This window comes from Python bivittatus, unplaced genomic scaffold, assembly GCF_059951505.1.
Source record: "Python bivittatus isolate LINGU-HERP-01145 unplaced genomic scaffold, Pbiv_v1 ctg000470_np1212, whole genome shotgun sequence".
Taxonomy (NCBI): Eukaryota; Metazoa; Chordata; class Lepidosauria; order Squamata; family Pythonidae; genus Python; species Python bivittatus.
Window position 1 is genome coordinate 1,341,415 of NW_028277065.1, and position 56,671 is coordinate 1,398,085.

General features: G+C 34.5%; 4 protein-coding genes across 4 annotated transcripts; all 4 read left to right on the forward strand.

Annotated features, from left to right (window-relative positions):
- Positions 1-4,412: 4,412 nt before the first annotated feature.
- Positions 4,413-5,345, forward strand: LOC112543208 (olfactory receptor 14I1-like). Its single transcript, XM_025177439.2, has one exon. The coding sequence runs from the start codon at positions 4,413-4,415 to the stop codon at positions 5,343-5,345; it is 933 nt and encodes a 310-aa protein (XP_025033207.2).
- A 6,936-nt stretch (positions 5,346-12,281) lies between these two features.
- LOC112543165 (olfactory receptor 14I1-like) lies at positions 12,282-13,214 on the forward strand. The gene has a single exon (XM_025177380.2). It carries the CDS (start codon positions 12,282-12,284, stop codon positions 13,212-13,214), a length of 933 nt encoding a protein of 310 aa, XP_025033148.2.
- Positions 13,215-18,694: 5,480 nt separating this feature from the next.
- Positions 18,695-21,471, forward strand: LOC148215554 (olfactory receptor 14I1-like). Its single transcript, XM_088142957.1, has 2 exons — positions 18,695-18,707; positions 20,531-21,471. The coding sequence occupies exons 1-2, from the start codon at positions 18,695-18,697 to the stop codon at positions 21,469-21,471; spliced, it is 954 nt and encodes a 317-aa protein (XP_087999083.1).
- A 6,214-nt stretch (positions 21,472-27,685) lies between these two features.
- Positions 27,686-28,618, forward strand: LOC148215555 (olfactory receptor 14I1-like). The gene has a single exon (XM_088142958.1). It carries the CDS (start codon positions 27,686-27,688, stop codon positions 28,616-28,618), a length of 933 nt encoding a protein of 310 aa, XP_087999084.1.
- The last annotated feature ends 28,053 nt before the right edge of the window (positions 28,619-56,671 follow it).

Consider the following 56,671-nt stretch of genomic DNA (forward strand, 5'->3'; position numbering starts at 1 on the left):
TTGACTTCAATAAATCTAAAGTCTAAAGTCTATTGAAGTTTTTGATACAGATGTTAAGTTAGTTTTCCAAAGTTCAGACAAAATGTGAGTCTCCAATTCCGAACCCCAAGCAGTCTTTAAAATCTGCATATCCAATTTATTTATCAATTACAAGTATTTATAATAAATATTTTGGGAGTTCTCTCATAAAGTTTAGTGATTATTTTTAATAACATACATGTCTCGGTAGCTAAAAATAACACTGGTCCAAATGTCAATTAATATTGTAGTTATAATTACTACCAGTGGGTGACAACACAAGTGATATTTAGCCTTTAACATAGGAAATGATCAAAACTTTTTGTAACACCCAATAATTGCTCTAAAATTAAAATCACAGCATCTATATAATTTCCCATATAACAGGTGTTTTTATCAATGCTAAGGTCTACATGACCCAAGGGGTCATTTTGGCATGAGAAAAAGAATCAAATGTAAATTTCCAAAAATGGTATATCACAATTTTCAAATATATTTAATAGTGTCAGGAGACTTATCCATTCTACTACAGTCTGAATCCCAAATGCTGCAATTAATGCTATGTGTCAAAATTTCAAAAGAGCCAGGGAAGGAGAATTTATACCAAGTGAAGCCACCCAATACCATGCAATTTGGTATTCATCAAAAGGTAGGTAACGTGAAGAACGATACATTTCTAGATTAGAAATACCAAAGGTCCCATCTTTGACTAACAACTCCACCTTTTTCAATTTCTGAACTGAAGAACCCATAGCACAGAGGGTATATTGAGTTTTTAAAAATCTTTTCCAGATGGGAATTCTCCATACAGTCTAAATTTGATCTAATAACATGAATCGTAACAATAGTATTATCAGAGGATTTAAAACATCTGTTTATATCAGTTATGGGTTCAACCTGTAAAGCATGCCTTGGTGACTTCTCTGGGTTACTGAGGTATATACAATATGGTGCTACCTTACAAAACCACTTGGAAGTTTCAGCAGGTACAGAATGAGGTGGCACAAGTATTTATGTATATGCCATGAGAATGCCCTGGTAAAACCTTTGCAGCTTAACAGAAAATAACAATTTCATACAAATGGTGGGTTTGCAGCATTCTCAACAAGATCTTTACAGCATTCTCAACAAACAGCAACATTTTTTTTTCTGAGTTATTTTAGATTTCCATAATATGAAAATCGAGAGTGTCATATTTAGTGTTCCTCAATTTTGATATAACCTGTTCCATTACTGAGCCTGAAAAATACTTCCTCCCCACCACCAAATTGTTTACAAAGAAATAATAAATGTGCAATCAAGAATTTTTAAATTTTGTTTTTTGATTCACCCACACCTTGCGCAGGGAGTGCTACAAAAAAACTTGGTATAACTGAGGGATGGGTGACCCAACAAAGTTTGAGAAATGCTGCTGTAGAGCAATGATCCAAGGAGTTTAAAAAACAAAGGAAGGGATAATTGGATGAATAGAAATGAAAAATCTGAAAACTCTGCATGAGGCAATTTGGCTATACGGATGGAAGAATAGTTTAGCCCACTTAAGAATCCATATATGCTACAATTCAAGGGGGAAATGTGGACTGTGCCATTTCCTCCCTTATGGATCCCTTTCTTGAGAGGGAAGAATAAAGAGTGGCTGCAACAATATTTATTCAGTAGTGAGCTGTGTGTGTCTGCATTGCATCCTCTCCCCAATTCATGGAACTCTCTTATATTTTCATGGGGTCTTCATGTCTCCTTATCTACTTATGCCTCGAAGTGATTGTTGACAGTGACATTTCTCATGGCTTTCCTAAAATTATAATTTTATACAACAACATACACACACATTTGCACATTATTTCTGGAGAAGAAGGTTTAAAAGTATTCTGAGAAGCCTGTCAGAAACCAAACATTTCTCACAAGATGGATCAACGGGTATTGAATGGGGTTTAAGAATCTTTGGGCTACCATCATTCCCCATCTCATGTTCAGCTCTTTATCTGTGATGTGAACAAACATGGCAGCACAATTTCTCATAATTTTCTGGTAGGAAATACAACTAACTTGCATTCTCCAAGAAGGATTAAGAACAATCTGACACAAAACTTCCATTCAAAAATGAGGAAAAATAGGAAACAGCCATGCAAAATCATCATCATCATCATCATCATCATCATCATCATGATGATGATGATGATGATGATGATGATGATGGTGATGATGTCACTGAATTGTCAAGTTTCCCACTGTGTCATACTCACTCCTCCTAGAAATGCTGGGTGTAGCTATTTCTGAGCAAAGCTTGGAAATCCTGATATAGAGGGTACCCAGAAAACTGATAATTTCTTACCGTTGTAGATTACGTGTGGACAATTACTAGAAATATAGTTGTCTTCCTTTGTTTGTTGTTGTTATTTAACCTTTTAAGGCTATTTGCTGATGTGTAGATTATTCTGCACAAGTAGCAACAACATTGTCCTGGGCTTTAATGCCTAGAAATAATGATGTTGCACCTTGCAATAGTACACAAATAGGACAATATTGTTCTGTTCTTCCTGGCTTTAGTTTTATCGTTTTGATTTTTTGGCGGGGGGGTCATCCATATACTATGTTTTCTTATTGTTGGGATATAAGCCACCAGAGTTTGGTTTTAAGATGGGCAGCTGCACAAATGCTTTAAAAAAATAAAAACAAATACATAAATAAATAAACATGCATCAAAACATGGCAACCTTAAATCTATATGAAATTGCAGTAGTGCGTAGAGATTTCAGATCTCCATTAGTTTAAAACTGACGGAGAGTTTGGTGCCCAACAATTATTCTCTATTACTACTGAGCCCCCAAATCAGATCAGCATTGGTTTTCTATCGAAGTCTTCATCTAGAATAATACAGTCCTAGGGAGTACAGAAAAACCTCTAAGCATCAATGGCTGTTCTGTGCTGCCAATGGAGACTGACCTGTTAACAACTTTGGGCAAAAACACAAGGGAAATTAAGCAGAAAGTCACTAATGGATGCAGAAGATAAAATCTCATTGAGAGAGGCACAAAGACAATGGAAACATTACAGAAATCTGCATGAATAAAGATGGTGAGTAATTTTACCTTGAATAAGTTATTCCTCTCCTCATCTTTTCATTATTGAGCGTAAGCATTCCTTCCCTTTTCCAGCAATTACAGTTCCAGTTAAAACAAAGAGATTTCAATGTTAGCCATTATTCATTGAATCATGATTGTTCAGGCAATGTTATTTAGGAAGAGATGAAAATAAGCAGCACTAAAACTTAGGAACACATGAACATGATCTACCACCAACCATAAAATATTACTGTCCACAAAGGTAATTTCCAGTTACTGAAGAACAGACCACTGATTTCTTCAGATAAAAATTTCACTAACTTGGATAAATATAATTCTCTGAAGTTAAAGTTAAAGGCTGAGGTTAATCTCTATCAATCTGCAGATTTAACATGTGTTCATTTAAACTACTTACAGGACATTTTCCTATCATTTCTTTAAATATGTGCCCATTTTCCATTTCAATACATAGTTAAATATTCTTTTGGAGATTCTCTTCAAATGCAAAATCATTTAAACTCAAAGTCATATTCACTTCCAATTTGATCAAATTACTAATGCAATTTAAGTTGTTAAACAGAACTTATAATTCCAAATCCTTTTGCGCATGCATACCTTATCTCCATCCACACTTACCAAAATAATTAAATGGGTCTAATTCTATCATAAATAAGATGCTTCTATGACAATTAAAGAAAAGAAAGGAGCATAGCAGAGATGGTAATTCCAAGTTGGGTTTAACTTCTAAAATTCAAATACTTCACTGTACAGCTATTCCTGCAAACAACCAAAATGAATTCAGTGGCACATTGAATTCATTTCAACAAAGAACCAGAATAGATGGTAGCACATTATACCAGCCTCAACTATGCCAGTTAAAGACAGAGAAACTGGAAAGAGAGGGAAAGAGAGGGAGGGAGGGAGGGAGGGAGATGGTAACATTAATTATAACACATTCACATGTGTTATACCTGGATTCAAATCCAACTTCCATTAGCTTTTATCGAACTTGAGGGGAAAAAAAAACCTGTTTTAGGTTCCCAATATTGAAGAAATTAGTGTTAACTATCTGTCACCTCAAGATTATAAAATAATTTCATATTATCTGATAGTGGTTAAATATCTCTAAGATTCATCATGCTGAAATGTAAGCAAATAGAAGGATATAATGCTGTCCCTCAGATAGTTTCACCTAAATTTGGAGAACTAGCTTTTAACACAGTTTTCACTAAAGGTTGATCCATCACTCTTCAAGTCACTCCAAACAATACTGAATAGGAAATATGTGAACAATTCTTTTTCTTTTTTCTTCTAGGGTTATCATTATTAAGAATGCATAATGACACATCTGAGTTTCTTCTCTGGGAATTCTCAAAAATTTGGGAGCTACAGATTATGCATGCAGTGTTATTACTGATACTGTATTTAATGACGGTAACAGGGAACCTTCTCCTCATCTCTGCTGTTATTTCTGACCACCACCTGCACACCCCCATGTACTTCTTCCTGATGAATTTAGCCATGCAGGACATTGGTTCAGTTTCAATCATTATCCCCAAAGCTGTTTTTAATTCTCTGATGAAGGTCAGATATATTTCTTATTCTGGATGTGTTGCCCAAGTCATGTTGTTTGTCTTTTTCCTGAGCTCTGATATTCCCCTTCTTACTGTCATGGCCTATGATCGGTATGTTGCCATTTGTAACCCTTTACAATATGAAATGATAATGAACAGGAAGGCTTGCACCAAATTGGTTGGCAGTGTATGGACTGCCGGCCTTCTCAATGCTTCATTACACACCACTGTCACTTTTAATACCCCTTTCTGTTCTAATACTCTCGATCAGTTCTACTGTGAAATCCCATATTTGCTTAAGATTGCCTGCTCTGGTTTATACGTAACTGAAATTGGAGTTCTAGTCTTCAGTGCTACATTAACAATCGGCTGTTTTGCTTTTATCATTGTCACTTATGTGCATGTCTTCTCTGCTGTTCTGAGAATCCCTTCAGTTCAAGGAAGGAAAAAGGCCTTTTCCACTTGTCTGCCACACCTCATTGTCTTCTCCATATTTCTGTTTACTGGTGCCTTTGCTTACCTAAAACCTGTAGCTGACAGTCCATCGCATCCTGACTTCCTAATAACGATAATGTATTCCACTATTCCCCCCATGCTGAATCCGTTAATCTACAGTATGAGAAACAAAGACATCAAAGCTGCTCTTTCAAGAATTTTTAGTCAGAAGTTGTTTCATTTTAAGGAAATATGAACTGTGTAGTTACCTATTTTTCTATTTGAACAGGAAAGAAAGAAAGAAATAGACATAAGATGCAAATGTTATGTAACTGTCCCTCATTTGCAGGCACCCCACCTTGGGTTAGAATCGTTATTTCATTGATTAATGAAATTGATCTCACCTCTGCTAACACTGAGGTTGTCATGGTCAATTGAGCCAACACTGGCCCCTGGTGTGTGTGGCACAAGTTCCTTCAGTTTTCTTGGCAACATTTTTGAAAGTGACTTGCCAATGTCTTCTTTCATTTCCCTGTCCCATATGGGCAGTCTCCATGAAGTCAAATTCAAATCCAGGCAAATTCATGCAGGGCTGCATTAAGTCCTTTGTATGCCCTGGGCACATTAATCTTGATTGACTCTCCAGAGGGGCTCATAATAAATAAGAGATTTATATTTCCTCATGTTTTTCCCAACATTTTACTTTCAAAGTGCAGTATGTATAAGCCCAAAAAAGCAACAGAAATATTTATATAAATGTAATTGGTTTTAGGATATCCAAATTGTGATTTCACTATTATTTTTCATATTTTATTTAACTTAAAAAAATATTACAGGCTCTGTAGTTTAGATTTGGTCTATCATCCAAATATAAATGTCTAAAGCAGTCGTCTTAATTTTCTGAGGTGAGCCAAGATTAGCCTAGCTGCTGACTTCCATCTACACCTCTTTCTTAATTGCTAAAACCTTTGAAAGTCTATCTTCTGAAAATATATATTTGGCTTTTTTTTTTTCCAGGATGTGTGAAAAGATGCTGAAAAGGCATGAAAATAATAGACAGATATTTTCAATTAGATAGTGAATTTCGAAAACTAAAATCTTGGGGATTCCTAATGTAGCCTGTAATTGTACGTGTATACACAGAGAATAGGGAAACGTTTGGTTCTGTTAACATTTTAGTACTTGGAAAATAGAGTCACGTGATTCAATTCACTTTATGCATGAGGTATTTTATCTTTGAAATGTAGCTTTGGTTAAATCTGAATGTTTTTCTCAGTGATCTGTATGGGGAAACAGATAGATGCAACAGTTTAAAATAAATTTTGAAAGAACTAGATGAAATTCCTGTACCTAATAAATATGAAGACTGTCAGATTTATGCAGATTTCTGCACTGGGTGCTTTTAGAATTTTTTAAAGGCAATGTTAAGATTCTAGCTTATTCTGTATATTCATGTATAGTATATACATACATGTATACATATGAAGACATTGGATGGAGGGACAGCAGTCAATTAATGAAATGTTTGTTTATAAAAATCTATTAGTGATCAAGGATGCAAAGAATGTTTTCATTATTTTCTTCACACGTTTTGGAAAAAAAACTGGGGCAAAAGAATATGTACTTACTGTATATGAAAATGTGATTCTTAGCTTTGCAAATTCCAAAAGAAGAAATTCAGTCAGTAAAATGCTGCCTATTCAAGGCTGCCTCATGGGCAAAAGAATTCACAAAAATAAATATAAAGAAGTGTAAATGTTTCAGTGAATCTCAGCGTTTCATGGTTTGTCTTTTGGCAAGAATGAGAATAATCATCCAGTTTTCAGCGTACAGTTTTAAGGGTTTAAACTATCCAAGTCCAAAGATTTAAATCTACCTTTTTCTGCATTGTGAGCCTTTAAAAGAGATTCTAATAGCTAGCTGTTAGCTCTTTGGTCTTAAAAAAATTTAATTGAGGCAACAGCTAGTACTAGTTTCTAATATCTACCCCTTTCCTGGTTATATAGTCTATATTATACACACAAATATACATATACATATACATATACATATACATATACATATACATATACATATACATATACTTATACTTATACTTATACATATACATATACATATACATATACATATACATATACATATACATATACATATACATATACATATTCATTCAGCATGCACTGTATGGCATAACCAAGTAGCTGGCATTGTGTACAGGAACATCTGCAAAGTGTATGAGCTAGGCCCTCCCAAATCTAGATGGGAGATTCCATAGGAGGTTGTGGACAGGGCTAAGATCCTGTGGATTTCCAGATCCAGACAGACAGGCAGATACCAGCCAATCAACCAGATCTTGTGGTAGTAGACAAGGGCCAGAAGACAGCAGTGATGATAAATGTAGTGGTGCCAAGTGAGAGCATCATCCGGAAGGAGTATGTGAAGCTGGAGAAGTACCAGGGCCTGAAGGAGGAACTAGAGAGGATGTGGAAAGTCAAGGCCAAAGTGGTTCCAGTGGTGGTAGGAGCACTTGGGGCTATGACTCCTAAGCTGGGAAAGTGGCTCCAACAGATCCTAGCAACATCATGAGAGCTCTCTGTCCAGAAAAGTGCAGTGCCAGGAACAGCTAAGATACTGCTCAAAATCCTCAAACTCCCAGGCCCTGGGAGAGGACCCAAGATTGAGGAAGATACATACCATGCATAGGGATCAGACAAATTGTATTTCAGAGACATATGCATATGTTTACATACTTCCTTTCTGATGTCAGAAGATGGATGTAAGAGAATAGTATCTAAAGAAGAAGGAAAGCAAACCTCAAAGTGGTCCAAAGAAGTCTTGAATTCTTTTTAAAATACCCTTTTTAATTAAATAAATAGAATATAAAGAATTATAAGGATTTAAAATTAATTGAAAGCAAAAATCTTATTAATTTGAATTATGACAATTTAAAACGGATTGAGGGGCCACTTAAATCTGGAATATTGATTATTGTAAAGTACTTTGGACTTAATTAAACAAATTAAATATCTTCAAAGGAACAGAATGTTTAAGTCGATTGATTGGTGGATTTTCTTAAACAAAATTATAAGGGCCATGTGACTATAGAATCATGGAGAGCTGGAAGGGTTTAAAGAGTTAAGAAAAAAAGGACTCTCTTATTTTTGTTGCTTTATCTAGTTGATTATAAAATTTAAGGAGAGAAATGGCTAATATTAGGAAAGCCACAAAAGAAGGGAGGAAAGGAACGTCAACCGGGCAAATAGCGATTACTCCAGAGGCTATACAAAGGATGTTGGAAAAATCTGAAAAGAATATTTCAGTGGCAGCTGTAGTCTCATTGACTGAATCTGTTAAGTAGCTACAGATCAGCCTGGTGAAGACATTAAAGAAGGGGTTGTTGAAGCCCCCACTTTTTTTTTTTTTTTTTAAAGAATGGGAGGAAAATGACACGAATGTCGAAGTTGACAAGGTGTACAGAATTAACACAAGAAATGAAAAATTAAGAAATGTACTGAGAAATACACTTGTGCACCTTGTCAGGAAGAAGACAAAAAACCAGGTTCTATGACAACATCTTAACGCTACACTAAGGATTAATAATATCAGAATTAATTGTATAAGAGAAAAAAATATAAAATTGACTCGTTTGATTAGGTATAAGATAATAAGTACTTTTGTAAAACATTGGAAACCCTTGATGGACCTTCATAGAAGTGGTAAGTGGTTTCTGGATTTGCGAAATGAACTGTGTATTGTAATCTTAAAGGTAGTAGAGGGATACTTATTTTGTTTGTAACTGCTGCAAAGGATATAAGAAGTCACTTCTTTAAATATCTTTTTCCTTCTTTCTTTTTTAGTTTCTGCACTTTTCCTCTATCTTTCATTCTTTCCTAACCTCATTTTCTACATTTTTTCATGTTTATGTTTTAATGTGTAAAAATCTCTAATAAAAGATAGATAGATAAAGATAAAAGTTGAACCTCCCAATCCATAATAGCAAAATATATCATAGAAAGGGGCAATAACATGCCATCCTTAATGTTATCATAAAGCACTATAAAATTGAGACATTTTAGATTTTGATTACTTAAAAACTGACAGATTTAGTGTGTGTGTGTGTTTATAATTGAGCCTGCAAATTAATCTGATAGAGTTATATTTTGCTGTTCTTGTTCAATCACTGAGTTACACAAGCCCCTTCGCCACGACAAGGCAGTGATCCATGACGGCGAGAGTTATATTTAGTGAGTATATATATATATAATATATATAATATTATTGAGCCTGCAAATTAGTCCTGCCCTCAACATTAAAATAATACAGACCCTTGGGCAATGACCTCAGGAGAGTTTGTTGTTGTTGTTGTTTATTGTTTTGTTTTTGAATCCATAACACAGTGGCTATTTTGTTCTGTCTAAGGAGACAGTTTTTGTTTTTGTTTTCCCCTTTAAATCCTTGGGGAAATAATAAGAAAAATTAGATCCAGTCTTACTGAAATGCTACACAGTATAAGATCTTACCGGTACTTTTAGAAAGACAATAGGAAAAAGATAAAGAAATCTCTACGACTAAAGATGGATGAAGATGGTAAGTCATGCACTTACTTTTATTTTGAATTATACACTATTTTCCCCCCTTTTTTCCTTTAAATATTCATAAGTCTTCCCTTCCCTTTCCTTTTCAATTTCAGTGACAACAAAATACCTTATATGTTTCAGTTGTTATAGAGGAATGATTGTTCAGGTACTGTTATTTAAGGAGAGAGAGAGATGAAAATAAGCAGCAGCAGAAATCAAAACACCTTAATTTAGCTAAGCAACAGCATAGAAAGCAAAGCCTTTCCCCACAGTGTTTCGTTTTGCTTTTCCCTTGTTGCCATATAGATCTTCTTTACTTCTTTACTTATTCAGCCTTACTCAGCCAAAGTTTCTTTTTTCCCCCCAGCGTAATCCGCTTGACAAAAAAATGGAATCTGGCTAATCCCAACCTGAATAAGATATTTCCATAACTATTAAAAAAAAAAAAATAGCAGGAATGGTGATTCTGAGTCAGGTAGAATTTACAAACTGAAATACATAACTCTAGAGCTATTTCTGTAAAAAATCAAAACGTGTTCGATGAATATCAAATGTTGTGTATTATGGTATATTGAACTCATTTCAACAGACAACTAGAATAGATGGTATAACATTATAGCAGCCTCAACAGTGCCAGTGAAACATGAAGAAACTGAAGAAGAGAGAGAGAGAGAGAGGGACAACCTTTTCTGAGCACAGCTTGGAAATCCTGATATAGAGGATACCCAGCAAACTGATAATTTCCTACCGTTGTAGATTACGTGTGGATAATTACTAGAAATATAGTTTTTTTTTGGGGGGGGGGGTTCATCCATATACTATGTTTTTCTTATGGTTGGGATATAAGCCACCAGAGTTTGGTTTTAAGATGAGCTGCTGCACAAATGCTTTAAAAAAATAAAAACAAATACATAAATAAATATGCATCAAAACACGGCAACCTTAAACCTATACGAAATTGCAGTAGTGTGTAGAGATTTCAGATCTCCATTAGTTTAAAACTGACAGAGAGTTTGGTGCCCAAAAATTATTCTCTATTATTATTGAGCCTCCAAATCAGATCAGCATTTGTTCTCTATAGAACTCTTCATCTAGAATAGTACGGTCCTAGGGAGTACAGAAAAACCTCTAATCGTCAATGGCTGTTCTGTGCTGCCAATGGAGACTGACCTGTTAATAACTTTGGGGAATATCACAAGGGAAATTAAACAGAAAGTCACTAATGGATTCAGAAGATAAAATCTCACTGAGAGAGGCACAAAGACAATGGAAACATTACAGAAATCTGCATGAATAAAGATGGTAAGCAATTTTACCTTGAATAAGTTATTTCTCTCTTCATCTTTTCATTATTGAGCATAAGCATTCCTTCCCTTTTCCAGCAATTACAGTTCCAGTTAAAAGATTTCAATGTCAGCCATTATTCATTGAATCATGATTGTTCAGGCAATGTTATTTAGGAAGAGATGAAAATAAGCAGCACTAAAACTTAGTAACATATGAAGAAGATCTACCACCAACCATAAAACATTGCTCTCCACAAAGGTAATTTCCAGCTGCTGACAAAGGGATTGCTGATTTATTTAGAAAAAAAATTCACTAACTTGGGTAAATGTAATTCTCTGAAGTTAAAGTTAAAGGCTGAGGTTAATCTCTATCAATTTGCAGATTTACCATTTCTTCATTTGAACTAATTACAGAACATTTTCCTATTTATTTTTAAAAATATGCACTCATGTTCCATTTTAGTACACACCCACACACAACCCCCCCACCCCTTAATATTGGGGATTCTCTTCAAATGCAAAATAAATTAAACTCAAAATCGCATTCACTTCCAATTTTATTTTTGATGCAATTTTAGTTATGAAACAGAACTGATCATTTCAAATCTTTTGGCTTATTCACATCTTAGTTATCTTAAATGATTGAAAGTGAAATGTTCTTACCATATTTGCATGGTTTAGTCTGATTGCTCTGTAAGCAACTCAATCAGTTGTTTGAATCATGGTAAACATATTCATCTGGGTCTACCCAATACCTTTAGTTTCATAAGCAGTTTAAATAGGCTCCGATTTGTGTTTTATGAAGTAAGAATGGGAAGTGCAGGACCCCACTCCAGAAAAACGATTTCTTCATGGAATGCCAGAATGTAAATCCTTGAGTCCATTCAGAGCCATTTATGAAGAAAATTTAAAATAATATTAATAATAAATAAGTCAATGAAGAAAGAAAAAATACAAATTCCTAGTGCTTAATGTCTCATATCAGCTGTTGGAAAGAATTTTCTTTCCCAAAGAGATTTAAAAATCTTGGGCTTTCCATTCCACTTCAACAGGCCGACACAAAATTGTCATTTATATCTGATTTCAACCCAATACAGCAAAAAAGCTTGTTTTGCTGCTGAAATTACACTGAGATACCTGACCCCTGAACTTTACAAAAAAGCAAGATAATTGACTGAGGAGGATGTTTAAATTTTGTAGCTTAAATGTTAATGTTAGGTCAAAGGAAAAATTCTTATTTACCTTTGAAATCTCTCTAAAAGGCACTACATAGAAAATATTTAACAGCTCTCCTTTTTCTTCTAGGGATGTCATGATTCCTGATGAAACATGGATAATGACACATCAGGGTTTCTGCTTTTGGAATTTTCAGCGATTTGGGAACTACAAATTATGTACATAACTTTACTACTGACACTGTATCTCATGATGGTAACAGGAAACCTTATCATCATCACTGCTGTTGTTTGTGACCACCACCTTCACACTCCCATGTACTTCTTCCTGATGAATTTAGCCACGCAAGACATTGGTTCAGTTTCAGTCATTCTCCCCAAAGCTGTTTGGAATTCTCTGATGAGTATAAAGACTATTTCTTATTCTGGATGTGTTGCCCAAGTCCTCTTGTGTTTCTTTTTCTGGACTTGCAATTTTTCCCTCCTTACCATTATGGCCTATGATCGGTATGTTGCCATTTGCAGACCTTTACAATATGAAATGGTAATGAACAGGAAGGTTTGCACCAAAATGGTTGGCAGCGTGTGGAGTGCCGGCTTTCTTAATGCTTCATTACACACTATTGGAACTTTTTTTACTCATTTCTGCTCTAATGTGATCCATCAGTTTTATTGTGAAACCCCACAGTTAGTTAAGCTTGCCTGCTCAGATTCATATGTAATTGAAATTGGAGGTTTAATATTTAGTGCTACATTAGTATTTGGTTGTTTTGTCTTCATCATTGCTACATACGTACAGATCCTCTCTGCTGTTTTAAGAATCCCTTCTGTTCAGGGTAGGAAAAAGGCCTTCTCCACTTGCCTACCACACCTTACTGTCATTTCCATATTTTTGTTTACTGGTGCCTTTGCTTATCTAAGAGATGTATCTGACAGTCCATCCCACCTTGATTTCATAATTACAATAATGTATTCCATTATTCCCCCCCTGATGAATCCATTAATCTACAGCATGAGAAACAGGGACATCAAAGTTGCTCTTTCAAGACTTTTTGGTCAGAGGTCATCTCATTTTAAAAAAGTGTGAATTGGATTCTTTTGGATATTTTTGTATTTGATCAGGAAAGAGAAAAATAGACATATGATGTGTGCCTTATGTAACCATGCCCCACTTGTCAGGACCATATCTTAGGTTAGAAAGTTTATTTTACTGACTTATGAGATTGGCCTCACCTGTGCTAAGACTGAGGCTGTGATGGTCCATTGAGCCAACAGTGACCCCTGGTGAGTGTGGCACAAGTCCCTATAGTTTTCTTGGCAACATTATTGAAATTGACTTTCCAATTCCTTCCTTCATTTCCCCATCTTATATGGGTAGTCTCCTTCAAGTCAAGTTCAATTCCAGGCAAATTCATGCAGGGCTACCTTTAGAGACTTGTACACCCTGGGCACATTTATATTTATTGGCTCCCCATAGTGCATCATAAGAAATAAGAGATTTTTATTTCTTGAGCTATTTTTTGGAATAATTCAGCTTCAAAGTGCAGTAATTATAAGCATAACAATAGCAATATTTACATAATTATAATAGATTTTCGGATATTCAAATTGTGATTTTACTGGTATTTTCATACTTTTACTTTAAAAATATTGCAGGCTCTTTGGGAGATTATATCTGGTCTACCTTCCAAGTATAATGGCCAAAACAGTTCACTTAGTTTTCTGAGACAAGCCATGATTGGGTAGGGTGTGCCTCCCAGTTTAATGGCTTAACTATTTGAAAGCCTTTCTCCAGAAAATATCTATTTGTTATTACTTTTGTCAGGACATGTAAAATATACTGAAAAGGAATGTAAAATATCAACCCTGTCAATATGAGAGTTGATTGCAAAAACTAAATTGTTAGGGGATGCTAAATTAGCCTATAATTATACTGATATACACCAAGTCTAGGGAAAAGTTTGGTTCTATTAACATTTCAGTATTTGGAAAATAGAGTCATTTGATTCAATTCACTTTAAGCATGAGGTATTCTATGCTGGAAATACAGCTTTGGTTAAATCTGAAAGTTTTTCTCATTGATTTACATGGGGAAGCAGACAGATGCAACAGTTTAAAATAGATTTTGATAGAACTGGATGAAGTTCCCCTACCTAACAAAAATGAAGACTGACAGATTTGTGCATAGATTTATGTACTGGGTGCCTTTAAAATCTTTCTTAAAGACAATGTTAAGATTCTAGTCCATTGTGTTTATATGTGTATATGCATACATGTGCATATATGAAGACTTTTGGAGATGATGGAAGGACAGCAGTCAATTAATATTTGTTTATAAAAATCTATTAAAGATGAAGGATGCAAAACTATTGTCTTTTATTGCTCACACATTCCTGTTTAAAAAAATAAAGCAAATAATATGTATTTATTTAAATATGTAATTCTCAATGCTTTGTGTATTCCAAAAGAAGAATTTCAGCCAGTAAAATTGCTGCCTATTCAAAGTTGCTTCACAGATAAAAGGATTCAGAAGTACAGTATGTATATTTATATTTATATGTATATCTATATGTATATGTGTGTGTATACATATACATACAACTGTAAATGTTTCAATTGCTGCCTGTTCAGGACAGACGCACAGGCAAAACAATTCAGAAATATTCATATTCATATTTATATATGTATATGTATGTAAACAACTGTAAATGCTTCAAAATGTATTAACTTATCATGGTTTGGCATTCAGCTATAATGAGAATAATCATCCTATTTCCAACCAGCCATTTTAGGGGCTTTAATTATTCAAGTCCATAGGTTTAAATATACCTCTTTCTGCCTTGTGAGCCTTTAAAATAGATTCTAATAACCAGCTGTTATCTCTTTGGTTTTATAAAAACATACCCGAGGCAACAATGAGTACTACATCCTTATATATGTACCAATGTGTTAACAATAAGAAGGGTTCAGAGAATCTATTTCTGCTGTACAGCCATCAATTTCCCTGTGTAGATGTGTAGTTCAAAGTAATATCAATGTCTACAAATGTGAAAAATATCTCCAATCAAATAATTTTTAGTTATTAATTTATAAATCAAATTTATATCACTGCCCAACTCCCGCACAAGGAGGGACTCTGGGCGGTTCACAACCCAACAATTTAAAACCAATAAAAACATAAATAATACAGCATGAAATACAATTATTAAATATGATAAAATCCAAGCGATGGTGGTACAGTTGAACCTCGAGTTACAAATTTAATCTGTTCCATTACTCTGGTTGCAACTCGAATAGGTCGCAACATGAGGCAAATTTTCCCATAAGGTTCAATGTAATTACTGTTAATCCATTCCGGCATCTGCGGACCACGCGTCAGGGGGAGAAAAACGGCCGCAGACCACGTGTCAGGGGCGGAAAATGGCTGTGGACCACGTGGCAGGGTGGAAAAACGGCTGCGGACCATGTGGAACGGGCAGAAAAATGGCTGCGGAACACGTGGAATGGGTGGAAAAATGGCCGCGGACCACGTGGAACGGGCAGAAAATGGCCGTGGACCACATGGAACAGGCGGAAAATGGCCCCGGACCACGTGGAACAGGGGGAAAATGGCCGCAGACAATGTGGAACGGGCGGAAAATGGCCACGGATCGGGTTCGTAAGTTGAGGCGAGTTGGCAAATTGAGGTAATTTTTTGGGGCCGGAGCTGGTTGTATCTCGAAAAATTTGTAAGTAGGGGTGTTCGTAACTAGAGGTACCACTGTATTGTTGCAGCCTGTGACCAGATAATATTGGTCAGTCAGGACTAGGGAACCAGCCAGCCCCAAAACTGACCAGTCCCATCCCCACCCCATGCATGATGACAAAACCAGGTCTTCAGTTTCTTTCTGAAGTCTAAGAGGGAGGGGGCCAACCTCACTTCTGGGGGAAGAGTGTTCCAAAGGGCAGGGGCTTCTGCAGAGAAGGCTCACCTCCTGGACCCCATCAGATGAAATTCTCTTGCAGACGGGGTCCGTTGCATGCCCTCTCTGCATGACCGGGTGGGACAGGTTGATGTGACGGGGATGAGACGGTCCTTCAGGTACCCTGGACCCATGCCATGTAGGGCTTTAAAGGTAATAACCGACGCCCTGAATTGGACCCAGAGGCAAACTGCCATCCAGTGCAGCTCACGGAGCAAAGGTGTTATATGTGCAGATCTTGATGCACCTAAAATCATCCGTGCTGCTGCATTCTGGACCAGTTGAAGCTTCCGGATACTCTTCAAGGGTAGCCCCATGAAGAGCGTGTTACAATAGTCTATATGGGAGATGAATATATGCAACTACTTCTTCCCAGAACAGAACAATTTTAGGACACTGCAAAAACCTAAACTTTTTCTTGCTGCGTCACCAAGAAAGCATTGATTACCGATTCCTACACTGTGTAAATGCACTTGAGTTCAATTAGTCAGAAACAGCCTAAAGGCTACTCATTTTTTGATACAGATGTTAAGTTAGTTTTCCAATGTTTAGACAAAATGTGAGCCTCCAATTCCCAATTCCAAAGAGTCTTTAGAATCTGCATATCAAATTTATTTATCAATTAAAAGTATTTTTAATAAATATTTTGGGGGTTGTCTCATAAAGTTTAGTGATTATTTTTAGTAATGTATCTGCCTCTGTAGCTAAAAATAACACTGGTCCAAAGGTAAATTCATGTTGTAGTTAGAATTACTACCAGTGGGTAACAACACAAAAATAACCTTTAGCCTTTAACATAGGAAATGATCAAAACTTTTTGTAACGCCCAATAATTGCTCTAAAATTAAAATCACAGCATCTGTATAATTTCCCATATAACAGGTGTTTTTATCAAGAGTAAGGTCTGCAGGACCCCATGGTGTCATTTTGGCATGAGAAAAAGAATCAAATGTAGATTTCCAAAAATGACATATCACCATTTTCAAATAGATTTAATAGTGTCAGGAGGCTTATCCATTCTATTACAGTCTGAACCCCAAATGCTGCAATTAATGCTATGTGTCAAAATTTCAAAAGCGCCAGGGAAGGAGAATTTATACCAAGTGAAACCACCCTATACCATACAATGTGGTATTCATCAAAAGGCAGGTGACATGAAGAACGATACATTTCTAGATTAGAAATACCAAAGGTCCTATCTTTGACTAACAACTCCACCTTTTTCAATTTCTGAACTGAAGAATCCATAGCACTGAGGGTATAATGAGTTTTTGAAAATCTTTTCCAGATGGGAATTCTCCATACAGTCTAAATTTGATCTACATCGAACACAACAATAGCTATATCAGAGGATTTAAAACATCTGTTTATATCAGTTATGTGTTCAACCTGTAAAGCATGCCTTGGTGACTTCTCTGGGTAACTGAGATATATGTGATATGGTGCTACCTTACAAAACCACTCAGAAGTTTCAGCAGGTACAGAATGACGTGGCAGAAGTATCTATGGATATGCCATGATAATGCCCTGGTAAAACCTTTGCTGCTTAACATAAAATAACAATTTCATACAAATGGTGAGTTTGCATCACAATTTCTGAGGTGTGGAAGTGTGGAGGACAACCTATGCAAATGTTTCTCAAAACGTAAGAGACAGATAGATGATCGATATAGATAGATCAATACGTTACATCACCAGAAGCATAAGATGTTTCCATTCTATTTTCCTGATCAATCTTCCCATCGTGTTTTCATTATCCAATAATTCCACATTTCCTTCTTGAATTTTAGTAATCATTTTCTTCACTCTCTCTTTCCTTCATTTATGTGTTAACCATCTTCCTGGTTTATGTCTCTCCAAAAGATGGCTGGGAGCAGCTCCTACTCAGTAAAATCTTTCCCAATCTTTGATTTCCAGGATAATACACAGCAAACTGTTTGAAAAGGGCTGACAGGTATTTTTAGGGATTATTTATACCACGAGGAACTCAGAATACATCTGCATGTCACCATCATGTCATTATTTAAAGAAGAATCCAAAGCATCTTATTTTCTAATGATAACTGGACAATGTGCTGCCTGAACACCAACAACATTCTTCTGAGTATTAAGTCACAGTAATTATGCTGAAGTTGAACCTCCCATCCCATAAAAAGCAAAATAAATGATAGAAGGATTTGATAACCTGCCATCCTTTATCTGAAATAAATAAATAAATAAACAAAATAATAAAAGCTTAGATTTTCATTACCTAAAAACTGTTGAAGTCAGATTTACTTCTCATCTAACTTTCATTATTAAGCATGCAAATTAGTTGCCTCTCTTTCTCTCTCTCTCTTTCTCTCTCTCCCCCCCCCCCCCCCAATTATTATAATAAAGACACATGGGCAATGAATTAAGGAGTTTTAGTTGCTTTTTTTTTTTTTTTAGTCACTCCACAGTAGCTTTTTTGTACTATCAATGGAGGGAGCTCTTTCACAAAAGCCTTTGGGGAAATGGCAAGAAAAATTATATAAAATCTCATGGAAATGCATCACAGCATAAAACCTTACTGATGGCTCCAGAAAGACAATTAAAAATAAAATAAGAAATCTGCATGAATAAGCATGGTTGAAGACGGTGAGTCATTCACTTACTCTATTTTGAATTATCCATCATTTCTCCCTTTCTTCTTTTAAATATTCATAAGTCTTTCCCTCCATACTCCAATAAAATACAGATTATAATATAAGTGTTAGCTGCCTGTAGAGAAATTATTCTTCAGGCACTTTTATTTGGAGAGAGAGATGAAAATAAACAGCACAAGAACTTAATACATCTTAAATAAATCAAGCAACAACAAAGAAAGGAAGTCCTTTCCCCCACAGTTCTCACCCCCTCCCTCAGTTATTGTACAGACATTCTTCACTTATTCAGGTTAAAGGCTGAGATTTGGCTGAATATGAAGGTTTACCATGGCTTCATGTAATTATTTTTCAAGTTCTTTTCCTTTAATCAGTTTAATTATGCCCTCATTTTCACTTCTAATATATCCTTGAAACCTAGGGCAGTATGAATATTTAAATTGGACTCTTTGAAAACATTTTCATCACTTTCTAAACAAGGTGACCATCTAGATAGAGTGATTGATTCAAATTAAGTTGTCAAATAAAATTAAAAGCTTTGATTTGAAGCCATTCTTCATAATCCTCATTTTGTACAGAACAAGGTAGAGATGAGAAGGTCATTCAAAGCATTTAAAAATATAATAATAATTCAAATACTGCAGTTCATTGTGACCATTTAACAAGAAGCTTTAAAATGATAGCTTAAAAAGTAATGAAACAAAAACAGCTATCTTCATCCACACTTGCCAAAATAATTAAATGTGGTGAATTCTAACACAAATAAGATGTTTCTATTGCAATTAAAGAAAGGAGTTTAGATAGAATTCTTAATTCGAATTAAGTAGTCAAATAAAATTGAAGGCTCTGATCTGAAACCATTCTTCACAATCCTCATTTCTTGTAGAAAAATTGTATCAGTTTTGAAATTGGAATCTTTGAAAACATTTTCATTCATTTTCTAAACAAAGGTGACCATATAGATAGAATTCTTAATTCAAATTAAGTAGTCAAATAAATATGAAGGCTCTGATCTGAAACCATTCTTCACAATCCTCATTTCTTGTAGAACAAAGTAGAGATGGGAAGGTCATCCAAAGGATTATTGGTTTGTTGTTTTTGTAAATATGAAGGCCATAATTTATCAATAATAATAATAATAATAATAATAATAATAATAATAATAATAATAACCCTTTAAAACAGTGGTTTAAAAAATAATGAGACAAAAACAATTACTTCATCCACTTTTGCCAAAAAAGTTAAATGTGGCTACTCCCAAAACAAATAATATGTTTCTATAACAACAATTAAAATTTGTGTATTATGGTACATTGAATTCATTTCAACAAATAACGGTAGCATATTATACCTGCCCAAGCTGTTCCAGTTAAAGATGTTTGGAAAGAGAGATGGAGAGAGGGAGAAGGAGGGAGATAGCAACCTCAAAAATGTCACATTGACATCTTTGAATACCTGGATTCAAATCCAACTTCCAGCAGCTTTTATCTGACTAGATAAAAAAGATTTGTCTACTTTAGGTTCCTAGTTCTGATTATCTTTGGGTTAGAAAATGCTATTCAACAAACAAGCAAACAGCGTCAAATATCTCTAAGCCCAAGACTATAAGATGATGCCCTAAGCCTTGAGGGTCATTAAACATCTGTAAGAGTCTCACTCTTAACTTTCAACACAAATGCTATTTCTCAGAATGTTTTACATAAATCTGGAGAATTAGGTTTTAATGCAATAATCACTAAAAGCTGACCCATCACTCTACAAATCACTCCAAACAGTACTGAATAGGAATTTTTTTAACAATACTCCTCTTTCTTCCAGGGGTATCATTATTAAGACTGGATAATGACACATCCGAGTTTCTTCTCTGGGAGTTCTCAAAGGTTTGGGAGTTACAGTTGATGCAAATAGCTTTACTGCTGATACTGTATTTAATGACAGTAACAGGGAACCTTCTCCTCATCTCAGCTGTTATTTTGGACCACCACCTTCACACCCCCATGTACTTCTTCCTGATGAATTTAGCCATGCAGGACATCAGTTCAGTTTCAATCATTATCCCCAAAGCTGTTTTTAATACCCTCATGAAGATAAGGACTATTTCTCATTCTGGGTGTGTTGCCCAAGTCCTGTTGTTCTTGTTTTTCCTGAGCTGTGATGTTTCCCTCCTTACTGTCATGGCCTATGACCGGTATGTTGCCATTTGTAATCCTTTACGATATGAAATGATAATGAACAGAAACGCTTGCACCAAAATGATTGGCAGTGTGTGGACTGCCAGCCTTCTCAATGCTTCATTACACACTATTGCCACTTTTATTACTCCTTTCTGCTCTAATATGATCAACCAGTTCTTCTGTGAAATCCCATATTTACTTAAGATTACCTGCTCTGGTTTATATTTAACTGAAATTGGAGTTCTAATCTTCAGTGCTACATTAGTACTTTGTTGCTTTGCCTTTGTCATTGTCACTTATCTGTATGTCTTCTCTGCTGTACTGCGAATTCCTTCTGTTCAAGGAAGGAAAAAGGCCTTCTCTACTTGCCTACCACACCTCATTGTCTTCTCCCTATTTGTGATTACTGCTTGCTTTGCTTATCTAAAGCCTATAGCTGACTGTCCATCATATCTTGACTTCATAATTACAATAATGTATTCCATTATTCCCCCCATGATGAATCCATTAATCTATAGCATGAGAAACAGGGACATCAAAGTTGCTCTTTCAAGACTTTTCCATCAGAGCTCATGTCATTTTTAAAAGTGTGAATTGGGTAACTACCTATTTTTGCATTTGATCAGGAAAGAGAAAAATTGACATATGATGTGCGCCTTATGTAACCATGCTCCACTTGTCAGGACCATATCTTAGGTTAGAAAATTTACTTTACTGACTTATGAGATTGGCCTCACCTGTGCTAAGACTGAGGCTGTGAATACTCTAGAAGTAACATATAACTAAGAGATATGAAATTAGAATTAAATGATATGAAATATTTAATTGAATGGAAATTTATATATTTCCAATACAGATGCATTACAGAACACTTCTTTCTTTCTTTCTTTCTTTCTTTCTTTCTTTCTTTCTTTATTTATTTATTTATTTATTTATTTATTTATTTATTTATTTACAGGACTTACATGGTCACCTATCTCATGCAATGATTATAGGTGGCTCACAACAACCCGTAAAACAGAATTTAAAACATACCCTCCCCCCCAGGCACCACACCAAAGTTCCTGACAGCTGAATCACCCCTCTACAGCCCTCCAGAAGGCTAAAAGGGTAGGGATCCCTCTGATCTCTGGTGGGAGGTTGTTCCAAAGGACTGGGGTGGCCACCAAGAAGGCACACCTCAGAGGATCCATCAGATGGCAACATTTAAGGGAGGGGACCTGGAATCCACCCACTGTATCTAGCCTAGTAGGACAGGCAGATACCTTCAGGGGGAGGTAGACTCACTAGTAACCTGGTCCTGTGCCATGAAGGCTTTAAAGGTAAGAGCCAGAACCTTGAGTTGCACCCAGAAAGCAACTGGAAGCCAGGGCAGCTCACACAGCAGTGGTGTGATTTGGGTGAATTTTTGACCAGTTGCAGTTTCTGCGTAGTCTTCAAGGGCAACCCCATGTAGAGTGCATTGCAGTAATCCGATGTGTAATATGTGTAAACAATATATTTATTATGAGAAGGCATTGATACACTTGTTTGCCTGCTTTATGGAAAATTATTGCAAATTTTATTTATGAATTCCATGTGAGAAATGTTGAAAAATGAATATTAACGGTGATGTGGAGTTCCTAATTGATCATAAACATATGGCTGGACAAATGAGAAACTTATTAAACATGAACTGTTCACCATCTCTCTTTAGTGAGGTTTTAATGCTTTGTATTTTTAAATATTATTTATATACTTCCTCAATTCCCAAAGTAGCTCTCAGAAGCTTACAAAACAGGGTCAAAACAATCTTTAAAACAATATGGATTGTATAAAATATCTCTCTATATTAGTTATAAAGAAGGAAGTTTATGAATCAAGAGAGCTACCACTTTTTGAAACATCAAATAACCCGTCCAACTCACTCTTTATGCAAAAAGTTTATCTTTTTCTATTAAGAGAATGTCTGTAAAAAAAAAAGGGAAAAAAAGAAAAAAGCAAATTTGGTTTAAATAGGATTTGATCAGTTTACTTATCTGCAGTATTTAACTTGGTATATTTCTTGCTTATTCAAGGAAATATGGTTAAAATAAAAATGGAGTTTCCCATGACATCTGAACCTTTTTTCTTTATCTTTAATAGGAATGACACTTTATACCATTCCAGCTGATTTTCTGCTGGTCTCCATTACATTTTTAATTATGTTTTGTGATTGCTCCTCCATGTAATATTCTGAGTAAATTTGGTTCAAGTACTGTAATGAGAATTTGGAAACAACTTATAACCAAGATTTCAATGATTAGTTAGTGTTAGAAGTAATGGAAGCATGGCACTTTAATTCAGAGAAAAACCAAGTGTGGTTAAGAGTAGAGTAAAGAGTTCATGGAAACATTTGCATTAACTAGCTGGAGTGGTTTAATATGTCATTCAACTTATTTTGTGATGTGTGACTGTAGTGTCAGGCCATCTTTCCCTACAATGGTGATGCATGAATGATACTTCGTCTTCCCAAATAATATGAGTGCATCACTTTTCTAAGTAAACATGAACTCAGTACTCATTCAAACATCACAAAATGGCTTGTTTTTTAAAAGATTTCTGAACGGAGGTATAGGAAATATCTAGCTAGTTCCTTAACCTTTGCATCCAAACTTACTTCTAGTAGCATACACATGAGATGAAGCCAAGGTGGAAATCAAACAAGTTCTCCACATGCATTTCAGTAAAAGCATGACAAGAAGATCACAATGGTTAAACACACTTATTGCATTGTGTCTGTCTCCTTGTCTGTCTCTCTCTCTAATTTTATTCAATTTTTTTAAAAAAAAGAAATACAGAGACATCAATGAACAAAAGAGAATGTACTTAAAAAAGCAATGATATACATGCATCCAACAAATCTTAATTGTTTATTAAGATATAATACCCAAGGGAAGTGAGCAATGAAAGCCTTGGAAAAGGTATTCAGAAGCTGAGATGTGCCTATACCTATGATGAACAGAAATGTACAGACAATGTTTTTTCCTGCAAACTTCATGTAAGCAAAAGTTGGACATTTGAAGAAGCAGAATGGAACCAATATTGACATTTTCTCACTTTAATATTGGAGAAGACTACCATGACAGCCAAGGAAACTAACAAATGAATCACTGAAAAAACAACTGAGAAAAATCAACCATAATATGCCTGAGATTATCATGTTAGGGACACATTATGTGAAGACATAGCTCTTTGGAAAAGTAATCAATCAATCAGTCAATCAATCAAAACATTTGTTGGAGAACTAGGCATATGTTTATTCTTCCATTGAATCTATAGGCCATAATATAAAATGATCATTTTATACACATGAATGGTGGAGTAGCAACACAATTGCCTCACATTTTGTCATAGGAAGCACAAACTCAGTAAATCTTCTCTTGCAAAATGAGGAAAAATAGAAACATGTCATTTCACTTACAAGCAAAAGATATTTCCACTGAATTTGCCAGATCCACTTTTCCATTGTGACCCCCACCTTTTCAAAAAATGGCTAGGTACAGCTCCTATGCAGTAAAGGTTTGCCAACCCGATTTTCAGGATAATATAGCAAAGTTGTTTGAATACAATAGTAAATATTGTTAGGGACTCCTTATACCACAGTGAACTCAGAATACATCCTCTGTCATTATTTCAAGAACAATCCACAGCATCTTATTTCTAACAACATCAGTACAGCATTCTCAACAAAGAACAACAATTTTTTTTTCTGAGTTGAGGCATTTTAGATTTCCATAGGATGAAAATTGAGAGTGTCATATTTAGTGTTCCTCAATTTTGATATAACCTGTTCCATTACTGAGCCTGAAAAATACTTCCTCCCCACCACCAAATTGTTTACAAAGAAATAATAAATGTGCAATCAAGACTTTTTAAGCTTTTGTTTTATAATTCACCCACACCTAGTGCAGGGAGTGTTACAAAAAACCTGGTATAACTGAGGGGACGGTGAAGTTTGAAAATGCTTCTCTAGAGCAATAATCCAAGGAGTTTAAAAAATAAACCAACTCACTTACTCCATAGCGGCTTTTTTCTCCTGCCAATGGAGGCTTAAAAAAAAGAAAAGAAAATCTCTAGCAATAGAAATTGGATGAAATCTCAGTCTTGCCTCTCTAAGTTAAAATCTCACTGATGGCTGCATAAACATGGATAAAGATGTTGAGTTGTTTTTACACCTATTTTATTTTGAATGTGTCTATTGTTTCTCCTTTCTTCCCTTTAAAAACTTGTAACCATCTTTCCTTTTCTTTCCCTTCTAATTACAATCCCCTGTAATCATCCATTCATTCCGCATCTTATGTTCAGCTCTTTAAGTGTGATGTGAACAAACATGGCAGCACAATTTCTCCTAATTTTCTGGTAGGAAATACAACTAACTTGTAATCTACAAGAAGGCTTAAGAACAATCTGACACAAAACTTCAATTCTAAAATGCAGAAAAATAAGAAACAGCCCTACCTACAAAATCATCATCTTCTTCTTTTGCATCATCATTATCATCCCTGAAATGATGATGATGATGATGATGACGATGATGATGTCACTGAATTTTTAACTTTCCCGCTATGTCAAACTCACTCCTCCTAGGAATGCTGGGTGTAGCTACTTCTGAGGAAAGCTTGGAAATTCTGATTTAGAGGATACCCATCAAACTGATATTTTCTTACAGTTGTAGATTACATATGGACAATTATAACAATATATTTGTCTTCTGTTATTTCTTGTTGTTGTTTAGCCTTATTTGCTGATGGGTGCGTTATTCTGCACAAGTAGCAACAGCATTCTTCTGGGCTTTAAAAACGTAGAAAAAATGATGTTGAACCTTCCAATATTACACAAAATAGGGCAATATTTTTTCTGGTTTTCCTGGTTTTTGTTTTACTGTTTTGGAGGGTTTTTTAAGGCATATATGTCATTCTTATTGTTGGATTGTAAGTCATCAGAGTTGGGTTTTAAGATGGGCAGCCACACAAATGTCTTTAAAAATAAATAAATAAGTAAATAAATAAAAACAAATAAAAAAATAAATCACCATTAAAACATGGTAACCTAAAATACAGTACCATGGAGAGATTTGAGATCTCCATTATTTTAAAACTGACAAACAATTTGGTGCCCAACAATGCACTCTCTGCTATTATTTAGCTCCCAAAACAGATCAGAATTTTTTCTCTGTAGAACTCTTCATCTAGAATGATATGGTCCTAGGGAGTACAGTAAAACCTCTAATCCTTAATGGCTGTTCTGTTGTGCCAATGGAGACTGACTTGTTAACAACTTTGGGGAAAATCACAAGGGAAATTAGATAAAAAGTCAGTAATGGATGTGGAAGATAAAATCTCATGGAGAGAGGCAGAAAGACAATGGAAATAATACAGAAATCTGCAATAATAAAGATGGTGAGGAATTTTACCTTGAATAAATTATTTCTCTAGTCATTTCTCTTTTTTAATATATATATAATATTTTATTGAAATTTTAAGAATACATATTTAAAAGTTAGAAATAGAAAATAAAATTTGAAATACAAAATATAAAGAAAAAGAAAAGAAGAAAAAGAAGAAAAGGTATGAAAAATAGTTTCCCATCTATCTCTGATCTTAGAAATAATAAGGCTATCATAAGTGCTAGTTTTTAATACATTAAATAAGAATACATCTTTGTCTAATATATCCCATTACATTTATAATCTAATCTTCAAATCCCCATATAAGCTTCACCCCACCTGCATTTTGCAAATAGTCCATTCTCTTATCATTTTCCATTATTGACCATAAGCATTCCTTCCTTTTTCCTGCAATTACAGTTCCAGTTAAAAGAAACAGATTTCAATGTCAGCCATTATTAATTTAATCATGATTGTTCAGGTAATGTTATTTAGGAAGAGATGAAAATAAGCAGCACTAAAACTTAGTAGCGCATGAAGAAGATCTACCACCAACCATAAAACATTACTCTCCACAAAGTTAATTTCCACCTGCTGACGAAGAGATTGCTGACTTATTTAGATAAAAATTTCACTAACTTGGGTAAATGTAATTATCTGAAGTTAAAGTTAAAGGCTGAGGTTAATCTCTATCAATTTGCAGATTTACCATTTCTTCGTTTGAACTAATTACAGAACATTTTCCTATTACTTTTTTAAAATATGCACTCATGTTCCATTTTAGTAGACACCCACACACAAACCCCCCCACACATACCTTAATCTTGGGGATTCTCTTCAAATACAAAATAAATTAAACTCAAAATCGCATTCACTTCCAATTTTATTTTTTGATGCAGTTTTAGTTATTAAACAGAACCGATTATTCCAAATCCTTTTGCTTATGCACACCTTAGTTATCTTAAATGAAGTGAATTGTTCTTACCATATTTGCATGATTTAGTTTAATTGCTCTGTAAGCAATTCAATCAGTAATTTGAATCATATTAGACATATTCATTTGGGTCTATCAAATACATGTAATAAGAAATGGACAGTTTCTTAAATTCTTATTAAAAATGAACAAAATTGTCATTTCTCTCTGATTTGAAGACAAAATACAGCAATAAAGCTTGACTGCTGCAAAATTACACTGAGATACCTGATCACTGAACTTTACAAAAAAGCAAGATAATTGACTGATGAGGATGTTTAAATTTTGTAGCTTAAATGTTAATGTTATGTTAATGGAAAACTCTTAATTACTTTTGAAATCTCTCTAAAAGTCACTAAATAGAAAATATTTAACAGCTCTCCTTTTTCTTCTAGGGATGTCATGATTCCTGATGAAACATGGATAATGACACATCAGGGTTTCTGCTTTTGGAATTTTCAGCAATTTGGGAACTACAAATTATGTACATAACTTTACTACTGATACTCTATCTCATGATGGTAACAGGAAACCTTCTCATCATCACTGCTGTTGTTTGTGACCACCACCTTCACACCCCCATGTACTTCTTCCTGATGAATTTAGCCATGCAGGACATTGGTTCAGTTTCAGTCATTCTCCCCAAAGCTGTTTTGAATTATCTGATGAGTATAAAGACTATTTCTTATTCTGGGTGTGTTGCCCAAGTCCTGTTGTTCGGTTTTTTCCTGAGCTGTGATGTTTTCCTCCTTACTGTCATGGCCTATGATCGGTATGTTGCCATTTGTAATCCCTTACGATATGAAATGGTAATGAACAGGAAGGCTTGCACCAAAATGGTTGGCAGCGTGTGGAGTGCCAGCTTTCTCAATGCTTCATTACACACTACTGGAACTTTTATTGGACATTTCTGCTCTAATGTGATTAATCAGTTTTATTGTGAAACCCCACAGTTACTTAAGCTTGCCTGCTCAGATTCATATGTAATTGAAATTGGAGGTATAATATTCAGTTCTACACTATCATTTGGTTGTTTTGTCTTCATCATTGCTACATACGTGCAGATCCTCTCTGCTGTTTTAAGAATACCTTCTGTTCAGGGCAGGAAAAAGGCCTTCTCCACTTGCTTACCACACCTGACTGTCATTTCCATATTTTTGTTTACTGCTGCCTTTGCTTATCTAAGAGACATATCTGACAGTCCATCCCACCTTGATTTCATAATTACAATAATGTATTCCATTATTCCCCCCTCAACCAATCCATTAATCTACAGCATGAGAAACAAGGACATCAAAGTTGCTATTTCAAGACTTTTTAGTCAGAGCTCATGTCATTTTAAAAAAGTGTGAATTGGGTAACTACCTATTTTTGCATTTGATCAGGAAAGAGAAAACGAGATATATGATGTGTGCCTTATGTAACCATGCCCCACCTGTCAGGACCATACCTTAGATTAGAAAGTTTATTTTACTGACTTATGAGACTGGCCTCACCTGTGCTAAGACTGAGGCTGTGATGGTCCATTGACCCCTGGTGAGTGTGGCACAAGTCACTATAGTTTTCTTGGTAACATTATTGAAAGTGACTTGCCAATTCCTTCCTTCATTTCCCCATCTCATAAAGCCAGTCTCCCTCAAGTCAAGTTCAATTCCAGGCAAATTCATGCAAGGCTACATTGACATATGCCCTGCATATCTTTATCAGACAGATGCAACAGTTTAAAATAGATTTTGATAACACTGTATTAACTCCCCCTACCTAATAAAAATGAAGACTGTCAGATGTGGGCACAGATTTCTACACTGGGTACTGTCAGAACTTTTTTTTTCCTAAATAATGTTAAAAAATAGAAAAGAGTAATAAACAATAAGCATTGTGTGTGTATGTGTGAATACATGTGTATAATGTTTTAGACATCAGGTTCATTAAAGGATCACCATAATTTATTGTAATTGTCCATTCTTAATGTACATCTATAGCCTCAAGTAACATCAGGTCTTTAATTCACAACTCTCAAGTAACATCAGGTTTTTAATTCACTAGGTAATTGTGAAAATAAATTTATATTTTCAATATTGAAGTACTAGTAACTCAAGTAACATCAGGTCTAATTCACAAGACTCAAGTAACATCAGGTCTTTAATTCACAACTCTCAAGTAACATCAGGTTTTTAATTCACTAGGTAATTGTGAAAATAAATTTATATTTTCAATATTGAAGTACTCGTCTCTTAACAATAAGAAGAGTTGAAAGAATCAATTTCTGCTGTTCAGCCTTCAATTTCCATGTGCTAGATATATATTAAAAATATCTCAAATGCAATAGTTTCCTTTTATCCTTGGTGAAAGAGGTTTTATGCAACAACTTTCTGGGAAATGTACATGTTCATGAAACATTCTCACTGAATCACCAAGAAAGCATTGCTTACTGATTCCTATACTATATAAATGCAGTGGAGTTCAATAAGTTAGAAATAGTCTAAGATCTGTCTTCTGGAAAGGCAATGGAAGCCTGAAGATAGTTCTGGTGACAGTGGAGCTGATGACTGCTGTGGATAGCCCACAAACACTCCATACAGTGGCTCCCTGTGAGGGGACCATAACAGAGTGGTCTTTGGTGAGTTTTAGAGCTATGGGAGCCAAGGGAAAGCCTTCTCTGCCAAGCCACAGTTTGGCACCTTGGTAAAATGGCACTGGGTTTGCATACTTCTTCTCTTATCCACTTCTGGAAATTGCTTGTTAATGGGTTTTTGGATGTTAAGAATTTTCAGAAGGACAAGTTTCTTTACACCAGGGAGTTTCCTTTTATCCTTGGAGAAAGAGGTTTTATGCAAATTTAAGACATATTACAAGAACGATATGGAGAAAGATATTACGCTGGATTTAGAAATGAAACTGTGTGATGTTTTAATAATTAAAAGGGACATACAAATAACAAACCAGAAGAGTGACTTGGATAATTTTCTAATCTTGGATTGATAAAAGACATGTGTTAAATTTGGAAAGGAGTTTGTGAGAAGAGACGAGAGAAAATGAAAAGAAATAAACTTTTGGGACACTATTTAAAGGAATTAAAGATCAAGATTCTTAAAAGCAAAGGGAAGGAATATAAAGTTGGTTTATCTGATGAAAGTTAAAAGATATATGTTGCTCTTTCTGGTAGTTCTTGATGACTTTTCTTGAAGAGGACGAATGATGAGGCAAAGATTTGTTTATAAATAAGAAATAAGATATGGGAAGAAAAGATATTTTGTTGTATTTTCAGAGAAAGTGGTGTTATTGTATTAAAAGGAAAGGAATATAAACTTAGTTTATTTGATTAAGTTTAAAATATATATGTTGTTATTTCTGGTAACTCTTAATGGACATTTGCTGATTAGGATTAAATGACAAAGCTTTAACGCTTGTTTATTGATAAGAGATGAGATATGGGAAGAAGAGATATTTTGTTGTAGTATCAGAGAATGTAGTAAGTTACTGAAATTGTTTGTACTTGTCTTGATGAAGGTGAAAGTAATTTCACTATATATCACTTTTCCTTTTTTTGTTTTTACTATTTTTTCTTTTTTACATTTTTTCTATGTACTTTTTATTTTGTATTTTTAAATTTGTCTTAGTTTGCATTGTTTTTTTATCTTTGTATCTGTAAATATTAATAAACATTATTATAAAAGAAAGATGTAGTCTAGGTCTATTGAAATTTCTGTTAAAAATGTTTTTGGTATTTCAATGTATTATATTGTGTAAAGGAATATCTGCACAGTGTATGGGCTAGACCTTCCCAAATCCAGATGAGAGATTCCACAGAAGGTCATGGAGAACAACACGGTGAAGATCCTGTGGACTTCCAGATTCAGATGGACATGCAGGTACTGTCCAATCAACCAGACATCGTGATAGTAGACAAGGACCAGAAGACAGCAGTGGTGATTGATGTAGTGGTGCCAAGTGACAGAAACATCAGAAAGAAGGGCCATGAGAAGTACCAGGGCCTGAAGGAGGAACTGTAGATGATGTGGAAAGTAAACACCAAAGTGGTCCAGTGGTTGTAAGACCACTTGGGGCTATGACTCGTAAGCTGGAAAAGTGCCCCAACAGATCCCAGGAACAACATCAGAGCTCGCTGTCCAGAAGGGCGCAGTGCTAGGAACAGCTAGGATACTGCGCAGAGTCCTCAAACTCCCAGGCCTCTGGTAAAGGACCCCGGGTTGAAGAAGACACATACCACCCATAGCAGTCAGACAGGATCTTTTTAAATTGTATTTCAGAGACATATGCATATGTTTACATATTTCCTTTTTGATGTCAGAAGATGGATGTGAGAGAATAGAATCTAAATAAGAAGGAAAACATGCCTCAAAGTGGTCCAAAAAAGCCTTGAATACTTTTTTTAAAAAAATACCTTTTCTAATTAAATAAACAGAATATACATAGTGTAATTATAAGTATTTACAACTAACTGAACAGAAAAAAAACTTACTGGTTTGGACCATGAAACTTTAAAGCTGATTAAGGGACCAGTTAAATCTGGAATATTGTTTGTTTTCAAGTACTTTGGACTTAATTAAACAAACTATCTTTAAGGAAAAAGAATGTGTAAGAGGACTAATTGGAGGATTTTCTTAAACAAAAGGATAAGGGAACAAAAACAAAAGAAGGGAGGAAAGGACCATCAACTGAGCAAACAGGGATTATTCCAGAGACTATAAGAAGGATGTTGGAAAAATTTGAAAAGAATATTTCAGTGGCAGCGGTAGTCTCATTGACTGAGTCTGTTAAGAAAGATTTGATTTAATTTAAAGGAAGAATGGAAGAAAGACGTGCAAATATAGAAGAAAAGATGAATAAAAAAAGATAAGAATCTGCCACACGAATGAGTGAGACAGCTTAGTGAAACAATAAGCGAAGAAGAAATGAAAAAAAGATTTAGACAATGTGACCCTATGCAATTTAAAAGAGAAATCAGTCTTGCCTGAGACTGACAGTAGCTACAGAACAACCTGCTGAAGACATTAAACAGAGGGTTGTTGAAGCCCGTATTATTATTATTTTTTTTTAAGAATGGGAGGAAAACGACATGGAAGTAGAAGTGGACAAGGTGTAAAGAATTAACATAAGAAATGAAAAGTTAAGAAATGTACTGAAAAATACACTTGTGCACCTTGTCAGGAAAAAGACAAGAAACCAGGTTCTATGACATCTTTACACTAAGCTAAGGATTAATAATATCAGAATACTGCACAAGAGAAAAGAAGTCTGACCTATCTGATTAGGGATAATAGAATAAATACTTTTGTAAAACATTCGAAACCCGTTATTGAATTTTTGCTGAAAATGAAGTGGTTGATGCTTTCTGGATTCGCCAGTTGAAATGGGTTGAATATGGGAAGAAGTGAACTATGTCATGTAATCTTAAAGGGGATGGAGTGATACTAATTTTGTTTGCAACTGCTGCAAAGAAGATTGGAAGTCACTTCTTTAAATATCTTTTTCTTTCTTTCCTTTTTAGTTTATGCACTTTTCCTCTATCTTTCATTCTTTCTTAATCTCATTTTCTGAATTTTTTCATGTTTATGTTTTACTGTGTTAATTCTGATAAAAGATGGCTGGCTGGCTGGCTGGCTGGCCGGCCAGATATAGATAGATAGATAGATAGATAGATAGATAGATAGATAGATAGATAGATAGATAGATATTCATGTCATCATCCTCTGTCATTCTAGGAATTAGAATCCAGAGCATCTTATTTTCGAAGGATAACTGTACAATATGCTGCACGAATACCAACAAAATTCTTCTGAATATTAAGTAAGAGTAATTATGCTACAGTTGAACCTCTCAATCCATGATAGCAAAGTATGTGATAGAAGGGCACGATAACATGCCATCTTTAGCGTTATAATAGAACACTATAAAATTGAGACATTTTTGATTTTCATTACTTAAAAACTGACAGACTTGGATTCTGTGTGTGTGTTCGTGCGCGCGTGTGTGTATATGTGTGTGTGTGTGTATGTATATATATATAATTAAGCCTGCAAATTACTCTTCCTCCCACCATTAAAAAAAAATACAGACTCTTGGGCAATGACCTCAGGAGAGTGTGTTGTTGTTGTACAGTTGTCCTTCGAAAATAAGATGCTGTGGATTCTAATTCCTATAACACGGTGGCTTCTTTATTCTGTCTATGGAGACAGGTTTTCTTTAAAACCTTTGGGGAAATATGAAGAAAAATTAGATCAACTCTTACTGAAATACTGCACAGTATAAAATCTTACTGATACCTATATGAAAAAGATAAAGAAATCTGTATGAAAAAAAGATGGATGAAGATGGTGAGTCATTCATTTGCTTTTATTCTGAATTATCCATTTTTTTTATTTTATTTAAATATTCATAAATCCCTTTCCTTCCCTTTCTTTTGCAGTTAAAATTCCAACAAAATACATAATATGTTTTAGTTGCTATAGAGGAATGTTTCTTCAGGCACTTTTATTTAAGGAGAGTGATTAACATGAACAGCAGTAGAACTTAAAACACCTTAATTTAACTAAGCAACAGCATAGAAAGCAATGCCTTTCCCCACAGTGTTTCATTTTGCTTTTCCTTAGTTGCTATATAGATCTGTACTTATTCAGTCTTATTCCGCCGAAGCCTCCCCCCACTCGCCCCAAGAGGTAGTGAATGTAATCCACTAAAGTTTAAGACTGATATTCAAATGAGTTTGGAAGTTGACTATATCTTCATGTGTTCTAATTTCTGGTTATTTCTCTTTAATCTCTTTAAATATGACCTCATTTTCAATATTCTTAAAAAATAGGGTTGTGTCAATATACAATATGGATTCTTTGAAATGATTTTCATTCACTTTCGAAACCAAGGTGACCATCTGGATAGAGTTTCTGATTCAAACCAATTTGCCAAAAAGTATTGAAAGCTATGATCTGAAACCATTCTTCACAATCCCCATTTTGTGTAAACAAGGTAGAGATGAGAGGGTCAGTCAAAGTATTTTTTTTTTTTAAGTGATGCCATAATTTAAAACCAAGAGTTAACTGAGGAACAATAATGAAGAAACTTTAAAAACATAGATTAAAAAATAATGAAAAACAATCTACATCCATACTTGTAAAAAAAAATCGAATGTAGCTAATCCTGACATGAATAAGATGTTTCTATAATTATTAAAAAAAATAGATTAGCAGAGACGATGAGGCTGAATTTACAAACCTGAGGTACAAAACTGTAGAGTAAAAGATGAAGAAATGTTTTAAAAGAGAGGGAGAGAGGGAGCGAGAGAGGGAGGGAGGGAGGGAGGGAGCAATTATGACATATCGACATGGTTGAATATACTTCAATTCAAATGAACTTCCAGCAGTTTTTATCTGACTTGAGAAGAAATATTTTTGTTTGTTTTAGGCTCTCAGCTATGAAGAAATTAGTGTTAGAAGCTGCCCTTAAAAAATAAAAATCAACTATCTCTAAGTTCAAAACTATAAAATAACACCATACTACCTGATTGTGATTAAATACCTCTAAGAGTCATCACACTGCACTTTAAGCAAATAGAAGAATGTAATGCTATTGCTCAGATTGGATTGCATAGATCTGCAAAAGTTTTAATGTAATCTTCATTAAAAGTTGATTCATCACTGTACAAATCACTCCAAACAGAACTGAATATGAAAATTTTTAACAATTCTTCTTTTTCTTCTAGGGGTACCATTACTGAGAATTCATAATGACACATCTGAGTTTCTTCTCTCGGAATTCTCAAAAATTTGGGAGCTACAGATTATGCAAATAGCTTCACTACTGATACTGTATTTAATGACAGTAACAGGGAACCTTCTCATCATCACAGCTGTTGTATGTAACCATCACCTTCACACCCCCATGTACTTCTTCCTGATGAATTTAGCCATGCAAGACATTGGTCCAGTTTCAGTCATTATCCCCAAAGCTGTTTTTAATACCTTTATGAAGAAGAGGACTATTTCTCATTCTGGATGTGTTGCCCAAGTCCTGTTCCTCTTGTCTTTCCTGAGCTGTGATCTTTCCCTCCTAACTGTCATGGCCTATGATCGGTATGTTGCCATTTGTAATCCTTTACGATATGAAATGATAATGAACAGAAAAGCTTGCACCAAAATGATTGGTAGTGTATGGATAGCCAGCCTTCTCAATGCTTCATTACACACTACTGTCACTTTTATTACTCCTTTCTGCTCTAATATTATCAACCAGTTCTTCTGTGAAATCCCATATTTACTTAAGATTGCCTGCTCTGGTTTATATGGGACTGAAATTGGAGTTCTAGTCTTCAGTGCTATATTAGGATTTGGTTGTTTCGCCTTTGTCATTGTTACTTATGTGCATGTCTTCTTTGCTGTTCTGAGAATTCCTTCTGTTCAAGGAAGGAAAAAGGCCTTCTCCACTTGTCTGCCACACCTCATTGTCACCTCCCTATTTGTATTCACTGGTGCCTTTGCTTATCTAAGAAACATATCTGACAGTCCATCCCACCTTGACTTCATTATAACAATAACCTATAGCATTATTCCATCTATGTTGAATCCATTAATATACAGTATGAGAAATAAGGACATCAAAGTTGCCGTTTCAAGAATTTTTGGTCATGGGTTATTTCATTTTAAAGAAGTGTGAATTGTATAACTATTTTTCCATTTAATTCTATTTAAATAGGAAATTAGAAAAATAGGCCTATGATACAAAGCTTATATAACCATCCCCTTGATTCTAGGCACCTTACCTTAGGTTGGAAAGCTGATTTTATTGAAATATGAGATTGATCTCATCTGTGCTAAGGCTGAGGTTGTTATGGTCCATTGAGTCAACAGTGAGCCCTGGTGAGCATGGGACAAGTCACTACAGTTTTCTTTGCAACATTTTCAAAAGTCGCTTGCCAGTTGCTTCTTTCATTTCCCAATCTCATAGAGGCAGTCTCCTTCAACTCAAGTTCAATTCCAGCAAATTCAGGCAGGGCTGTATGATCTTTGCATGCCATAGGCACATTTATCTTTATCAGCCCTCAATAGGGCCCCATAGTAAATAAAATTCCTTCCTTCCTTCCTTCCTTCCTTCCTTCCTTCCTTCCTTCCTTCCTTCCTTCCTTCCTTCCTTCCTTCCTTCCTTCCTTCCTTCTTTTGCCAATATTTTAGTTTCAAAGTTATTCATAATTATTTAACTTAAAAGTTGTTACAGGCACTGTAGAAGCTACCATCCAAATACAAATGGTCAAAGCAGTCATCTTAATTTTCTGAAATGAGCCAAAATTGGCCAGTTGCTGACTCTCAGCTAGACCTGCTTCTTAATTGCATAGACATTTGGAAGCCTATCTTCAGAAAATATATATTTGATAATATTTTATTTTTCAGGATATGTGAAAAGATGCTAAAAAGGAATGGAAAAGATAGTATCAGATCAAAAACTTAAATATTAGGGATTGCTAATTTGGCCTGTGATTATATTGCTATAAACAGAAAATAGGGAAATGTTTCATTCTATTAATATTTCAGTACTTGTAAAATAGAGATATTTGATTCTATTCCCCTCAGGCATGAGATATCTTATCTTGGAAATAAATTTTGATTAAATCTGAAAGTTTTTCTTATTCATTTGCATGGGGTAGCAGACAGATGCAATGGTTTAAAATAAATTTTGATGGAACGGAATGAAGTTCCCATACCTTATAAAAATGAAGACTGTCAGATTTGTGCATAGATTTCTGCACTGGGTGCCTTTTGAATATTTCTTAAAGACAATACTAAGATTCTAGCCCATTGTGTTTATACATGTATATACATACATGTACACATATGAAGACTTTTGGAGAAGATGGAGGGACAGCAGTCAATTAATATTTGTTTATAAAAATCTATTTAAAGATGAAGGATGCAAAAATATTGTCATTTATTGTTCACACATTTCTGGATTAAAAAAAAAAGATGGCAAATAATATGTATTTATTTGAATATGTAATTCTCAATGCTTTGCATATTCCAAAAGAAGAAATTCAGCCAGTAAAATTGCTGCCTATTCAAGGTTGCCTCACAGATAAAAGGATTCAAAAATATGTACATATTGTGTGTATATGGGTGTGTTTGTGTGATGTATGTATGTGTGTACGTATGTATGTGTGTGTGTATACATACACACAAACACACAGACACATACAATTGTAAATGTTTTAATTCCTGCCTATTCAGGGTTGACTCACAGGCAAAAGGGTTCAAAAATATTTATATTTATATATGTATATGTATATAAACAATTGTAAATATTTCAATATTTATTAACTTTCCATGGTTTGGCTTTCAGCTAAAATGAGAATAATCATCCCATTTCCACCCTGCTATTTTAGGGGCTTTAATTATCCAAGTGGACAGGTTTAAAAGTACCTCTTTCTTTCTTTCTTTCTTTCTTTCTTTCTTTCTTTCTTTCTTTCTTTCTTTCTTTCTTTCTTTCTTTCTTTCTTTCTTTCTTTCTTTCTTTCTTTCTTTCTTGCGAGCCTTTAAATAGATTCTAATAACCAGCTATTATCTCTTTGGTTTTTTAAAAAAAGTTACTTGAGGCAACAATGAGTACTACTTCCTTATATATGTACCCCTTTCCCTGGTTAAAAGTTCTTTTTAAGACACAAGGAAAAATTTACATATTCCCTTTTTGAAGTCAAAAAATGGATGCAAGAAAATAGTATCTAAATAAGCCCACAAAGCCTTGATTACTTTTTTTAAATGCCTTTCATTAATTAGATAGAATAGAGAAAGATTAAAAAAGCAAAGTGAAACGTGTGTGTTTCTGTACATACATATACAGACACACATGCACACATGTATGTATGTATGTATGTATGTATGTATGTATATAATGTTTCAACATCAGCTTCTATGAAGGATTACCATGTTTCAATGCAATTGTCTATCCATAATCTACATCTGTTGCCAACTATTTCCTAACTCTCAAGTAACATCAGGTCTTCAATACATTAGGTAACTGGGATCATAAATTTATATTTCCATTGTTGAAGTGCCAGTCTTTTAACAATAAGAAGAGCTCAGAGAATCTATTTCTGCTGTACAGCCATCAATTTCCCTGTAATAGCTATGTAGTTCAAAGTAATATGAATGTCTGCAAATATTAAAAATATCTCAAATCAAATAATAAATGCAACTACAGTGGAACCTCTGGTTACGAACGCTTCTGTTAATGAATTTTTTGGGTTACAACCAGCTCCGGCCGCATAATTTTGCTTCGGTTTGCAAACTCCACCTCAGGGTATGAACAGGATACGTGGTCATTTTCCCTCCCGTGACACGGTCCGTGGCCATTTTCCTGCCCCTGACACATGATCCGCGGCCATTTTTCCGCCCCTGACACGTGGTCCGTGGCCATTTTTCCGCCCCGACACATGGTCCGCGGCCATTTTTCCACCCCTGACACGTGGTTGTAGGGAGGGGGACTCTCCCTCCAAGCAATAGCTGCCTCCCTGTCCTCCACACCAGAATGGATTAACGGTAATTACATTGAACCTTATGGGGAAATTTGCTTCGGGTTGCGACCAATTCGGGTTGCGGCCAGAGTCACGGAACGAATTAAGTTCATAAACCGAGGTTCCACTGTACTTCTTCCCAGAACAGAACAATTTTAGGTCATTGCAGAAACGTACGTGTTAATGAAGTGTTATTCTTGCTGTGTCACCAAGAAAGCTTTTTTTATTGATTCTCATATTATATAAATGCAGTTGAGTTCAATTAGTCAGAAATAGTTTAAAGTCTGTTGAAATTCTTGATACAGATCTTGTTAGTTTTCTAATGTGAATGTGAATCTCCAATTCCTAATTCCAAGCAGTCTTTAAAATCTGCATATCAAATTTATTGATCAATAATATTTATGAAAAATAATTCAGGGGTTGTCTCATAAGATTTAGTGATTATTTTAAATAATATATGTATCTCTGAAGCTAAAAATAATACTGGTCCAAATGTCAATTAATATTGTAGTTATAATTACTACCAGTGGGTGACAACACAAAAATCACATTTAGCCTAACATAGGAAATGATCAAAACTTTTTGTAACACTCAATAATTGTTTTTAAATTAAAATCACAGCATCTATATAGTTTCCCATATAACAGGGAATAGTATTTCTATCTGTACTAAGGTCTACATGACTCCATGGTGTCATTTTGGCATGAGAAAAAGAATCAAATATAAATTTCCAAAAAAATGATATATCATAATTTTCAAATAGATTTAATAGTGTCAGGAGAGTCACTGGTTCTATTACATTTTGAACCCCAAATGCTGCAATTAATGCTATGTATCAAATTTTCAAAAGGGCAAAAAAGGACAATTTATAGCAAGTGAAGCCATCCAATACCGTACAATTTGGTATTGATCAAAAGGTAGATATCATGAAGAATGATACATTTCTAGATTAGGATACCAAAGTTCCCATCTTTAACTAACAACTACACCTTTTTCAATTTCTGAATTGAAGAACCCATAGAACTGAGAGTATATCTGAGTATATTGAGTATATATCTTTTTATATCTTTTAATCATGTATTTATGATTTTAATTTGATGTAAGCCGCCCAGAGTCCCCCATTGTGGGGAGATCGGTGGGGACAAGTCCACTAAATAAATAAATAAATAAATAAATAAATAAATAAATAAATAAATTTGAAAAACTGTCCCAGATGGGAATTCCCTACACAGTCTAAATCCTTAAATATCAATCATAACAATAGCTATATCACAGGCTTTAAAATGTCTCTTTATATCAGTTATGTGATGCATCTGTAAAGTAAGATGTATGCCTTGGTGACTTCTTCTCTGAGTAACTAATGTACATACTATATGGTGCTACTCTTGAAAACCATTCAGAAGTTTGAGTTTGCCCAGAACGAAGTGGCACAAGTACTTGTGGATATGCCACAAGAATGTCCTGATAAGACCTTTGCTACATGGACTATAGAGGTGATCAGTAGGCTTCTGACTCAATCATGGTGCTGGTTGTCAATACAAAATCCTTCATGGCACACCCCTAGAATAACAAGGAAACAACTTTCTCCTGCGGTGCCTGCTTGTCCTGCCATATCTGACAGAATAATTTTGTTTTCAATCCCATCTATCAAACTATGCCATCTAATGGGGCCCAGTAGCCGTGTCTTCTCCGACCTGCCTGTTTCCTCAGATATTGGGGCAAGGTATGGTGTGGGCTTGCTGTGTGTTGCTTGTCTTTGTTTGATCATCTTTTCTTTTTCATGATTCTGTTATTTTGACCTTTTATGTTTTTTATCAATATAGAACCTATATATTGATTATTATGAGTGGGGGGGCCTGCAAATCTGACTGGGGACAGGCAAATCAATCAATCATCAATCAATCAATCAAATTGACCATGAGGGGAAAACATAATGAGTCTCTATGAAGAGAATTTGGAAGAGTAAAATAAAGAGCATGCATTTCTTATAAATGTCATATATATAAGACTGTACATGATACCATAAATCCCCTTATTTTGAATATGACTTAATTCATCTAATAGATGTTCTTCATGTATCTTCAGTTTGGGAGCCAGTACAACAACATTTCTGGGAAAACTTAAATGCATGTTTTTTATTTATTTATTTATTTATTTATTTATTTATTTATTTATTTATTTATTTATTATTTCATTTGTATGCCACCCATCTCTCCCAACGGTTGACTCTTAGTATTCTACTAACTCTTATTATTCTACTGAAGTCAACTGGGCTTAACTTCATGGCAATGATGGGTTTGCAGCACAATTTCCTGACATTTTGTAGTGTGAAGGACAAACTCTGCAAAACCTTTTTTAAAACATAAGAGACAGATTGATGATAGTTCTAGGTAGATCTATATGTTACATCACCTACAAGCATAATATATTTCCACTGTGTTTTCCCGATCAATCTTCACATTGTGATTTCTATTTCTCCAAAAGATGGCTGGGAATATCTCCTACTCAGAAAAATCTTTGTCACTCTCTGAATTTCAGGATAGTGCACAGCAAATTGTTTGAAAAGGGTTGACAGGTATTTTTAGGGATTACTTATACCACAAAGAACAGCTGCATATCCCCATCTTGTCATTATTTCAAGAAGAAACCAAAGCATCTTATTTTCTAAGGACCACTGGACAATATGCTGCATGAATAGCAACAATGTTATTCTGAGTATTAAGTAACAGTAATTATGCTGAAGTTGAACCTCCCATCCCATAAAAAGCAAAATAAATGATAGAAGGATTTGATAACCTGCCATCCTTTATCTGAAATAAATTAAATAAAATAATAAAAGCTTAGATTTTCATTACCTAAAAACTGTTGAAGTCAGATTTACTGCTCATCAAACTTTCATTATTGAGCATGCAAATTAGTTGCCTCTCTCTCTCTCTCTCTCTCTCTCTCTCTCTCTCTCTCTCTCTCTTTCTCCCCCCCCCCCAATTATTATAATAAAGACACATGGGCAATGAATTAAGGAGTTTCGGTTGCTATATATATATATATATTAATCACTCCACAGTAGCATTTTTGGAGACAGTTCTTTTAAAAAAAATCTTTGGGGGAATGGCAAGAAAAATTAGATAAATCTCATGGAAATGCAGCACAGCATAAGTCTTGCTGATGCCTTCAGAAAGACACTAAGGGAAAAAAAAAGAAATCTGCATGAATAAACATGGATAAATATAGTAAGTCATTCACTTACTTTTATTTTGAATTATCCATTATTCCTCCCTTTCTTCCTTTAAATAGTCATAAGTCTTCCTTTCCCTTTCCTTTGCATTACAATTCCAACAAAATACAGATTATGCTTTGTGTTAGCAGCCTACTTTGAAATGATTCTCCAGGCATTTTTATTTAAAGAGAGAGATGAAAATAAACAACACTAGAAATTAATACATCTTAAAAAAATCAAACAACAACAAAGAAAGGAATCTCTTTCCTCACAGTTCCTACCACCACCTACAGTTATTATACAGACATTCTTCACTTATTCAGGTTAAACGCTGAGATTTGGCTGAGTATGAAGACTTACCTTGGCTCCCTATAATTTAATTTTGATTTATTTTCCTTTAATCACTCTCAATATGCCTTCATTTTCACTTTTAATATATCCTTAAAACCTAGTGTTGTATCAGTATTTAAACTGGACTCTTTAAAAATATTTTCATTCACTTTCTAAACAAGATGACCATCTAGATAGAGTGATTGATTCAAATTAAGTTGTCAAATAGAATTGAAGCCTCTGATTTGAAGCCATTCTTAACAATCCTCATTTTTTTGTGGAACAATGTAGAGATGAGAAGGTCATTCAAAGGATTATATATGTATGTATTTATGTATGTGTGTGTATGTGTGTGTGTGTGTGTGTGTGTATGAACGCAATGATTCATATCCTCTAATTCATTGAGGGCCATTTAACAAGAAAGTTTAAAATGGTGGGTTAAAAAATAATGAAACAAAAACAATTACCTCCATCCATACTTGCCAAAATAGTTAAGTGTGGCTACTCCCAAAACAAATAAGATATTTCTATAAAAATTAAAGAAAGGAATTTAGCAGAGATGGTAATTCTGAGTCAGGCTGAATTTATAAAACTCATATATGTAATTCTAGAGCTATTCCTGTAAAAAATGAAAAACTGTTTTATGAATATAAAAATTTGTGTATTATGGTACATTGAATTACTTTCACGGTAGCATATTAAACCTGCCTGAACTGTGCCAGTTAAAGGTTAAGAAACTGTTTGAAAAAAAGACAAAAGGGAAGGGAAGGAGGGAGATAACAGCCTCAATCATGTTGCATTGACATAGTTGAATATACCTCGGCTGAAATCCAATTTCTAGCAACTTTTATCTGACTTGATAACAAAGGTCTATTTGCTTTAGACTCCCAGTTCTGATTAAATTAGTGTTAGAAAATGTTATTAAACAGACTCAAATATCTCTAAACCCAAGACCATAAAATAATGCCATAACACTTGGCAGTGGTTAAATACCAGTTATCACTCTGAACTTTAAGTAAAGACAGTTACATAATGCTATTCCTCAGAATGTTTTACAAAAATTTGGAGAATATGTTTTAATGTAATCATCACTAAACATTGATCCATCACTCTTCAAATCACTCCAAACAGTACTGAATAGGAATTATTTTTTAACAATTCTCCTTTTTCTTTTAGGAGTATCATTATTAAGAATGCACAATGATACATCTGATTTTCTTCTCTGGGAATTCTCAAAGATTTGGGAGCTACAGATTATGCATGCAGCTTTATTAATGATGCTGTATTTAATGACAGTAATAGAGAACCTTCTCCTCATCTCTGCTATTATTTCTGACCACCACCTTCACACTCCCATGTACTTCTTCCTGGTGAATTTAGCCATGCAGGACATTGGTTCAGTTTCAGTTACTATCCCCAAAGCTGTTTTTAATTCCATGATGAAGATAAGGACTATTTCTCATTCTGGATGTGTTGCCCAAGTCATGTTGTTCAGCTTTTTCATGAGCTGTGATATTTCCCTCCTTACTGTCATGGCCTATGATCGGTATGTTGCCATTTGTATTCCTTTAAGATATGAAATGATAATGAACAGGAAGGCCTGCACCAAAATGGTTGGCAGTGTATGGACTGCCAGCTTTCTCAATGCTTCAATACACACTACTGTCACTTTTATTATTCCTTTCTGCTCTAATATGATCGACCAGTTCTTCTGTGAAATCCCATATTTACTTAAGATTGCCTGTTCTGGTTTATATGTAAGTGAAATTGGAGTTATAATCTTCAGTGCTACATTAATAATTGGCTGTTTTGTGTTTGTCATTGTCACTTACGTGCATGTCTTCTCTGCTGTACTACAAATTCCTTCTGTTCAAGGAAGGAAAAAGGCCTTCTCTACTTGCCTACCACACCTCATTGTCTTCTCCCTATTTGTGTTTACTGCTTGCTTTGCTTACCTAAAACCTATATCTGACACTCCATCACATTCTGACTTCATAATAACAATAATGTATTCTATTATTCCACCTATGTTGAATCCATTAATCTACAGCATGAGAAACAAGGACATCAGAGTTGCTTTTTCCAGACTTTTTGGTCAGAAGTTATTGTTCTTTAAGGAGAATGAGCTGTGCATCTACCAAGTTTTGAATTTCAACAGGAAAGTAAGAAAGCAGACATAGGGTATAAATACTTATGTAACCATCTCCCACTTTCCAAGACATTAGCTTAAATGGGAAAATTTGTTTTATTCAATCATGAGATTAGACTCATCTCTGTTAAGATTGAGGTTGTTATGGTGCACCGAGGCAGCCCTCATGGTGAATATGTGGACAAATCTGTGCAACTTTGTTGGCAACCATCCAGTCAATATTGCAACTGTGTAACCAATTCCATAATTCTGCAATCAAGCTGTATTTCTCACAGCAGCACATAGTATATCACTAATGTTAGCCCATATATACTGGATTGCTTGAGATTGTTCTTTTTTTTAAAAAAAAAAAATTATTAGATTTTTAAAATAAAGACATGAAAAGTAACAAGAACTAATGTTTGAGACAGAAAGTAGAAAAGAGAACAAGGTAAAGAACGAAGAAGAAAACAAGGTCAAAAGTTCAGAAAGAAAAAAAAATATAAAAGAAAAATGACTTCCAACTTTCTTTTGCAACAGATATGTATAAATTTGCTTTAAGCTCTTACTCTATGTTTACAATACAACTTTCATTTTTCTATTGCCTATATTATTTCTAATCATCAAATCCATATATCATAATTTCATTTTTTTTCCTGTTTCATACAAAAAGTCCAAAAGTGGCTTCCAATAATTGATAAACATTTATCAATGTCTTTTCTCTAATCACAGCTGCCAATTTTGCCTTCTCAGTCAGTTCCATAAATTTCACCATCCATTCTTCCACTGTAGATAATGTCAGATTTTTCCTCCAGCATGCATATAGAAGTCTCACTGCTGTTTTCATATATAAAAACAAAGTATGCATCTTAATCTCCATCTCTTACTGTTAACATAGATTTTTTTTTAAAATCTGCACTCAATTGTTACCAATTCTGTGGCAACTGCCTGGACGAGCCCCTGCAGTTTTCAAGGCAAGATGTTTTGGAAGTGGTTTGCCATTGCCTCCTTCCTAGAGCAGATCCCAGCAGGCGAGCACAGGAGGCGGGGTTTCTGTTGCTTCGTGCCTTTTCGGGCGTGTGCGGCTTCCACCTTATCGGCAACTTGGTCCCGTCTCCCGTGCAAGCGCCGCCAGCATTTTTCCTCCCACTGGGGTGAGAGTACCCATTTATCTACTCACGTGAGTTTTCGAGCTGCTGGGTTGGCAGGAGCTGGGGAGGAAGCAGGAGCTCACTCTGCTGTGCAGAGCTGGGCTCGAACCACTGAAGTGTCGACTGTTTCTGGCTGGCAACTTTCAGCGTCATTAAGCTGCTGCGCCACTGAGTCCCCTGTTAACATAGATAGCTGTTGCTGTAAAAGTTTAATTTGATGTGAGATATTCATCTTTTCTGGAGATATCTTTAATTCTTCCTCTTTTCTCTTTACCTCATCCAAAATAGCTTGCATTTTCTCTTAAGTCTTCTTTTTAAATTCATTGTTATGCTGTATAAAACACTCTGATAAAAGCTTTACTTATATCCAAAACCATTCTTAAATCAGTACCTTTATTTAAGTTGTTCTAAAAAAAAAATCTATTAATTTCTTTTTTCAGTCCTTCACAATCAACACTTTTTGTAATAGGATTTTGTTTAGTCTCCATCTAAAGGAAGAAAATTTCCTTTTAAAAATCAAATTCATTGAGTTATGGTCAAAAAAAGCCTTTGGTAAAAATTTTAACAAATATTTAAAAACTTTAGAAATCTTAGTAGCCAAGTTTTTTTTAGGTCCAAATCATATCTATTCTTGAAAATTATCTATGCCCGTCTGAAAAATAAGTATATTCTCTAGAATTTTTCTGTCTCCATATACCCACTAACCTAAATTATACATCAGATCATAGTAATAAAAGGTTTTGGTAATTTACTTTGAGTAATTTTAATTTTCTTCTCTGATATTCTGTCTAATTGTGGAGAGACCACCCATTCCAGTCTCCCATCAAGCCACAATTTTCATAAGAAGAACTTCTCAATTGTTCCAAAAGTTGCTCATAAAGAATCCCTTAATCTTCATTTGGAGCATAAAGTCCTAGAATTATAGTTTTGTCTTCATGTAATTCAACTTTCACCCCAATAAATCTTCCATGTTCATCAGTGAATGGAGCTTTTGGTTTTAATTGAGGATTAACATCTACAACAACTCCATCATCATCATCATCATCATCATCATCATCATCATCATCATCATCGATCCTGCTGAAATAAATTCTTCTCCCAAATTTTTGCAAGCCAAATAATTTGTCCTTTTTTCTAATATGAGTCTCTTGTAAGCAAATTATGTGTTACTTTAATTTTTTAAAAATAATGAAACTTTTCTTTTTCTTTTTCTTTTTCTTTTTCTTTTTCTTTTTCTTTTTCTTTTTCTTTTTCTTTTTCTTTTTCTTTTTCTTTTTCTTTTTCTTTCTCTTTTTCTTTTTCTTTTCCTTTTTCTTTCCTTTTTTTTTTTTTTTTGAGGAGCATTTGCTCCATTTATATTCCACATTAGATATTTATAATCTATAGTTAGGCTAGTAGTTTAGAAAAGTCTATAGCTGTAGCATCTAATTCAGGGTCATTTTTTTTTCTAAGTCCTTTTCCCTCCCTTGTGATTTTAGGACAGTCTTCTCCACCACCTCCATTTGGACCTCTTCCAAATCTCCTTTAATTTTTTCTGGCTTTTTGAACAGAATTCAGTCAGAAACTTTTCTGGTGGAAAGTAAAAATTACTCCTAATTTATCCCCCCCAAATTAAATCTTATTCTGCTTTGATATCTCAGTCAAAAAAGAGTATTCCTTTCTCTTACATAGAATTTTAATAGGAATTTCTTTTAAGACAATTGTATCTACTTTATCAGTTTTCAATCTTGTATTAAAATGCTGTTGTAAAACTTGATCCCTTGTCTTTTTCCTTACAAAATGCACGAAAACATCCCTTGGAACAATTGTCATTATAGCAAAATGTGAATTATTTGATACACCTTGTCAGTCTCATCTTCAGTATCGTCCTGTTCCCAATTGAAAAAAAATCTGTCAATGCCTGAAGAACTTTTCTAATATCTTCATCAGGATTCCATGGAATGGCTCTAAATCTTAAATACAATTCCTTCTCTCTAAGTTCCAGCAGAGCCACATTATCCATTCCTCTTTCTAATTCTATCTTCCTAACTTCTGATTTACTCTCTAGAATTTCTATTCTGTCATGTACCTGTTTTATTTCTGCAGACATTAGTTTTATATCTTCGGACATTTGTTTTACAGAATTATCCAATCTTTCATCTATCTTTTTCTCAAGGGTCATAAATTTAGTTGCAAGTGACTGAGCCAGTTTACCCTAATTCATCAAACATTGATTTCAGTAAACTTAAAGAGATTGCTTTATCTACTTTCTCTTTATTCTCCTTCTCTAATGGCTGCTCTGAGGAGCCTCTTCTAGCTCCATTCATGCTTTGTGCATTGCCATCATTCACTTCACTCCCTCTAGTGCCTTTATAGTGGTAGTTACAGGTACATGTCCCACCCAAATACACCGTCAACTAAAATTACTGTGGTGTTTGTAAATGCAGCCAATTATCAAGCATGGTAAGGCAAAACAGAAAGCAATCCATGGAAGACCTTAGTCAAATTAATACAGCTGAGATTTTTCAATGCAGATTTGTGAAAGATTAAACTTTTTAAAATAAATCTTCCTTTCCCCCCCCCGCATTATTAGCTTTCTTATACCATCCTTATTATCTACTTGTTGCTAGATATTCAATGTATTTTGAGTCTCTAAGTCTCTTTTTAAATTTATAATCTCAGAAAGAATGAAAAGCAACAAGAGAAATACTTATCTGCTATAAAAGAAAGTCTCTCTTAAATTGAAGAATAATTATAATCCAAATCTGATTAAGAAATGAGGATTGGCAGGCCCTAGTCCATATAAAGGCCACACAGTCACAAACAGGGAAGGTTTAGTGGCAACCTAGTCATCTTTGAAGAGTGGAGACGACACAACAGCTTGAAAAGGGCAGCTGGCAACTAGGGCTGGACACCAAATTTCCTCCGCATAAAGAAAGAAGCATGAAAACAAGTTTTTTTTTTATCTCAGGAGAGCCATTCTCCATGAGTTAACCACAAAGAGGGAAGTTCTTACAGTCGGCTTGCGAGTTGAGCAGGTGGGAGGAGAAGGCTTGAGATTGTCCTTGATATATGTAAGGTAACATGGATAGATTTGAACTCAGATGAAACAGCAGATTAGGAAATAAAGTACATACCTATAAGAAAGTAAAACTGGAAAGCCACAGTTCACACACGCACACACGCATGAATGCATAGTATTTGTTTTTAATTAATTAATTTTACTTTGATGAAATTTAGTTTATGACTCTGGTCTTGTTCATTTTTTGGAGTGGGCTTTCCAAAAATCTGAACAATACAATACAGTGCAATGCAGTGCAATGCAAAATAAATGAATAAATAAATTTGTCCTCTATCGATATACAGAAGAAATAGACCATAAAAAGCCCCAGTTGTTTAACATGAATCAAATTCAATAATTTCAGAGTCCTCAGCACAGGAAGTATTTTATAGAAAATAAATAGCAGATGCAGAGAAATGGGCAACATATCAATATTTAATAATACAGGAAGATTGAGAATTTAAGTTGAAGTTAAAAAACAATTGATGGCAGAGGGATATAATTTTCAATGGTTTTCATATGCAAAATTAACAAAGATTGAATATAAATAAAAAGGCGACTGGATTTGAACAATACAAGACAGAATTTGAAAATGAATTATGTACAACTGATGAACACGTAATTGCAAAGCAAAGAAACAAAAAAGGCTTGCACCATAATGGTTGGCAGCGTGTGGACTGCCAGCCTTCTCAGTGCTTCATTACACACTATTGCAACTTTTATTACTCATTTCTGCTCTAATATTATCAATCAGTTCTTCTGTGATATCCCATATTTACTTAAGATTGCCTGCTCTGATTTATATGTAACTGAAATTGGAGCTATAATCTTCAGTCCTACATTAGGAATTGGTTGCTTTGCCTTTGTCATTGTCACTTATGTGCATGTCTTCTCTGTTGTTCTGAGAATTCCTTCAGTACAAGGAAGGAAAAAGGCCTTCTCCACTTGCCTACTACACCTTACTGTCTTCTCCCTATTTGTGTTTACTTCTTTCTTTGCTTATCTAAAGCCTAGAGCTGATAGTCCATCACATCTTGACTTCATAATTACAATAATGTATTCCATTATTGCCCCCATGATGAATCCATTAATCTACAGCATAAGAAACAAGGACATCAAGGTTGCTCTTTCCAGACTTTTTGGTCAGAAGTTATTGTTCTCTAAGGAGAATGAGCTGTGCATCTTCCATTTTTCAATTTCAACAGGAAAGTAAGAAAGCAGACATAGAGTATAAATACTTATGAAACTATCTCCCACTTTCCAATATGTTAGCTTAAGCTGGATACTTTATTTTATTCATTGATGAGATTGGATTGATCTCAGTTAAGACTGAATATTGCTATGAGATAGCAATGACTCATGGTGAATATATTGACAAATCTGTGCAATTTTCTTGGCAAATGTCCTGTACCTGACCCATTTTGTTCTTTTTCCCCTAAACTAAGGATTAATAATAGCAGAATATTGCATAAGAGAAAAGAATATAAAATTGACTTATTTGATTAGGGATAAGATAATAAGTACTTTTGTAAAACATTAGAAACCCTTTTTGGACTTTTTTGCTGAAAATGGAGATAAATGGTTGATGATTTTTGGATTTGCCAATTGAAATCGGTTGAATATGGGAAGAAGTGAACTATGTCATGTAATCTTAAACTGGGTGGAGTGAGATTAATTTTGTTTGTAACTGCTGCAAAAAATATAGGAAGTCACTTCTTTAAATTCTTTCTTTCTTTCTTTCTTTCTTTCTTTCTTTCTTTCTTTCTTTCTTTCTTTCTTTCTTTCTTTCCCTTCCTTCCTTCCTTCCTTCCTTCCTTCCTTCCTTCCTTCCTTCCTTCCTTCCTTCCTTCCTTCCTTCCTTCCTTCCTTCTTTTTTTCTTTCTTTCTTTCTTTCTTTCTTTCTTTCTTTCTTTCTTTCTTTCTTTCTCTTTCCTTTTTACTTTCTGCACATTTCCTCTATCTTTCATTCTTTCTTAATCTCATGTTCTGCATTTTTTCATGTTTATGTTTTACTGTATAAAAATCTCTGCTAAAACATAGCTAGCTAGCTAGCTAGATATAGATAGATAGATGCTCATGTCATCATCCTCTGTCATTATTTCAATTAGAATCCAGAACGTCTTATTTTCTAGGGACAACTAGGAGAACTGTACAATATGTGGCACAAATAGCAACCAATTTCTTCTGAGTATTAAGTGACAGTAATTATGCTGAAGTTGAACCCCCAATCCATAATAGCAAAATATATAGTAGAAGAGGGCAATAATATGCCATCCATCCTTATAATAAAACAGTATAAATTTTGAGACATTTTAGATTTTCATTACTTAAAAACTGACAGAGTTAGATTTAGCATGTGTGTGTGTGTGTGTGTGTGTGTCTGTGTATACACACACACACACATACATACATGCACTGTATATATAATATATATAAATAATTAAGCCTGCAAATTAGACCTGCCCTCAACATTAAAATAATGCAGACCCTTGGGCAATGACCTCAGGAGAGTTTGTTCTTATTTTTATTTTTTATTTTTTTTTAATCCATAACACAGTGGCTTTTTAATTCTCTCTGTGGAGACAGGTTTTCTTTAAATACGTCTTTGGGAATATAGCAAGAAAAATTAGATCAACTTTTACTGAAATACTACACAGTATAAAATCTTACTGACAGACTGAAAGACAATAGCAACAAGATAAAAAATCTATATGAATAAAGATGGATGAAGATGGTGAGTCATTCACTTCCTTTTATTTTTAAATATCCATTATTTCTCCCCTTCTTCCTTTAAATATTCATAAATCTTTCCTTCCCTTTCTCTTGCAATTACAGTTCCATAAAATACTTTATATGTTTTAGTTGCTATAGAGGAATGATTCTTCAGGCACTTTTATTTAAAGAGAGAGATTATCATAAAAAGCAGTGGAACTTAATACATCTTAAATTAACTAAGCAATAACATAGAAAGCAATGCTTTTGCCCACAGTGTTTTGTTTTGCTTTTCCCTTGTTGCTACATAGATCTTCTTTAGTTATTTAGTGCTATTCAGCCAAAGCTTCCCCCTCCTGGGTGGGTGGGGGCAGTGACAGTAATCCACTAAAGTTTAAGGCTGATATTCAAATGAGCTTCAGGATTTACTGTGTCTTTATGTATTGCAATTTTTGTTATTTTTCTTTAATCTCTTTAAATATGCCCTCATTTTCAGTATTCTTAAAGCATAGGGTTGTGTCAATATTCAATATGGTTTCTTTGAAAATATTTTCATTCAATTTATAAGCCAAGAACTGTATAGAGTTCTTGATTCAAACCAAATTGCTAAATAAAATGGAAAGCTATGGTTTGAACCCATTCTTCCCAATCCCCATTTTCTGTACCACAAGGTAGAGATTAAAGGGTCATTCAAAGTATTTTTTTTTAAGGCAATGTAGTAATCTAAAGTCTAGAGTTAAATGAGGAACAATAATGAAGAAACTTTAAAAACATAGTTTAAAAAATAATGAAACAAAAAAAGAAAATCTCCATCCACACTTGACAAAAAAATTGAATCTGGGTAATCCAAACATGAATAAGATGTTTCTATAACTATTAGAAAAAGATTAGCAGAGATGGTGATTCTGAGTCAGGCTGAATTTACAAGACTAAAGTACATAACACTAGAGCTATTCCTGTAAAAAATCAAAACCTGTTCTATGGATGTAAAATGTTATGTATTATGGAACATTGAACTCATTTCAACAAACAACCAGAATAGAGGGTAGCACATTATACCAGCCTCAACTGTGCAAGTTAAGGATGAAGAAACTAGAAAAAAGAAAAAGAAAGAGGGAGGGATGGAGGGAGGGAAATAGTAATTATGTCATGTTGATGTGGTTGAATATACTTTGATTCAAATGAACTTCCAGCAGTTTTTATCTGACTTGAGGAAATACTTTTTATTTTTTTAGGCTCCCAGCTATGAAGAAATTAGTGGTAGAAGCTGCCTTTAAAAAAAAAAAAAAAGTCAATTATCTCTAAGTTCAAAACTATAAAATAACACCATACTTTAAGCATATAGAAGAGTGTACTGGTGTTGCTCACATTGTATTACATAGATCTGGAGAAATTTTAATCTTCATTAAAATTGCATTTATCATTCTACAAATCACACCAAGGAGTCCTGAATATGAAACACTTTAACAATTCTTCTTTTTCTTCTAGGGGTGTTATTACTGAGAATGCATAATGAGACATCTGAGTTTCTTCTCTGGGAATTCTCAAAAATCTGGGAGCTTCAACTTATGCACATAGCTTTACTGCTGATACTGTGTTTAATGACAGTAACAGGAAACCTTCTCATCATCACTGCTGTTGTTTGTGACCACCACCTTCACACCCCCATGTATATCTTCCTGATGAATTTAGCCATACAGGACATTGGTCCAGTTTCAGTCATTATCCCCAAAGCTGTTTTTAATACCCTTATGAAGATACGGACTATTTCTTATTCTGGATGTGTTGCCCAAGTCATGTTGTTCATGTTTTTCATGAGCTGTGATTTTTCCCTCCTCATTGTCATGGCATATGATTGATATATTGCCATTTGTAATCCTTTACGATATGAAATGATAATGAACAGGAAGGCCTGCACCAAAATAATTGGCAGTGTATGGACTGTCAGCCTTCTCAATGCTTCAATACACACTTTTGCCACTTTTATTACTCCTTTCTGTTCTAATATTATCAACTAGTTCTTCTGTGAAATCCCATATTTACTTAAGATTACCTGCTCTGGTTTATATGTAACTGAAATTGCAGTTATTATTGTCAGTGCTATATTATCAATTGGTTGTTTTGTCTTTGCCATTGTCACTTATGTGCATGTCTTCTCTGCTGTTCTGAGAATCCCTTCAGTTCAAGGAAGGAAAAAGGCTTTCTCTACTTGCCTACCACATCTGGTTGGTTTTTTTATATTTTTGTTTACTTCTAGCTTTGCTTACCTAAAGCCTATAGTTGACAGTTCATTGCATCCTGATTTCATAATAACAATAATGTATTCCATTATTCCAGCTATGTTGAATCCATTAATCTACAGCATGAGAAACAAGGACATCAGAGTTGCTCTTTCAAGAATTTTTGGTCAGAAGTTATTATTCTTTAAGGAGAATGAGCTATGCATCTATCAATATTTGAATTTGAACAGAAAAGTAAGAAAGCAGACATAGGGTATAAATACTTAGGCAGCCATCTCCCACATAGGGTGTAAATACAAAATAAAGTTTATTTTGTTCATTTATCAGATTGAACTCATCTCTGTTAAGACTGAATGTTGTGATGGTGTACTGAGACAGCCCTGACTCTTTGTGAGTGTGGGCACATGTCTGTGCAATTTTCTTGCCAAAAATTTTAAGAAGTGGCCTGAGAGAGAATGTTTGCTGCAGGGACACCTAGCTGTGTAGGGCAAGACCAAGACTCACTTTCTCCCAATTCTTTGAGTTAACCACTAGACCACGCTGGTTACAATACTTTGACTGAAGTTTATATCTTTTGCCTGATGTTTCAGCTTCAGAGATAACTATCGCCACAGAAGTGGTGTGATTAACAGATATGAAATTAGAATTATGTGGTATGAAACATTGATTTGAATGGAATTTTTGTATTAGTATAGAATATCTGTAAACAATGTATTTTTTAGGAGAAAGCATTGATACAATGCATTTGAACGTAAATAATCCTGTTTGTTTGCTTTAGGGAAAATTATTGCAAACTGTATTTAAGAATACATAGTAGGGTCAAAATAATCCTTAAACAATAAAAATTTCATAAAATATCTCTCTATATCAGCTATAAAGAAGGAAGTTTATGAATCAAGAGGGCTACCACTTTTTGAGGCATCATATAAATTTGTCCAACCCACAAGTTAAAAGAGTGTCTTTAAAAAAAAAGGGGGGGGGGATGGATTTTATTAGTTCACTTATCTGCCGTATTTAATTTGGCATATTTCTTGCTTGTTCAAGAAAATATGGTTAAAGTAAATATGGATTTTTCCAATGATGTCTGAACCTATTCCAAGTCTTTAATAGGAATGATGCATTATACCACTGCGGCTGATCTTCTGCTGGTCTCTATTGGGTTTTTAATTATATTTCCTGATTGCTCCTCCATTTAATATTCTGAGTAAATTTGGTACATGTACTGTAATGAAAATTTGGAAAGAACTTGTAACCAAGATATCAATATTACTTAGTATCAGCAGTAATGGAAGCATGGCATTTTAATTCAGAGAAATACCAAGCGTGGTTAAGAGTAGAGTAAAGAGATCATGCAGACATTTGTATTCACTAGCTGGAGTGGTTTAATATGTCATTCGGCTTATTTTGCGATGTATGAATGTAGTGTCAGGCCATCTTTCACTACAATTCTGATGCATGAATGGCAGTTTGTCTTCCCAAATAATATGACTGCATCACTTTTTTAAGTAAACATGGTCTCAGGATGCATTCAAACATCACAAAATGGGTAATTTTTGAAAGATTTTTAAGAGGAAATAGAGAAAATTTGGTCCAACAGTAACTAATAATTACATTATCCTTTTCTTTCAAACTTAATTTTAGTAAATTTTAGCATAATGATAAGATCAGGTTGGTTAAAGAAATTTATTGAATTCTGCCTGTCTGCTTCTCTCTCTCTCTTTCTCTCTCTCTCTCTCTCTCTCTCTCTCTCTCTCTCTCATTTTATTCAAATTAAAAAAAAGAAATACAGACAAATCAATACAGGAAATAATATATACACATCCAACAAATTATTTACTTATTAAGATATAAATCCAAACAGACAAAATAAACAGAAATAACGAAGAAGCAAACAATTCCCCAAGAATTAACTTTCCAAATTGATATAAATCACCTAAATATACCAGGCTCAGATTATCAAATTTTCAACACGTTATGCAAAGTCATGGCTTTCTGAAGCAGTCTATAATGCTGGAAAAAGTGGAAGGAAGAGGAAAATAGAAGATGACCAACAACAGGATAGATGGACTCAGGTACAGCTGAGACCTGAAGAACCAGGTTAGGGACTGATCATCCTAGAGAAAATATATCTATGATTTTGCTAAGAATGAATACCAGGATGTCCCATAATCAATCAGTCTCGAAATTTTACTGGAGAACTAGGTATATGTTTATTCTTCCATTGAATCTATAAGCCATATTATAAAATAACCATTTTTTACACAAGAGTGATGGAACAGCAACACAATTTCCTGGCATTTTGTAGTAGGAAGCACAAGCACTGCAAACCTTCTCTTGCAAAATAGGAGAAAAAAATATAAATATGTCACTTCACTTACAAACAAAGCATGTTTCAGTTGAATTTGCATGACCAATTTTGCCATTGTGATTCACACCACAAAGACATGTAGGTACAGCTTCTATGCAGTAAAAAGTTTGCTAACCCCTAAATTTCAGGATAATACAAGATTTTTGTTTGAAGAGCTCTGAGAAATATTCTTAGGGATTACATATACAGCAATTTTTCTTCCTAATGTTTTTCCCACACATGCAGGATCGGCTTTTTTTGGATCGACCAAATGTTGATCTGTTGGTTGCAACAGAAATTGTCTGACTGGCTTGTTGCCTGAACGTGACGTCGGGGGCTGGGAGAGAGAGACTGGCCCAAAGTCACCAAGCCGGCTTTCGTGCTTAAAGTGGGACTGGAACTCACCCTCTCCTGGTTTCTAGCCTGGAGCCTTAACCACTAGACCAACTGGCTTGGTGACCTCAGAAATATCCCTATGTCACCACTCTCTGTCATTATTTAAAGAAGAACCAATTCACCTTATTTCTAAGTACAACTGTACAATATCCTGCACGAATAGAAAAAAAGAAAAAAGAAAAACTGAGTTGAAGCATTTTAGATTTCCATAACATGAATACTGACAGTGTCATATTTAGGGTTCAACTATTTTGATATAATCTTTTTCATTATTCAGCCTACAAATTACCCCCCCCCCCCCACAATTAAAATAATGCAGACTCTAGGGC

What these genes read in the sequence shown, in the direction of transcription:
- LOC112543208 (XM_025177439.2), top strand. Translation starts at nt 4,413, where the DNA reads ATGCATAATGACACATCTGAGTTTCTTCTCTGGGAATTCTCAAAAATT.
- LOC112543165 (XM_025177380.2), top strand. Translation starts at nt 12,282, where the DNA reads ATGGATAATGACACATCAGGGTTTCTGCTTTTGGAATTTTCAGCGATT.
- LOC148215555 (XM_088142958.1), top strand. Translation starts at nt 27,686, where the DNA reads ATGGATAATGACACATCAGGGTTTCTGCTTTTGGAATTTTCAGCAATT.